We start from the raw sequence: 72,089 nt of genomic DNA, 5'->3' as shown, positions 1-72,089 counted from the left end.
TAGTCAGACTATCTATGGAATGCATTGCGGATTCAACTCGGAGAGTGTCTCCCTATAAATCCCTGCATATGCAAAGTTCACCTCCCCAACTGTGCTGACCAGACCACACACAGAAATACAAACCCCTTATGTCTCTATAACAGGCAGGCACACATTTCAAAACTGAAGTAGGAACATTAGAATCATATGAAATTCATATTTGAACAAATAAACTAAGCAATTATGAGTGGCGTAATGTTTAGCTTCAAGGGTGGAGTGTTGGTAGTGCGACACAAAGCAAGTAGGAAGATTGTATTCCATGTAAAAGATCGAAACCAATATAAAAGCTGGAAATGACACTTTCTTTCTATACAATGCAGTGTTCGTTATCCACACATGATGGAAGAGATCACATAGAGAAATACTATTCACTCATGTCTACGGTTCCAGTATTTAGAAACAGGGTGGTCCACCCTAAAAGAATATTGACAACAAATATGACAACGCAAGCATAGATGTAGTGAATCAATCATTTACTTCTGAGCTTACTAGGACAAGTATGTAGAATTGTAACTGCGGTAAGAGACCGTCCAAAATATGAATGAAGAAGTTTGTCTAGCACTTATTGTTTGCAACTAAGCGACGTGAATAATTGGATATTATATCGAATAAGTAAGAAAGACAAGTAAAATTGTCAACAAACCTGGCTTGCAGTAGTAATCTGGGTCAATGTCACTACGACCAACAATCCAAAATGACTAGTTTCTGTTCCGAGGGCCGGAATTTTGAAAACCCTGTGAACTTTAGAGGTACTAAAGATTACCGAAATACATCTGAACCATTAAGTGTAGGTAGCACTGAGCACACAACAAACCCTAATGATAGTCCTGCCTAATGAGTAATGAATCAACTAGAAAATGGGTGATGAGGAGTGGCTGCTGAGTGTTGAGGACGTAACTCAGGATAAATCGGGTTGGCTTGGTGGGTGCTGCACGCCTGAGCCCTGAACGGACTAGGAAGGTAGGCACGGCGGCGCGCCCGGGCAGCGGTGACGCTGTTGGGCAAGCGGCTCCTGGCCTCCTGTTAGTCCGGCGTCTCCTCCTAGAGTTATGCCGTCCGGGGACGGCATGTCGCCGACGAGGCAGGTGGCCGGGGGCGAGTAGAGATTAGAAGCGCGCAGTAGAACAGAGGGGAATCGGGGCCTGGGACGACCCAAAATCCCAGGGTGGGCCGGCCCACCGTTGGCACCCTGTAGAGATACACACCCGAGCGGCGGACATGCATTTTCGAAACTAATTTAGGAACATTTAGCTGACCAATTAAACAACTTTGTTTTAATAATATCATATTCATATTTGAACAACTAAGCTTGTTTAGCTTGATGGGCGGAGCAGTGTTATTATGAAATGAAGCACGTATTCTGATTGTATAGTGATCATAAAAGGGGGAAACTCTAAGCATATTTTTTTTAGCAAAAGAGGGTTTCCCCTCCGATTTATATTAAAGAAACCACCACGGAACCAACATGATCAATTAAACCCTAAGCATGACCAATTAAATCGTATTATGGCTGTGCCATGGCAGATTTGAAGCTGCAAACCGGAGAAATGATATTTAGCATCCATTGTTTACTTCGAACTAAGAACTAAATTCTAAGAGCTGAACAGAAAGTAGAGTAACCAAGTTAAGATCTATTTTCTGGTTGAGATCAAAAAGTTGAGGAGATATGAAGTACCACCTCTCTTGCGGAGCCATGTAGGCATCGGGGGTGCGATGGCTGTCGGTGGCATTGAAGCAGATCTGCGACGGTAGACGGGTGCATCGGTGGTGGAAGAGAAGGTCGTGTGAGCGGCCCCGGCAAAGAGGACGACGGCGCCGATGAAGCGAGAGGACGCGATGCAAGGCTATTGGTCCGTCGCCGTGGATGAGAAACGTCCATCTCTAGTAGTGGACGACGCGGTCTTGGTAGGCGCTCCGGCATGGTGGAGGACAGTGGCGATGGATGTGGTGGAGGACGGCAGTGATGGATGGGGTGGCGGACGGAGGCTGGTGTGGGGATGGGGTGTTCTAGTGCGGACGGTGTATGAATGGGAAAATGGAGGGAGAGGTACGGGGAACCATGTTTTTGGGATGCGCCTGTCTGAAATATGGGAAAGTTACGAACTTAGCCCCCTTTAAAAATTTGGACGTCTCGTCGGTTGGGGATAGGATGGTAATCTCGCATCTCGCAAATATTTGCCCAGAGCAATTTCGGGCGAGGAGAGGGTGGTTGGCGCCCATGGTTGGCGCCCACGGTGTATGAATGGGGCTGACAGGTAGGGCGGTTGAGTCACGTCTGAGTGAAGTTACAAACCTGCCCCTATTGAAAATATTTGCCTACATCGATTTTGGCCGAGTCGAGTTTGTTTTGCCGCCCACCGTGTATGAATGGGGAATGGAGGGAGAAACAGAGGTCTTCCGGACGAGCATGAATCAAATGAGTTTTGCCGCCCATGTTTGACGCCCACCATGTCGGAATGGGCTCAGAGGCGGTCGTGTCACGTTTAATTGAAGTTACTAACCTACCCCTATTTAGAGCAGTGGAAATTGGGCCGATGGATTGTCTGTGTAATGGGTAGACACTAATTTCCATCTCACAAACACTTGGCTTCAGGCAGCCGACATGGGAGTGGACATTTTGCTGCTTCTTTCAAATTTTGGGACAATAAGCATCCATGTTTACCTGGCAACTAAATTCGAATCCATTTTGTATTCCTATATGAATCTTTATAAATCATTCTATGTGTTTTTATATATCTTCAAAAGGACGACAAAGATGTATTCCACTGTCATATATGAATATGGTTTACAAATGCCGATACTCAAATTCAGAAACTAGAATCCAGTTAAGGTGAATTCGAATATTTGGAACACTTCATGTCCAACTCAAATGTCACACACAGCATAATGTGTACTCCCATTTAGATATGTACACAAGCGATGTATCAAGATTCAAATACCGAGTCAATCAACCAAGAATGTACAGAACTAACAGACATATAAATACTTATAGAGTATATGGATCAATAATATCAACTAACATACATAAGCCAGGCCGCTGTACTTTTTTTTGGCTACAACAGCATCCTTTTTTTAGCCAGCATCTTGGCCCTTTTCGATGCGTGCCACTTATGGTCCACCTATACTACTACTATTGCTGAATGCATGTTCAGCCCGATTGGCATATTTGTAGGTCTGGCACAGCAATCCAAATGAAATGTCTCCGAGTCTTATCAATTAATACAGACTTGTGCTCAAATAATATTACAAACCAAAAAAACAATTATTACATGATCTCTAAAAAATGGTTTGATTGATTACATGAACAGACAACACAAAGGCTATTCAACTATGGAAAGAACAATTCACCTATGATTTACCAAGTAGGAATTTAATTTCCTGTTTTCCTTCAGGACCTTAACAATCTGGTCAGTCTCAGCTTGCTTCGTTTTCAAACCCACCAAATATTTAATGGTTGTCTTGAGTACTGCTTGTGATTGTGTTGTTTTCTTCCTCAACATGTCAACTTCATCTCTAAGTGCAGAAGAAGAATCTGTTTCTACCACTAGTTTAGCCTCTAGAGCATCAGCAGTTGGCAATTCATAATGCACGATTGGGCCGGTGCCACTGTTGTGGGATGATGCAACGTCCATGGGGACCTCGCTCTTTGATCTTGGGTTCCATTAAAGTTCCAATTGGATTCAGAAAAGTTGAAGTTAGCAAAACATCTCAACTGGGAGTTATAACAGCAAACCAATTAAACAAACAAGGAATTAAAGAGTTTCAATTGGATGCTGAAAAGTAGTTATTAACATCATTGTAACCCGCTGTTGCAGCAGCAAAGCAGTTAAACAAACAAGTAGATATTTAAGTTAAGGCAAACAGGTAATTCTTAATAGTAAGTATCAAACACATAGATAGGCGCAGTCTACAATATGATTAACAGGTTGTGCCATTATGTAATCAGTACCAAACTAAATTAAGCCAAGCAACGTAATTGAACAATTTTGCAATAAGTGGCTAACTAAAATTCCGAGAAGCAAGTAACTGAACTTATGCTAGTTCTTTGTACAGGCACACTGCAAGTACTTTTTCGCTTACAAGGTTGTACGAAGGAGTCCATGGCATCAATTGCTTGGATACGCAGTCCCAATACTTCTTTCTTCCCACTCTGCATGGGTAAGTCGAATGGTTAATCTGGTAAGATGGTGCGTCCTTGATATGTTATATGAGGACGTGTAGTCAGACTAGTTGTAGCAAACACATCACACTGTCTTTTACTGTATATTTCATGTGATTACTTTTGGCATATCAAGATCTAAGCAATCTACAATAGGATGAAAAGACTGGCATCCTTCACATTATTGGCGAACTTAGTTCATAGAAACAAGCAATTCAACCATTTTGTGGGTAAATCAAAAGCGCCACTGGAATTTTTTCACTATCCAATCATACACGCAAAAAGGGGTGACACCACCATAGGGGTTGGTATGGGCGGCCACCTCAGGTGGCTGGAAAGTGTGCACCCAGTTTGAGTCGTCCAGGTTGGCCCATGCTAGTTTTGTTCATCCCAACGAACGAGCAGGCAATGTAAAAAATGAAGAAAAATGTTTCAATTTGGATGGGCCAATAACATAAGTGCAAGGCAGGCCCTATAGCAGGCTCGCGGCCCAAACGAGCGCCTCCCATATCGATCGACGATAGGAAAAATCCCAATTAATTCGCTCCATCCTCCAGTCTGGTTTGCTCCTAACCTAGCCGCCGCTGGACAGACCGACACAGCACTTCCTTGAGCCCTCGTTGGAGGGCGGTCGCCGGGCTTCAAGCGAACGGAAGGACAAGAAGATGAAGATCCAACCCTAGGTGTAGCCTGCGTGGGAGGCAGCGGCGGCAGCACGGGCATGGCATCGAGCTTGCGCAAACGGACAGCCGCAGCTTGCAAGAGTAGCATGCGCAACAAGCAGGTACATCACATCCCTGATTATATCTAATTCAACTCTTCAATTTCTGGCCAATAGTTAAACATGACGGTGTTGTAAAACTGCTTGTATGTAGGGAATCTATGAGAAAATGAAACCAATTTCTACTTATTTTATAACTCCCCCAATCAATACTGAACTGACTGAATCTGATATATCTAATCAAGTTTCCGGTGCAAACATACAAGCTCATGTTGTTCTTGAGCCTGAAGTGTCTAATGAACAGACTACTAATCAAGGATTTGATGAAAACATTTTACATGCTCCTGGTGATGAACATATAGTGTCTAATGAGGGATCTAATGAAAGCATTTTGCAAGATCATTGAAGGATTTAGTGTCTAATGATAATCTACTATGTTGAGAGAGACAGAGATTTGCAGGCATTGATGATAAGCAAATTATAGTGCATTTTCATAGCTTGAGGAAACGTCGAGGCCATCTACCAGAAAGTCCCCGTATCATGACAACATAGCATAAATACTTTTCTAATCTGTTGTTTGAAACTATTTGCATACTTGTGCAGGATAGATATATTGATATGCAGTTTGCACACTGGTTATATGTGCAATTACACTTCGATATTTTCAGCCAGAGAACGAATAATTCAAGAAGGTACAGACCATGTTTGTAGTCCTTGTACACCATGTTGCATTTTGTGTTTTTTGGTGCTTGCATCATTTAGTGTTTATAATCTGAACTACTTTGGATCATTAGCTGGTTTTCAAAGTGCATGTAGCTTCACATTTCTCAAGTTATGTTGATTTCCGGAGTGCAAGTGCCTTCGTATTTTTTAAGTTAAATGTTCGCCCCTGGTAACTTGAATTCGTGGATCAGCCACTGCACACAAATCATACACGAATGCCAGTACAAATTAAATGAAATGCAGTGACTTACGCTAGCTCGTTGTACAGGCTCATAGTAAGGGGTTGTGTAGTTAAGGCACCGAAGCAGCGTCCACCCTGACACGACCCTGGTCTGCCTGGTGCGCCTACATTTGAGAATGCAAACGAATCTTCTTTCATTTGCAAACGAATCTGTATGTATTACCATGCCCATGTTTTCCTTGCAATAATTAGTCATTTGAAACGAGATACTCCATCCGTTCACTTTTGTAAGTCGTTTCAGACAACTTAAAATGAACTGTTTTGCACATTGTCTAAAATGTCTTCAAGGTCTTATAAAAGTGAATGAAGGGAGTACTATAAATTAATTAATGAGGAGTTATTTGAAAAAAATCGAAACGGTACCCACGCTAACATGGATTAGAGTGTGTGTCACATAATTAGTTATTTGAATTAGAGTGTGTGTCACGTATTTAGTTATTTGAATTAGAGTGTGTGTCACGTAGAGATCTCCAATTCTAACGTGGATTTCGCATTACACTATATCCATGCTACTTTTTTAATACAAATTCATGTGTATATGATGAACACCATGGTAGTGAGAAAACTTTTGGATGGATTCAAACATATGACCTACAAAATAGCACAACAAACTAAGTCAATGTCAACTTTTCAAAACTTAGTATGGCACAAATTCTAAATAATTACCCGTATGCCTGGTCCTCGGTTCAAATCTTACAATGTACACCGAATTGAAACATCGATATTAAGTCTCGTACTATGTACATTCAAATGTTGCTTTAGCGCCCCCCCCCCCCCGCACAAACGCTACATACTTCCTGTATCGGTCAATCTTCCTCTCCTAACCACCTTAGGAAGGTATCGGTTTCCAACACATGTTCATTCTTTCTCTCCATGTTTCGATCTCTAAGTCTCTCAACTACACAACCCCCTTTTCCACTCTGTTACCAAATGTATTTACCTCACACACCCGCCATTGCACCCCATGCCGAGCTCTCTCTCTCACCCCCCTCTCCCTCTCACCCTCTCGCGCTAAATACATGCATTGCCTATCTAGCCCCCCAACCTCTCGTGCACACGCACACACTTTGTATATCTAGGTCATTCCCTCGAGACTGTCTCACTCTTTCTTTCGGACGACGGGCCACACTCGCTCAATCTCGCTCTCTTTATCTGAGTCTCATTTAACCTCGTTTTCTTTCACACGCAAATGATATATCTCCCTGTTCGGGCCTCGATCGACACACTCTATGCTCTCTCACGCAGATTGTCTATCTAGGTCAGTCCATCCAAGCCGCCGCCACTCTTTCGACCTCATGGTGGGCCAGGCTCACTCATTCCCTCTCTCTCTCTCTCTCCGTATGTCTCGATTGACCTCGCACTTTCTCGGACAAAAACGATATATCACCATGTTTGAGCCCAATTTGACCTATTCACATTGTACACTCTCTCATGCACATCGTCTATCTAGGTCACTCTCTCCAACCCGTCTCACTCTTTCGATCGCACGGCGACCCTATGTGATCGGTTGACCTTTCTTCCTCCCACACACAAAATATATCTACACGTCTGTGACTGGATCATCTGTCAAGCTCTATCTTACAGCCCTCACCCTTGCCAAAAAGCTCAATCGGACAATATCTCTCCAGAGCATATATATATTTGTTCAATGAATGTCAGACCACACTCACTTTGTCTCTCTATCTATATGTCTCTCGATTGACCTCGCTTTCTCACACTGTATCTTCCACGCGTTGAAGCTACTACCTCTCCATCCCTCGCAAAGCCGGAGCTATTTACATTGCGAGGGGCACTCCAACCTTGGATTAATTTGTGTAGGCATTTGTTCCGGTCGGTTTCGATTATATTTTCGTAGCATTCAGCCCACAACTACTCCAAACACCGTTGCAACCCACGCAACTCCCCTAGTTGATTTCCCTCTTGCTCGGTCATCGCTCTCTCGCACGTCCTTTCTCGCCTTCAACGTCGCACCATGGTATTATTGAAAAAACTATGTTGTTCTCTTTAATTATTATAAATAAGCTACAAAACTACACACCGATAGTCCACTTGGAATGGAACAAATTTTGACCCACAAATTAGAGTGCTACAAACTACACACCGAGGGGCCCACATGTCATGAAACAAATTTGGACCCATATACAAATTAAAAAAATAAAGGACGAGGATCGAACATGCGACCGGGCCTTCAAGCCGCACGTCAATAGGAAACATATGTAGAATAGCAATGTTTGTTGTACCCCCTTTGTTCACATAATGTTTTTATATTACCACAGCCTAATTAATGGATAACATGTAATATTATTTTTAGTACTATTCGCCTTCACTTACTGGTGGGTTCCATGTGTGCTCTCTCTCTCTCTCTCCTCCCCTTCTGCGTTTAGACGCATGGGCAAACAGGAAGAACTCGCGGGCGATGTTGCCGTTGACCATATCTGGACGCGTTCACAAGTAACGGCACCAGTTTCCCGTACTAGCAGCACTAGTCGGTGTGTACGTGCAATGCACGTTAATTTGGAAGTATATTAAGTGCATGCGGATATTAACTACTAGGATATTATTTGCGTGTTGTCATGTGATTAGCACCATTTTTGGCATGAAATTAACTGCACGCTAAATGTGTTGAGCGCTCGACATTGAAGCAGTCTAGGTCGTTGGATGACAAGGAATACATGTGGCTTGATGAAGTTTTATATTTAATTTGATACGGCTCTAGCAGAACATTCAATCGATCAAACCATACATTTCGTTCAGTCTAACTCCAACTTTAAATTATACGACGATCGATATAAAATAAACGTAAATGATAAACGTTTAGATTTTAAGCATGGCAATCCGAACGTTTTTCATGGCAAATTTAGATTATGCGGCGGCGGCGGGGGCGTCTCGCAGTGGGAAGCGGCTCCTTTGTTGTGCTCTTTCTGTCGTCGGGCCACTGACCGATGGCGACGGCAGCGTCTTGCACCGTTGTTGGCGTACTCCTGGACGTTGGCCTAGCTTCAAGGAAGGCCAAAATGTTCTGGACTTCAGAGCGAGTCAACTGGCGGGAGGAGGCGACTGGCGTTGGTGCAAGGAAGCGGTCGACGGCGGCCATCCATGCCGCTGAGGGGGGCATTGGCACCCGCGCAGGGACAGGCGCTGTCAACGGCGCGGCGGAAACATTCGTGTGCACGGGCATCGGCACAGGCGCGCACGTCAGTGCACGTGCAGGCGCATGCGCTGGCAGGTGCACGGGCACCGGCACGGGCGTGCGCATCAGTGCACGCGCAGGCGCATGCTCCGGCAGGTGCACGGGGATGGCTGCTGGCGCAGTCGGGGCTACGGGAGTCGGAACGGGAGCGGGGACAGGCGCGGCGTCTTCCTGCAAGGCCAGTTCAAGCTCGTCCCAAAGCGCCTTATGTTCTTGAGACTCCGGCTGGGTGTCTTCCTTAGGAAACTGGAACACTAAGGGCAGACCATCGTGATGCGGCATGGCGTATGTTTAGGTCAGGCTAGTTGGAGGCAGACGACAGGAGAATCGGAGAGGAAGAGAGAGGATTGTAGTGATAGCGGTTAGTGCAGGGTTGATTTTAAACTACGGCGCCGACGACATTAAAAGTGGGAGAAGTTGGGACGACGGTGGGCGGCGGAGCCTGGTCAAAGGGCTCACCTCCCGGTGAGCCTGCACAGCGGTCTGCTCGCACGCCACCCGTCGACTCACACGCTTGCTCGGACGGCACCTTCCGATGAGAAGCGGGGACTCGTGGCGGCACGTAACCCCAATGGTTTCAATAGTGAAAGCGTTCGCCTTAACGTGACAGGTCTTTGTTCCAAAATACTTTGGCTCTTCATTTGTGCAACTTGTCATAAGCAGCTTGTCTCAAATTGAAGAAAAAACTTACGAAGTAATATTTGTGCCATATCACGTGACCATGCTTAGTTTCAAGAATTTATGCTCACTTTTGGATTTTCTGAAATTTAAGATCCAGGATTCGAAACAATATCATAACCTGCATCATGTAATAAATTTTCAAGCTGTACATCTGTCATGTTGTATTTCTTAAGAAAGGATTTGGTCAAACATTTTGCTTAGTTAGACTTCAGACAAGTTATATATGCAGAGTAAAAGGATAATCCCTCCGTACCAGTGCATTGCCTGATATATTAACTCAAGTACTAGGCATGAACAAACGGGATCAATTCTGCGCTCATCCTGGTGTAGTAGTAGAAGTTATAGGCAATGCAGTTGACGGGTGAACTTGATGAGCGGCGACCGAGGGAATTGAACCGTGCTCGGCACGGTAGGTAACGTTGTCTAGTTACTAAAGCATCCCTCCGTTGTTCATCGGTAGTCATTATGGACCGGGGACATGAGGGGAATTTCCTAGGGCTGGAATTCTGGCCGCCAGATATTTTGACTTGAAACGCCGAGGCTCGATGGTTGGGGTTGCCTAATGTGCGTACCACGCACGCCACCGAAGGACACGAGCCCGGTTTTTTTAGGATCAACATGAGCCAAGGTTTGGCTGGTACGCCGTTGGGTCCTACCATTTGAGAATATGAAAGGAACCTTTTAAATTGCCGAACGAATCTATGTGTATTACAATACCCGTATTTTCCTTGCAAATACTAATCTCAACGTGGTAATTGATTTATGACGAGTTGTTGAATTAGAGTGAGTTTGTGATATAGTGATCTCAACGTGGATTTCACATTTCATGGTATCCCTAGTAAGTTTTCCAATGCAAATTCAAATTTAAAAGATGAACAATATGGAGGTGAGAAAACTTTGTATGTACCAAGCATATGACCACACACACACACACACAGAGACACACACGCACGAACACAACAACAATCCAATAAGTATAGTGCATCTATTTTTCCAAACCATGCATGTATGACACGAATTCAAAAATACTCCTTCTATTCCTACATATTAGTCTTTTAGAGAGTTCAACAAGTGACTACATACGGAGCAAAATGAGTGAATCTAGACTCTAAAATATGTCTATGTATATCCGTATGTGCCAGTCCATTTGAAGCCTCTAAAAAGACTAATATTTAGGAACGAAGGGAGTAAAATGTAAGACATCCATGGTCCTCAGTTCAATATTTAAAATGAACATGAAACTGAAACATGAATATTAAGTCTAGTACTACAGTACATGCAAATGTTGTGTTTAGGCGGAGGTATGATTGTCGGGGGTCAACCCCTCGACCTTAGATAAAATTGTCGAGCTCTGTTTAGGGTTGTTTAGATTATATTTGTCCCCACCCTCCCAACCACCGATTGGTTGTGCACCCCCACCCCTCCTCCCCGGGAGAATATCATGTGCCCCCATACCTTAGATGCTATATGCCGATACGAGTTGCTTGGAGCTTGTAGATCTGAGATATAGCAGATCACATCATGTGTCTTAATATTTTTGCAGGAAACCTTGATGAGTTTGAGAATTGCACACAATTTGTACAAAAACTACTTAGATGCCATTTGATCCCATATCCAACGACCTCGAAGCTCGTATCACCGTAGCATCTAAGATGAAGGAGGACATCATATTCTCCTGTATGTAAGAATATCATGTGCTACCACACCTTAGATGCTTTGGTGATACAAGCTCTTCAGAGGCGTTGGATTTGTGACCCAACACCTCCTTGGTGGTTCGAATGGTTTTTTGCAGAAAAGCCCCAAAAGCGTTCGGCCAGTGCTTACAAGAATAAAGACTGCTCAGATGCCATTGGATCTCAGATCAAATGACCTACAAGCTCGTATCACCGTAGCATCCAAGCTGTGATAGCACCTTATGTTTTCTCGCACGGGAGAGTATGAGGTGCTCCCGCACCGTAGGTTCTATGGTGATACGAGTTCACTGAGATCTAACGGCCCACAGTAGGAGGTTTGAATGTTTTTGCAATATACGGCTGATATAGTTTGGGAAATGCGTAGAAAGTACAAGTACTACGCATGTGCCATCTGATCACTGATCATACGACCTAGATGCTCATATCACCGTAGGAGGTAATTAAGCTACGGGGAGCACCTAATATGAGCACCGGGGAGCCGTTGGATCGAAGATGCAGCGGCACACACGAGGCCTGAATGTTTTATTTGCAAAAAAACCTTTGGAGAGTTTGGAAATTGCGCATAATTACAAAGACTACTCCCAAGCCATTGGATCTCACTTCCAACGGTGTAAAAACTCGTATCACCATAGTATCTAAGCCGCGGGGTGGATGTGATATTCTATGCCGCTGTCATTTTGTTCGTAAACTTGCAAAAAACGTGTAACTCGTGGCGTTACTTGTCTAACCGCGCAAAGTGTTTTTTCAAAAAAACCATCCTACATTGAAATATCGGAACAACACGGGGGTCCCACTTGTCATTAATCAAATTTGGACCTAAAACTAACAAATCTGAAAGACGAGATTTGAACTGGCAACCTAGACTACAAAGCGTAAGTCGATAGCCTGAAAAAACGAACGGTTGTTGGCTTTGTCCCATAACTTGATTTTATACAGTACTTGCGTTGAGTAGAGTAGAGGGAGTGCCTCGTCAACACGTGCATGACCGTTGTCTCACTTACTGGTGGATCCTAGGTCTGCGATCCCAATCTATCTTCTCTCCATCGTCTAACCTTTGCACGGGCACACACGAAGAGTGGCGCTAGATTGCCGTGGTGTTATTACAACTAAAAAAAAGCTTGGAAAATAGAAGAATCGCCTAGAACAAGAGACATTGTGGCTGGTCGAGATGGAGCTAACCACATCTATCCTCCGTGCCACGTTTGCATGATGAAGCTGTGTGTCTAGTGGGGTGTTTTCGACCGACTGGTTGGGTCCCGAGGTTGAACCATAGGTACTACGTCTGATACATTTTTTTACACACACATTTTTCCTCTGTGCCGAGACGTGGCACACCCTACCGCGCGGTTTCGGGGTCCTCCTGGGTGGTGCACGCATATATTCTTCCTGACATGGGACGCCCTACCGCGCGTTTTCTGGGTCCTCCTCGGTCGTAGCGCCGAAGCAAGTAAATGAGTCGTCAAATCATGAAAGACCACCTTTCCCGCCGAGTACATCAGTGAAGCACGGTGGCTAGCTAGTTGGGCTAGTTCAACGGATTAGCTAGGCCGTCGCCACATTTGGTTTTTCACCCCTTTTTTATCTACTTGCTGGCAGGTAAATTTAAATATCCACCACGGCGTTGCTCTGGTGTTTGGGTGCGGCAGGATTTTTGATTGACGGGAGCAGGCGCGGCAGGATTTGTAGTTTTTAGATTGACGGGAGCAGGCGCGGCAGCAATTAGTCACGATGACTCCGCCTGTAAAACCCACTACTCCCTGATGTGAGAAGTCGTCGACTGGTGTTTTACCGTGGTGAAAACCAAAAGATTCCCCGCTCCCTCCGCCTTCCCGTAGATTGCATTGCCTTTCAGCCATTTCACCCCCTTTGCTTACTCTCCCCATTGCTTCTACCTGGTGCCATGGCGGTGCAGCAGATCACGGAGTCCAAGGTGAGGCTCCTGACACAGGACCTCCATGCCAAGGATGCGGAGCTCAGGGCCAAGGACGTGGAGCTCCGTGAGATCAAGGAGGAGAGGAGTGCCATGCTCCTCCGTTATGTGCGGGAGTTCACGGAGCTTCAAAAGCGGCAGGCGTCCACCACAAAGATGCTCGAGGCGTCGGCGGCGTTGCTGCAGAAAGCGGGAGATACGATAGGCCGTCAGGGGAGCCGGCTGGAGCGCGAGCGGGCCGATCGTGACAAGGTCCAGGATCGCCTCAGCCACTTGGTGAACCAAGTTGCCACACACGTGTGTTGCGGCTGCGCGATGCCTACCGTCGTGCCAGTGCGATGATGCCGGCCGTTGGGCTAAACCCGTTCGACCACCCGGTCGACTTCAACGAGCTGCGGCTTCCTGACCTGGTCTCCTTGTTCACCTATATCTCCGAGGAGCTGAGCCGTCTCCGCGCGATGGTGGGGGTGAGCTAGACAAGGAGGGGTTGCGGGCTGTCATCGCTGTTGCCGGGTGAATCCTTTCAGGGCTCCGTCACCGGAATCCATTCGTGCCATTGGACGCCGTCTTTGACGAGCTGGCTCCCGTCGACCGAGAGCTGGCTCTGCGGGCGGTTGCACCCTGCATCACCAACGTCGTGCGCCTCGAGAAGCAGAGGGACTTCGGTGGTGTTTAGGCGCCCTCTGCATGGGCATGTCCATGTCTCGGCACAACATGACCGTTGGATCAAACTCAGACGGTGCAGATCAGTCACTGTAGCACAAAGCGTGTGGGTGTGTTTGGTTGCATTCTCATCTCAATATAGTTGTTTCCTCTTCGTGTATTTTTGTCAACCTACTAGTGTGGACTCATGCACCCTTCATGAATTCTGCCAAACACCCAAAAGTGGGTCGAGAAGGGAACTTTTGCTCCCATCTCGTGCACCCTTCATACACCCTGCCTAACACTATTCTTGCTTCATATGGTTCATGTTTCATGGAGTACTATAGCACCATACTCTCTGTGCGCTGTGGACCTAGTTATGTTAACATTGATCTCACCGTTCATTCTCGACCGGACATTCGAAAAAGCGGTACTATGTTACATATAGGAGTAGTTGACATGCGGACATCATCATTTGTTATCGTCATATCTTACTACACTAGCAACAAGATTGTGTAGTACTGACGTATGAACTACTGCACATGCCTAGTAGTAGGAGCACTGTGTATGTTCAAGTGGCTGCCGTGTTTTGCACTCCTCCGTTGTAAGAGTGGAAACGCTTGCTGTAATCATTTTTTTCTTCAGAAAAACAGTGGACACGCTCTACCATGCGGATCCTCCTCCAGCCATGCACTAAATTACTCACTTTCACCGACGTGTAGGACAGCCAGCACCTGGGTCCACCAGCCATGCACTGAATTACTCCGTAGTAGAGTGACGGTAGACTACCCCAATCGAACCGTCACAGTAATGCCCAATGAGCCGTCAAATCACAAAACCCCCTCCTTTCCAGTAGTAAGTTGGACAGACAAAGCAACCATCATTTCACTCTTCTCTCTCAGCTTCCTCTCTTGAAGAAAACCCCCACTCGCTTCGCTTCTCCCTCATCTCATTCCTCCTTTCACTCTTATCTCTCAGCTTCCTCTCTTGGATGGACGCCGGAGCACCGGTCGACGTGATGTCTATGGCTCTGGCCAAAACCGTCGAGGCTCATGGTACGAAGAAGCGCAAGCACCCCGCGGAGACTACCACAGACAAGCTCAAAGCCATCGCCCTGTCCAAGCCCCCCTCTCCGGGATCCCTCATTAAGCAAGTCCAGGTAATCTCTCTTGTTGATGATTTTTTTTCTCGATCTTGATCGTGTTTTTTCATCTAACATGCAGTACTAGTACTGGTAGTACAACTTTCTGGGTGATCTTGCATGTGATTTTAGTGTGCCAAATGGCGGTTCTAAATTCCTCTTTTGACCAAAACATGCGAGAGGTTGACAATGATTTCTTATAGACTACTTTCAACTACTCCCTCTGTCCCAAATTTCTTGTCTTGGATTTGTCTAGATACAGATGTATCTAATACTAAAATGTGACTTGATACATCCGTATCTAGACAAATCTAAGGCAAGAATTTTGGGACGGAGGGAGTACTTTATGAACATCAATGCTACCTTTTAAGAGTGTATATTTGCCTCAGTAACTTGTGTTATGGATATAGCATGTAATCCCTCTGCTCTCATGCCTTTGAAGACATGTTCTAGTGTCTTTGTTCACTCATTTCTGTGCGTATATGTAGTCATATATGGAGTATAATATTGAAAATCATCTTATATTTCTGAATGGAGGTAGTAATAAAATATGGTTTTTGTTTGAATTAGAAACAGGTCCGCGGTGGAGATGAAGTTCTCAAAGTCATGCCGTGTGAACTGGAAGACCTGATGATGAGTTCTACTGCTGAACTATCCAGATGTTGTGTCCTTGTCGCCACGTGTCCTAAACTACTGTTTTCCTGTAGCATTATTGTCAGGCGTGTTCTCGAGGCTATACTTGACCACAACAATTTCCTGGTTGTGCCTTCGATCTACGAATGGTGTGGTTCTTGTAAAGCTTCCCAACAAATCTGATGCCGCCTGTCTTCAACATCATGTTTATGAGTGGAAAGACCACTCTGCACTAGTAGAAAACAGGGCTATGGTCCAGGCCGGCTCAGCCCATTAGTCCCGGTTCAGTCTAGAACCGGGACTAATGTGGGCATTGGTCCCGGTTCGTGAGCCCAGGGGGCCGGCCGGGCCACGTGGGCCATTGGTCCCGGTTCGTCTGGACCTTTTGGTCCCGGTTGGTGGGATGAACCGGGACCAATGGGCCTGGCTCCTGGCCCACCACCATTGGTCCCGGTTTGTGGCCTGAACCGGGACCAAAGGCTCCCCTTTAGTCCCGGTTCATGCCACAAACCGGGACCAATGAGGTGCCTATATATACCCTCGCCCGCGAGCAGAGCACTCCAGTGCTCTGTTTTTCTCTGGCCGGCGAGGGGAGGGGTTTGTGGTGCTCTAGCTCACCTCCTATGCACATGAGGTGTTCGATGGAATGCCCGAGCCACACTACTTAAACTTTCTCCTCTCGAAGGTCGACCTCCAAGCTCCATTTTCCTTGAGATTTGTCTAGATTTAGCGGTCCTTCACGCCCCGTCCCCGTCTTCACCGCCGTCGATCACCCGCGCTGATCTCATCACCGACACCACCGTGGTGAGCCTCTTGTTCTTATCTTCTTTCTGAAAGGAAAAATATTCTTACTTGTCTGTTTAGATAGATACTTGTATCATTTTCTTACATTTATTATTGCATCTTATATAGTGCGATGGTTTTGGTATCCGCCCCCGTCGGCCCTCGTCCTGTCTATGATTGGATTTGGTATGTATATTATCTTCATAACTATTGGTTATGAAAATTATGCCGACCAAGGTGATTTTATTTATCTAGGATGTATGTGAATCGGAAATGCCAACCGACCCTATTGTCGAGAGGTTAAATTTAGTTGAAGAAGAAAACAATTTGTTGAAGGAAAAAATAAAAAAAATTGAGGAGGAGAAGATGATATTGGAGTTGCATGTTGCAGATGTCGTCGATGATCACAAGATCAAGATGGATGCAATGCGCTTGAAGATTAGAAAGATTAGAAAATATGCCATTCATACCGAGGCTTGGTATCATTATGCCGTTGGATCAATTGTTACCTTGGTTGCGATTATGATCGCATTTGTTTTCGCATTGAAATGTTTTACATAGTTTCAATGTATGGTTTAATTAATTAGATGCTCTGGAGAGCTATATGTTGTTAGATGAGAACTATGTATGCACTTTGGTTTTAATGTGATGATGAACTTCTATTAATTTGGACACTTAATTATATATAATGCACGCAGATGAACCGACAATGGATGTACGGTGACAGACACACCCGCGAGTACATTAAGGGCGTGCATGAGTTTCTCGATGCGGCTGAGGCAAACAAGCAGAATGGTTTTATGTGTTGTCCATGCACTAAATGTGGGAATACGAGGTCTTACTCTAACCGGAAAATCCTTCACTCCCACCTGCTTTACAAGGGTTTCATGCCACACTATAATGTTTGGACGAGGCACGGAGAAATAGGGGTTATGATGGAAGACGGCGAAGAAGAAGAGTACGATGACAACTATGTGCCCCCTGAATACGGTGATGCTGCAACGGGGGGAGCTGGTGAAGATCAAGAGGAACCAGACGATGTGCCCAATGATGCTGCCACGGGTGAAGCTGCTGAAGATCAAGAGGAACCAGACGATGTGCTCGATGATGATGATCTCCGCCGGGTCATTGTCGATGCAAGGACGCAATGCATTAGTCAAAAGGAGAAGCTGAAGTTCGATCGCAAAAAAGGGTTATACCCCAATTGCGAAGATGGCAACACAAAGCTCGGTACCGTACTGCAATTGCTGCAGTGGAAGGTAGAGAATGCTGTGGCTGACAAAGGATTTGAGAAGCTACTGAAAATATTGAAGAAGAAGCTTCAAAACGATAACGAATTGCCTGACAGTACATACGCAGCAAAGAAGGTCGTATGCCCTGTAGGATTGGAGGTGGAGAAGATACATGCATGCCCTAATGACTGCATCCTCTACCGCGATGCATACAAGGATCTGAACGCATGCCCGGTATGCGGTGCGTTGCGGTATAAGATCAGACGAGATGACCCTGGTGATGTTGACGGCGAGCCCCTCAGGAAGAGGGTTCCTGCGAAGGTGATGTGGTATGCTCCTATAATACGACGGTTGAAACGTCTGTTCAGAAACGAAGAGCATGCCAAGTTGATGCGATGGCACAGTGAGAACCGAAAGAAAGATGGGAAGTTGAGAGCACCCGCTGACGGGTCGCAGTGGAGAAAAATCGAGAGAAAGTACTGGGATGAGTTTGCAAAGGACCCAAGGAATGTATGGTTTGCTTTAAGCGCGGATGGCATTAATCCTTTCGGGGAGCAGAGCAGCAATCACAGCACCTGGCCCGTGACTCTATGTATGTATAACCTTCCTCCTTGGATGTGCATGAAGCGGAAGTTCATTATGATGCCAGTTCTCATCCAAGGCCCTAAGCAACCCGGCAACGAAATTGATGTGTACCTAAGGCCATTAGTTGAAGAACTTTTACAGCTGTGGAATGGAAACGGTGTACGTACGTGGGATGAGCATAGACAGGAGGAATTTAACCTTAAGGCATTGCTGTTCGTGACCATCAACGATTGGCCCGCTCTCAGTAACCTTTCAGGACAGACAAACAAAGGATACCACGCATGCACGCACTGTTTAGATGACACTGAAAGTATATACCTGGACAAATGCAGGAAGAATGTGTACCTGGGCCATCGTTGATTTCTTCCGACCAACCATCAATGTCGAAAGAAAGGCAAGCATTTCAAAGGCGAGGAAGATCACCGGAAGAAGCCCGCCATGCGCACCAGTGATCACGTGCTTGCTATGGTCAATGATTTGCACTACGTAATCTTTGGAAAGGGCCCCGGTGGACTAGCTGTTCCGAATGACACTGAGGGACACGCACCCATGTGGAAGAAGAAATCTATATTTTGGGACCTACCCTACTGGAAAGACCTAGAGGTCCGCTCCTCAATCGACGTGATGCACGTGACGAAGAACCTTTGCGTGAACCTGCTAGGCTTCTTGGGCGTGTATGGGAAGACAAAAGATACACCCGAGGCACGAGAGGACCTGCAACGTTTGCACGAAAAAGACGGCATGCCTCCGAAGCAGTATAAAGGTCCTGCCAGCTACGCTCTTACGAAAGAAGAGAAAGAAATCTTCTTTGAATGCCTGCTCAGTATGAAGGTCACGACTGGCTTCTCGTCGAATATAAAGGGAATAATAAATATGCCAGAGAAAAAGTTTCAGAACCTGAAGTCTCATGACTGCCACGTGATTATGACACAACTGCTTCCGGTTGCATTGAGGGGGCTTCTACCGGAAAATGTTCGATTAGCCATTGTGAAGCTATGTGCATTCCTCAATGCAATCTCTCAGAAGGTGATCGATCCAGAAATCGTACCAAGGCTAAGGAGTGATGTGGGGCAATGTCTTGTCAGTTTCGAGCTGGTGTTCCCACCATCCTTCTTCAATATCATGACGCACGTCCTAGTTTATCTAGTCGACGAGATTGTCATCCTGGGGCCCGTATTTCTACACAATATGTTCCCCTTTGAGAGGTTTATGGGAGTCCTAAAGAAATATGTCCGTAACCGCGCTAGGCCAGAAGGAAGCATCTCCATGGGCCATCAAACAGAGGATGTTATCGGGTTTTGTGTTGACTTCATTCCTGGCCTTAGCAAGATAGGTCTCCCTAAATCGCGGTATGAGGGGAGACTGACTGGAAAAGGCACTCTGGGAAGAGACTCAATAATATGCAGGGACGGATATTCTTGGTCTCAAGCACACTACACAGTTCTACAGAACTCTACCTTGGTGACCCCGTATGTCGATGAACACAAGAACATTCTGCGCTCCAAACACCCGGAGCAGTGCGACGACTGGATTACATGTGAACACATCAGGACTTTCAGCAGTTGGTTGGAAACACGTCTCAGAGGTGACAACACTGTTTGTGATGAGTTGTACTTGTTGTCCAGGGGACCATCTTTGACTGTATTGACTTACAAAGGATACGAGATAAATGGGAATACATTTTACACGATCGCCCAAGATCAAAAGAGCACCAACCAAAACAGCGGTGTCCGCTTTGATGCAGCAACCGAGAGCGGAAAGGACACATATTATGGTTACATAGTGGACATATGGGAACTTAACTACGGACCTGATTTTAAGGTCCCTTTGTTTAAGTGCAAATGGGTCAATCTGTTAGGCGGCGGGGTACAGGTAGACCCACAGTATGGAATGACAACAGTGGATCTGAAAAATCTTGGGTACACTGACGAACCGTTCGTCCTAGCCAATGATGTGGCACAGGTTATCTATGTGAAGGACATGTCTACCAAACCGAGAAAAGAAAAGATAAGGAAGCGAATACATCATACGATGAGCCAAAGCGCCACATAGTTCTTTCAGGAAAAGGGACATCCTGGGAGTGGATGGCAAGACAGACATGTCTGAAGATTATGAAAAGTTTCATGAAATTCCTCCCTTCAATGTCAAGGCTGACCCAAGCATCCTGATAAACAATGAAGATTATCGATGGTTACGGCGCAATAAGAAAATGACACAAGCGAAGAAAAAGTGAAGACTTTCTCCCGCAATAAGCAAATGCTATGTGGGTGAAATTATGATACCATCCCAACTTTCAACTTTTTCAGAGTTCATTTGAAATGCTTTCATGTCTTATGGTTCGAAACTTTGATACTTCGAAAGTGATTGTCCATTTTGTACACGAAGTGCATCAAGTTTTTGTCGTAACCCTCTCTACTTTTTGGAACATGCTATGTGGGTGAAATGATGATACCATGCCAACTTTCAACCTTTTCAGAGTTCATTTTGAAATGCTTTCCAATTTCAGAGTCATTTAGCTCAAAGAATGAATTAATAGCAAACAGAATGAACTACAAAAACTTTTATGAAAATAAAACAATCAATTAATATTATGTTATGATCAACTAAAATAAAACTATAATATTCTTCAATAGCAAAAAGAATATAATTTGTGTGACCTAAAATCAAACTATAAGTATTTAATTGTAAGTATAAATAAAAAATAATAGCAAAGAAGAAAAAATTCTATTTTTGTAGTAAAGTTATTCATAAACTAGTGATTCACACAATTTTTAAAAATTCAATTTAAACTATTTTCAAAATTTAAAACTAATGGCACTAACAGAAAGTTTATAATTTTTGTGACCTAAAAGCAAAAAAGAAATCACTAAAAAACTATAAGTATTTAGTTGTAAGTATAAATAAAAAATAAAAAGAAAAAATTTCTATTTTTATAGTAAGTTATTCATAAACTAGTGATTCACACAAATTTTTAAAAATTCAATTTAAACTATTCAAAATTTAAAACTAATGGCACTAACAGAAAGTTTATAATTTTTGTGACCTAAAAGCAAAAAGAAATCACTAAAAAACTGTAAGTATTTAGTTTTAAGTAGAAATAAAAAATAAAAAACCAAAAAAATGTAGAAATAAAAAAGAAAAAACCAAAAAAATGCCACCTACTGGGCCTCCACGGCCTGAATACGACTAGAAACCCATGGGCCAGGATTCAGGCCCGCAGAAGGGCCATTAGGCCCACAGGCAAAGCAGTGTCAAATTAGGCCCATAGGCCTGAAGTTCAGAGGAGTTCGAGAGGGAGGAGGCAGCAGAGCTTATCAACTGGTGTTGGGCGCTGTCAACTAGCGATGTGGGACAAAACTTTTGGGCGCGGGGCGCACAAGGGCATTGGTCCCGGTTGGTGGCACCAACCGGGACTAAAGGGTGCATTGGTCACCGGTGGTGGCACACCGTGACCATTGCCCCCCTTTAGTCCCGGTTGGTGCCACCAACCGGGACCAATGGGCTTCGCTTCCCGCCCTTTGGGCTGCCGAAAAGAGGCCATTGGTCTCGGTTCGTGGCACCAACCGGGACTAATGCCCACCTTTAGTCCCGGTTGCTGCCACGAACCGAGACTAAAGCCTCTTCTATATAAGGCCACACTTTGGAATTTTTCATTCTCATCTTGCAGTTGCCGCCCCTGACGCCGCCAGGCTGCCCCGACGCCGCCCGCCCCCATCGTCGCCGTCGCCCGCGCCCATCGTCGCCGTCGCCCGCGACGCGCGCCGCCCCGGCCCGCCCCCGTCGCCGTCGCCCTCGTCCCTGCCCCGACGCGCACCGCCCCGTCCCGCCCTCGCCGTCGCCCGCCGGCCCCTTGCCCGCACGCCCGCCGCCCCGGCTACCGTCCCCGTCACCGCGTCCCCGCCGCCGTCCTCGTCGCCGGACTCCAGCCGTCGCCGCCCCCCTCAAAGTGAGCCCCCCTCTCGAGTGCCACTCTTGCGCCCGAGCGCCCTTGCTCCGCCCCTGCTCCATGGTCGCCGCCGCCCGAGCGCCCCGGCTCCGCCCCTGCGCCCTTGCTCCGCCCCTGCTCCGCCGGCCCCGAGCGCCCGAGGAGAAGTAGAGGAGAGGAGAAGTGGAGCAGCAGCAACGCGCTGTCCACTTTTCTGAATTTTTTGGAACAGGAGGAATTTTTTTGTCCATATAGAAGGTGTTTGATGAGAATGGCTTTGGGCATTTTTGGAATTTAAAAAAATTTGTGGTGAGGTACTGATGCAAGACAAAGGCGATGGCAAAATTTCAGAATTTTTGGAGAGGTTTAGAATAGGTTTTCAACAAGTTATTTGAATCGATTCAAATTTCATTTGAATGAAATTTGAAAATTTTGAACTATGGATTAGAATATGCTAAATATGTCAAAAATGTTTTTTATATGATGTTTTTTTCATATATGTATTCATTTTTTTATTTAGGTTGTTAATTAGTAGATATCGATTTTAGGTTAGTGTAGAGGAAAAAGTAAAATAAGGAAAAGGAAGAAAAGAGGAAGAAGGAAGAAGAAGAAGAAGAAAAGGAAGGAGTTTGGAAAGGAAAATAAGAAGAGGAAGGCTTCTTTTTTTTCGATCTTCTCCTCTATTTTGCTCATGGATATATGCTAAAGAAAACGAGGGGGGTGATAGATGATGATAAGGGGTCGAGAATGGGACGAGAGGTCGAGAGGTGTCGAGGGGAGAAAAAATATGTTATCAGGGACGAGGGTCATCGAGGGGTCGAGAGAGGGATGAGGGGTCGAGAGAACTAAATAAGAAGAAGAAGAGGAGAGGAAGAAGAGGAGAAATAAATAAGAAGAAGAAAAAGAAGGGGAAGAAGAGGGAGAAGAAGAGGAGAGGAAGAAGAGGAAGTCTTCTCCTCTATTCTTTCTTTTCTTCTTTTTTCTTCTTCTTCTCCTCTTTATTTTATCGGGAATGAGGGTCGTCGAGAGGTCGAGGAGCGGTAGAGGAGAAACCCTAAATAGAAAGTATCGTCGGTGTGAGATACATGTACCGTCGGTGTCGGACACTACACCCACATCCCACAAGTGGCGCGGGCTTCGACGCCCACGTCACTTGTGGGACGTGGATGTAGTGTCCGACACCGAAGGCCACATGTATCTCACACCCACGATACTTGCTATTTAGGGTTTCCTCTACCGAAAAGAAGAGGAGAAATAAATAAGAAGAAGAAAAAAGAAGAAAAAGAAGAGGAGAAGAAGAAAGGAATAGTGGAGAAGAAGAGAAAATAGAATATATTCTATTTCTCTTTTCTCCACTATTCCTTTCTTCTTCTCCTATTTTTTTCTTCTTTTCTTCTTCTTCTTCTTCTTCTTCTTCTTCTTCTTCTTCTTATTCTTCTTCTTATTAGCCAGAAGTAGAGAGATGTTTCCTAGTGTCAAAGTATTGAAGAAATCCATGCCTTCATCATTAGCCGGAAGTAACCAGGGCATGTTGGTACGAAGTTCTGCAAAGTTGTTTTGGAATGGAGTCCCGGATAGAATAATCCGCCTTTTGGTACCAATTCAGCAAAGGCCTTCCAAATAGCGATATTCGGAAGGCTCTTGCTGAACTTTGTACCAAAAGGCGGATTATCCTATCTGGGAGTCCGTTCCAGAACAACTTTGAAGAGCTTCGTACCATCATGCACATGTTACTTTCGCCTAATGATGAAGACATGGTTTTGTTGAATCCTGAGACACTACGCAACCTCCCGACCCCTCGGCGATCCTCTCGAACATGAGAGGAAGAAGAGGATCGTCGAGGGGTCGAGGGTTCCAGGGTCGTCGAGGGGTCGAGGATCGCCGAGGGGTCGAGAGAGGTTTCCTAGTGTCAAAGTATTGAAGAAATCCATGCCTTCATCATTCGCCGGAAGTAACCAGGGCATGTTGGTACGAAGTTCTGCAAAGTTGTTTTGGAATGGAGTCCCGGATAGAATAATCCGCCTTTTGGTACCAATTCAGCAAAGGCCTTCCAAATAGCGATATTCGGAAGGCTCTTGCTAAACTTTGTACCAAAAGGCGGATTATCCTATCTGGGAGTCCGTTCCAGAACAACTTTGAAGAGCTTCGTACCATCATGCACATGTTACTTTCGCCTAATGATGAAGACATGGTTTTGTTGAATCCTGAGACACTATGCAACCTCCCGACCCCTCGGCGATCCTATCGAACATGAGAGGAAGAAGAGGATAAAAAAAGAAGAGGAAGAAGAAAAAAAGAGGAGAAGAAAGAATAGAGGAGATCTTCTCCTCTATTCTTTCTTCTCCTCTTATTTTTCTTCTTCTTCCTCTTTTTTTTATCGGGAACGAGGGTCGTCGAGGGACATAGATGTAGTGTCGTCGTTGTCGATATATACCCCCTCCCGATAGCTTACTATGATTAGGTAGCTAGTTCTACGTTTGGCACTAATATATCCATCTGTCATGTTTGAATAATAATTGCCATGTTGTAAATATTTGTAGAAACTATGGACACCGCCCTAGACGAAGCAACAAAAGAAGCGTTGTTGAGGGACATAATCGTAGAAGGAAGTGATGCCATCTCGTTGTTTCTCAACGAAACTGATGGTCTGGAAGGAGAGGGTGAACAAGCTGGCTACGGTGACCTAATGCCGGTGCAAGAAGAAGAACATGAGGACGGCTCCGGTGACCCAATGCCGGTGCAAGAAGGAGACCGTGATGACGGCTCCGGTGACCGAACCGAGTCCGGCCAGGTATATATATTAGTTAAGCCTATGCTGACTAGCTGATTGATGCATTCATTGTTTTGGTATGTACACATATTAATTAAGTCTTTGTTCTTTTTTCTAGCCCTCCGGATCGAGCACAACTTCGGTAAAGAGACGAGGCCCGAAGAAAAAGTTGAGCTCGGATGAAAAGTTTGAGATCATAGCAATTGCGCCCGACGGCCAACCTATTGAACCCCTCCGGACAAAGAGCGCATTTGTTGCTCAGTGCGGGGTTCTGGTTAGGGACAAGATCCCGATAAGCATCCAACAATGGTTTAAGCCGGCTATAGAAGACCCTGAGGTCTCTTATGTCAATGATATGCAGAAAAATGATCTTTGGACTGAGCTGAAGTCAAATTTCACCCTACCGCCTGAGGATAATCCAGAGAAACCAGTTAAAGAGAAATCAATCAAGTCTTTTGCTCTAAAGAGGATGGCAGAACTATTCAGGAGGTGGAAGAAAGAGCTGAATAAGTTTGTCGAAAATAATGAGACACCAGAATTTAAGGGCAGATATGAGAATATCAGAGATCACTGGCCCACATTTGTGGCCCACAAGACATCGGAAAAGAGTAAGAAGATGTCGGCGACAAACAAGCAAAATGCTGCGAAGAAGAAGCTTCACCATCGCACGTGGTCAGGTGGCTACCTCATAGCCCGGCCTAAGTGGTCCAAGACTGAGAATGATCTGGTTCATAAAGGGATCGAACCAGAGACAATTAACTGGCCAGACCATTGCCGGACTTGGTTCTTCGGGGCTGGCGGAACACTGGACCCTGTAACAGGGAAGTGCATTTGGACGAACGATCAAATGGACATACCAGTCAGTAAGCTTAAGCAGTATATCGAAGCAGCGCAGGAAGGGACGTTCTTTCCAGACAGAGAGAACGACGAGCTCACAATGGCCCTCGGGAATCCTGAGCACCCTGGACGGACACGAGGCACGCCAGGCTCCATTCCGTGGAAGGTTGGGTTTCCGGACGCAGGCGGTTACAAATCCCATGAGAGGAGGAAAAAAGTGCAGCAGACCCAAATGCAGGCGCTGAAAGCAAGGGTAGACGCGATAGAGGAACGAGAAGCAAATCGCAGCAAACGTACTGCCGAAGCCTCCCCCGAAGCTACCCCGCCATCTCAGCGCAGAAGCAGCATGGCTTCCACCGAGCTGCTTCAGCCGGAGCATGCCTTGATGGCTCCTGCCAGCTATCCCGTGGATGCTATAACGGAGTCTCAAAATTGCCACCTTATGATGCAATGGATGAATTTGAAGGTCAAGGCGGCTGTTGGCTCTGTTTATCCTACTGAACCCGGCGCAACTTTTCACTGCCGGCCGATTCCAGAAGGATATGCTAGGGTGATGGTGGATGAGATAACGGAGGGATTTGAGGACCTCCAGCTTGACCACCCTACCGGTGAAGGGGAGACTCGGCTGGGGTCTGCTCTGAAGACTCCATGCCTATGGCGGAAGGAGCTCATCAACCTTCCGAACTGGACGCCACCGCCTCCTCCTCCTCCTCCTCCGCCGAGTCAGGGAACTCCGCCTCCACTGCCTCCTCCTCCGGCGAGTGACGATCAGGGCCCTCGGCCGGCTCCTTCTCCGGCGCACGGCGGCACTCCGCCTCCTTCTCCGCCTGCGCCGACGCGCCCGAGCAGCCAGCCTCCTCCTTCTCTGCCTCGTCAGCAAGGAAGGAAGAGACCTGCCACCGCTCCAGCTGCTCCGGCGCGTCGTAGTCCTTCTCCTCCGCCTCTTAATCAAGTAAAGAAGACAACCGCTACGTCTACTCGGTCGGCGTCTAGCAGTACAACCAGAGGCGGGAGGACATACAGATTCGGTCCTTCTCTGAGGACTCCAGAGAAGTTACCATACGAGAGGACCCAGGAGGAGAACACCGAGATCGCGTGAGAAGAAGTGAAGAAATTCTTTGAAGGGGTGAAAGCAAAGAAACATCCACCTCCGGAGGAGAAGGTAGATCGGGTGAAAGTGAAGCGCACTCTAGCTGCCCTGACAAAACCACCGAAGTCTGATTCGCCGAAAGGAAACTATGACCGCATTATTGGAAAGGAATTTGCCGAAGCGGAGCGGTCGGGAAGTACTGTCAGTGATCAAAGGCTGAAAGAACGACGAGCTGGGAAACAAATTGCCCAGCTCGGCGAACAAGCGAAGCAATCGTGCCCCCCGCTCAAGGTGCCTAGCCACAACGTCGATAATGATCCGAGGATGGTGCCCGGTTATAGCAATCTTGCAGATTACCTGCCCGACGAAGTACATTATGAACCCATGGAGGTGCAGATACAAAGATACGAGTACGGGAAGCCTCTTGTCAAAGATGAAAGATCTCTATCAACGATGATGCGAAGATTGCATGATTGGTACTTGAAAATCTGCAGAGACTCTTGGGGGAGGAGTACCTTGTATGTGAAAGTTAAAAAGGAGCATGACCTCGTTGGAATTGATCTGTTGCCTGTTCCATTTGAGGAGTTCTATCAGTTTTTCAATCAATTGGCCCTCGATAAAACAACGGTCGCCTGCTACTGTCTGTAAGTAGTACTACTTCTATCATTAAGTTTCTCTATATAGCTTAGCTCTTTCATTGCATGTATTTATAATCATCCTCACTATATTATGCAGATTGAAGATCGCCGAATTGAAGAAAAGACAAGTCGGTGATATTGGGTTCATTAACACACATCTCATAGATGCAACTCAGGTTAAACTTCATGCCGCAGCTACCGAGGCCAGCTTGCTACGATCGTTCGTAATAAATCAAAACAAAGATATAATACTCTTTCCTTACAACTTCAGGTGAGTGTTACTGTCTTGTGCGTATTCGGTTTCCCTTATATATTAGTCAAGGTTATAGTAATGTAATTCATGAGTTATGCATGTGTGTGCAGTTTCCACTATATTCTCCAAGAGATTAAGCTTGAGCAGGGAGTAGTAACCGTCTTGGACTCTAAACGAAAAGATCCCAAGGAGTATGCGGACATGACTGAAATCCTCAAGAAGTAAGTTAAATCGATCATTATCCACCATATCAGCAACTTTGTTCATTTCCTGATATCAAGTAATTGTTTTCTTTGTCCGGCAGGGTTTGGAGAAAATTCACCAAAACAGTTCCGGGACTGCCGAAGGAGCTGGAATTTAGACACCCGAAAGTAAGTACTATAGTAGCATGTTCCACGCATCTCCTAGTGATTCAAGCGCTAGTTTCATCAATACCATTTAGCATTCTTGCTTATCAGTTTGATTGACCTCTATTTCTTGTAAAGTGGTTGTGGTAGGAACAAGGGAATGATTTCTGTGGATACTACATCTGCAAGTCCATCCGCCACACGACCTGTGAGCGGGCCGGGTACTCTAACGAACAATATGAAGTACGTAAATAACAACATTCACAATTTTATTTTATTACCATCATTTGTGTTGAGTTTCATTCATTTATATATATATGTATTGACCCCCTTCTTCAAATTAGATGTTTCGGAAGCGGGATGAACTCCTAGCACCAGCTCGCATGCGAGCAATTCAAGAGGAATTGGCGGCATTCTTTCTTGACCACGTGATCCCTGAAGACGGAGAATTCTATGTGGACCCTGAGTCCGTATGATTATATTTGTAAGAGATAATTATTGTATATATGTAGCCGGTAGTGTCAGATAGATATACGAGAACTTGTTGTTCGACCAATCTCTCGGAGAAGGAGAGGTGGTCGATATCACTTCTCTTTGTATATATGCATATATGTTCATGACGATCTTCTGTTTCCTTCGTTTGCTTACTAGCTAGCTAGCGTGTCTAGTCCTCTCTATATACGTATGTATAGTACGTAGCGTCGACCAAGCACGGACATAACAGAGGACACTTCTCTCTATTAATTATAACTAGCTAACACAATATATGAAACACCTAAATTAACCCCCCAAAACCCCCAACCCCCCCTTTCAAAAAAAAAACAAAAACCCCAGCCACAGAAGTGCTGACGCGTGGATGCCTATTGGTCCCGGTTGGTGCCACCAACCGGGACCAAAGGGTCTCCTGACTGGGCTCTGCGCACTGCCCACGTGGAGGGCCTTTAGTCCCGGTTCTGGATTGAACCGGGACTAAAGGGGGGAGGTATTAGTACCGACACTTTAGTCCCGGTTCCTGAACCGGGACTAAAGGCCCTTACGAACCGGGACTATAGGCCCTTTTTCTACCAGTGCTGTTAGGTTGTCCAAGGTTGACAAGATGGTGATGGTGCATGTAGACATCTCACACGAAGTCCATGGCCTAGTCAGTTATGCGGGGTTCATCCCGTAGGTCGGTGGCAAGAAATAGTCTACAGAGTTTAGTTAGTGCAACTTTGCTTGTCTGTAGTAAGTACTATTGTTCAATACTTCATTTGTGTGTGTGAACCATGTATTGTTTATTAGTACAGCCGCTTTTGGTGTGTGGTCAGTCCTGAGAACGGTCTATGTTAATGTCTGTCCACTCAATTCAGTATGTATATTTTGAAGTATCCAGATCATATTTTTTGTGAGGACAGTTTATCAATTAGGGTTACACTCCAATATCTGTATGCATTGCAGGGTTTATCGCACCCACCAGGATTTCCAGTCCCATGGATGTTCGGTCCATACGATTTGTCACGACCTTTGGACTGTCCTGCTTATGGGAGTAGGCGGGGCCCCTTCATGCCACGCGTAGTTGGACGATCAATCTTTTGTTTAGTACTTCAACATAGTGATTTCCTGGTAAGGATTCACTTGTGTCAAATCAAGTAAATCTTATTGATTTACTGTCTAAATCTTATTGATTTAATGTCATGCTTTCTTTCTTTTCCTACAATTTTACGATTTAGGTTTTGCCATGTGACATTCATCATAGAATAAACCGTTTGGTTTGCTCTACGATGGCTATTTTTGCAGGTTTCACTTCTTATGTCGTGTCAGTAACGAAGGCACTGTCCATCACTTATATTATGGGAAAAAGTTGGACCAGTCTGTTGTCTGTGTACAAGCTGAATCCCTATGATGAACTGCAGTTTGGTTTAACAAAAACGCCACAATTAGTCCTTCTCGCGTTTAAAAGAAATGAAGAAAAAAACAGAATCACGGTCATGGATCCTAGTCAAGTTAGAAAGCTGATCATAGCAGACCAGACACGATCGCCGCTATCTCGCATAGATCGAGCACCGACAGTTGCTCTAGCACTGACAGCGGCAGCAGCTCAGTCTAATCCAGCTGAGGATTGGGCACCGACCGCGTCAGCGGATCAGTCTGATCTACCGGAGGATCGGGCATCGACACTGGCACCTGCTCCGACACTGGCACCAGCTCTACAAGGAGCACCATCTACGGCAGCAGCAGCGGCTTCGGCACCTGCACCAACACTTGCACTTGCATCTGCTCCGGCCCGTGCAGTTGCACCGGCAACAGACTGGGCTGCAGTTCGCACTTCATATACCAAAGTCCTTACAAAAACCGACATGTCCACCTTCTTGGTAAGCATTGGCCGCCCAAGTGCTTCGTTCTTTTTTCTTTCCATGTTGTTTCACATGATTCACTGTGTTGATATAACTATTTGGGTATGTCTTCTTGTTTGCAAACATAGAATTTCTAGAGCAACGAGGGAGTGGTTCAACAATCCGGGCGACCGCGGCCAAGTTTCTCTTACCATGCGTAGCCTTGGTGTGAATGAACCTGCTCAATATACCGTAAGTACAAAGGATGGTCGCATGATGATTGATGCTAAAGGATGGTCAAGGTTCAAATCTAAATCATATCTTGCGGTAGGGGATGATGTCAAAATCGAACTTTCTCGGCAAGGAGAGCTGGTCCAAATCAACTTTGAAATTCTTTAGTAGCAGCACGCAACTGCCGAACTGATCTATCCTCCAAGAGATTTTGATGTAATAATATGGCATGGTGAAACAAGTATCCATTGTGTATAAGTAGTACGACAGTATTATTTATCACATGGTATATCATTGATAGAATTGCAACTCTAATTGCTGGTTAGGAACTGGCGTTCGATTTCATTCCAACAGCTGTCGTGCTTTATTCAATTTTGTGTATTCGCCTTGCGACAGCATCTAAAACCAGCGCCGTACCGATCGCTTGCAATATGAAAAGCGCTGAGGTAGAACACATGGGCCCCCAAACATGTAGGATCGGTCTGCGGCCCAAAGTCCAGAACCGTGAGCCTATCTGAGTATTATATTCTCAGCTGAACCCCCATAAAAAAAGTTGAACCCCCATAATGCCCGTGCGTTGCAGAGGGAGTATATTTCTCGGCAAGGTGAGCCTATGATATAAAATATTTGTATATTTCTTTATAGAGGGAGTATCTCTCTATCAAAAAATATATTTATGTGTAACTAGTTACTCCTGTCTTTCTACTTCCTTTCGCTGATATGTGGGGCAACCGGTAACGGGGTCCACGTGCCATATGCACAAATTAGAGTGCACAACTTCACGGTAGACACACCCCGGTCGTAGCGCCGCAGTAATGCCTAATGAGCCATCAAATCACAACCCCCCTTTCCAACTTTAGCAGTAAGCTGGACGGATGAAGCGCCAATATTTCACTGGGCCTGAATCCCCTTCTCCCTCATCTGCTTGTTCAGAGAAAACCCCCTCTCGGCGATTGCATAGGGTTTTCTCATGGAGAACCAGGTACGAATTCTTCATCCATCCCCGATAAATCCATGTCCCTTGGTTGCAGGTAATCCTAGGATGGCAGCCGCCGCCGTTGATGCATTTTTCTTCCTACTGAATCTAGTGTGTTTCATTTGCAGTGCCCAAAGTGCAAGTACCATACAGGTTTCTGCGCCCTCGGCGAGACGCCACACTTGTTCCTTCTCATCCTAACACAACATTTTGAAACGCGCACAGTATGTTCCTAGAATCCTCTTTTCTATCCGGGAGGGTGGGTTTTTTTTTAACATGTTGTGTTCTCATATTATTTTTCCTGCAGTGTATTATTTTCTCTGCCAGGACACATGTACTCAAGATGCTCGGCCTTGCCATAACTGAATACACTAGTTTAATGGTCACAGTGAAGACAAGCCATGGATATAAGTTCCGAGTTGGGTTTATGAACCAAGAAGATCGCTGCTTTTTTTATGGCCGAACTTGGATAAACTTTCTCAAGTGTTACGAACTGAAAGTTGGCGCACGAATGTTGATGGAAATAGCAGAACCTGGTCTCACCTTCACTGCGATCTTCCACCCCGACGTCGTTCCAATTGTTCATCCATGTTAGTTTTGTATCTGGTTCTTGCTTGTTGCCTCGATTACTTCTTAATCCACCTATTTTGTCTAACTAATCACAATTTAACTTTAGAAGTAGCAACGAATCTCTCAGGAAGATGCTACTTCTAACTAATATTTTCTTATAATTGGTGGCACGTGTAGGTTTTTTCAGAGTTAAGCAGTCTGCTCGTTTGTTACTCTATAATAACTCGGTTGTTACTAATGGCACTGAAGTTGACTGGATCGACATCCACAAGTTCCTACACTTTATTGATCGTCTTGAGGTCCCTGTGGGGCGTTTCAATGGTGGAAGGCCACGTGGGATATGTGTGCCACTGCTGCACTCGTTCAATAGGTCCAACTGTGTCGAGAAACTTATAGTACGAGCTGTTTTCTGTTATATATGTTATTCATAAACTATTGCTTATACACAGTTTTACAGCTGTGATCTTCTTGAAACAGGAACTGCCGAGTTCTATTGTTCCTATACAGATGCCTGACCATGGTCGGGTCAGACTTGTGCTTGGTCACAACATGATGTTTATGTCGACCTACTCAATTCCCCTTGGAGGTGAAAAGATACTTATTCATGGGTGGTCTCAAATAATGAAGGCCCGTCCATCTTGGAGAATAGAACAGAATATTATGTTCATGCTTTTCCATGGCTCTAAAGCGAATATCCTGTTTATTGACCACGTTGCGAGATGAAGCCGCTTTCAGAAGGTTGTGGATGCGCGGGTGGCACCTGGGCCTTGTCCGGGGGCTTGGCGGCCTCACCCTTGGTTAACTGTAGGCAAAGTAGCACTGTTCGAGGCATGCTTTGTACTATTGAACCTGTATAAGTACTCATACTGCTTTCAACTTTGGTTGTTAAGTGCCCCTGCTGGTTTCAGTTAAGGTTGTTAAGTACTCCTGCTGCTTTTACAGTCTGTCGTGTTTCTTTAGTCCTGTCTTCCTCCAGCCGCCAAAACCAAACCAGCGCCGGCGGGGCCGCCTGCTTCCACCTCCCATGGCTGGCTGCGCCTCAGCGCACGCATCGCCGCCCCACCATCTCTAAAATCGTTAACGCCGACGTCCTTCGCGCGCTTTGGTGCGCTCGCCGCGGCGCCGCCCTCTCGCATTGTCAACATGGTCAACAAACAACAGGAATCGGCAGAAGTACGTGGAGAGGATGACAGTAGGGGCCCACCACGTCAGCGTATGGAAAAATAAAATGCTTCCTCCTAGTGTTTTCCTGACATCTGGGACCCACGACATTGTGAGCGTATATAGTCAACGGACAAGAGAACAACACAAGATCAGCTGACACCTAGGACGTAGCTACCCGAGCAGTATTTTTTTTGTTTGGTATTGTTGAGACGGAGTAGGGTTTGAACTAGGTTGTGGCCCGTCTAGCCCAGGCTTATATTTTATGTTCACCATGTGACCAGCCCAGCTATTTTTTCTTTGTGAAAATGAGCCCAGTTTATTTTTTCTGAAGAATACCCAATCCAGGCCTACTTATTTTTCTACGCCCTGATGGGCTGCAACTCTTTCAAGATGCCTGCAAATCTTGAAAGTAATATGAAATGGGTTGTAAATATAAAAACAGATGACAAATTGGCAATTACTTTATAATTTCTGAATTTTTTCACATTTTCAGATTCCTATTTCACTGGGCATTAACCTTATTTAAATATATCTTCAAAGTACTTTAAATCTGGCTCGACATTTCAGTATTAAAAATAGTTTGGAACCCATAGAAATATGCAAATTTGGCCCTGGCCAACAAAACAAACGACTGCAATAAATTGCATAAGAAGTTGCCATGAGCTATATATAAATTATTAAAAAAAGAGGGTGTGGTCTGACTTGTGGGCCTGTTTAGTTGATGCGTATGCAATATTTTTTTAGTTATTATATACATCAACAAACGATTCTAGCAGATGTAACCATTGGATGTCAATCCAACGGCCGTCGTGTTTCTTCAATCTCTGATCTTCTTGCTCTAGCCGCCAAAGCAGCACCGGCGGGACCGCCTACTTCCGCCTCCCGTGGCCGGTTGTGCTGCCGTGCAGGTCTCAGCGCCCCTACTACTCCCACCGCTGGCCAGGGCATCCCTCTACTCACCCACACCCCCTGTTATTCTGCGGCGACGGCAGCCTCACACCGCAGCCGAACTGGTGAACCCTCGTACTCCTCTCTGCGCGGGCTTCCACTACCGCGTCTTCCCCGGCTCCGCGTCGTCCCCTTCCTAGGCCTCGCCATCGTCCACCGCCATGGTGCTCCCGGCGCGGCGTGGTCAATGTGGTCAACGACCGACTTCCATCGGAAGAGTCCTATACGTGGAGAGGCTGACAGCTAGGTCCACGACAGCCGCAAGGAAGTGCCTCCTTATTACGCGGAAAATAATTATTCCTCCACCTGACAGCAGGGACCCACCGGACGGGCCACCAGTATTTTGCGAAAAAAATGTTTCCCTTGACTGCTGGGACCCATAGGACGGGCCACCGTATTTCGCGAACAAAACATTCCCCCTGCTGTCAGCTCGGACCCATCGGAAGTGCCTCCTTATTATGCACAAAAAATGAATACCCCCTTGCTACCTGGGACCCACCTTGGTGGGAGGCTGACTTGTGGGCCTACTAAGTTGACTGGGACGGAGGCCTTTGTCAACTTTAATCAATATATGAACGATTCTAGCTCCAGTGACCGTATGATGTCCATCCAACGACCGTAGTGCTTCTTCAACCTCTGGTCTTCTTGCTCCAACCGCCCAAAGTGGCGCCGGTCATGCCGCCTGCTCCTGCCGCCCGTGGCCGGCTGTGATGCCGTGGAGGCCTCGCCGCCCCCTACTACTCCCACCGCTGGCCAGGCCATCCCTCTACGCACCCACACCCCCTGTTATTCTGCGGCGACGGCAGCCTCACACCGCAGCCAAACGAGTGAACCCTCATACTCCTCTACAAGTGGGCATCCACTGCCGCGTCTTCCCCAGCTCCGTGTCGTCCCCTACCTAGGCCTCGCTGTCGTCCACCGCCCTGGTGCTCTCGGCGCGGCATGGTCAACATGGTCAAGGAATGGCTTCCATTGGACGTGGACTGTACGTAGAGAGGCTGACAGCTGGGTCCACGACCGTAGCAAGGAAGTGCCTCCTTATTACGCGCAAAATAATTATTCCTCCACCTGACAGCGGGGACCCACCGGACGGGCCACTGTATTTCGTGAAAAAAACGTTTCCCCCTGACTGCTGGGACCCACCAGCTACATCTTCGCACGCAAGGAAGTGTGTCCGGGCAAAAAAAATGATTCACCGCCCTGACTGCTAGGACCCACCAGCTACATCTTCGCAGACAAGGAAGTTCCTAACAGTCGGGACCCACCTGGTCAAAGCGTATGTAGCATTTTCATTCTGGTCGCGAACTTGTAGGTACATATATACTGGTGGATGTAGAGGCGCGTACGTGTCGTAGTAGAGGCGCGCACGTAGCATGTACACGTACGTACAGCGGCCAGGGTGCAAGAAAGAAAATACGGCCACGTATATGTACATACGGGCGGGGTCTCGAAAGCCTACTCGCGCATACGTATGGCCAGGGCTCGTGTGCATGGCTGGGTCGGAACGGAGAAACAGCACCGTCGTCGTGTTCATGGGGAGGCAACGGAATGCGTCATGTTCATGGGGAGGCAACGGAATCCGTCGTGTTCATCGGGAGGCAACGGAACACGTGGGAGCCAACCGGCTGGGTCAGAACGGAATGCGTGGTCGTGTTCATCGGGAGGGCTTGGACGGAACAGGCGATAAAAACGAGGCCTGACGTACCACACAACGGAGGAAACGGCCTTGTGTTCGACCGGCCACGTTCGAAACGGGATCCTGTTCATCGGGAGGGGTCTGGCGTACCGCAAAACGGGGAAACATACCTCCTACGGTCGAAACGGGGGTCCTGTTGATCGGGAGGGGTGTGGCGTACCGCAAAACGGACGAAACGGACCTCCTACGGTCGAAACGGGGGTCCTGTTCATCGGGAGGGGTGTGGCGTACCGCAAAACGGGACTCTACGGGATACTGTTCATCTTCACCGTTGACCTCCTCCAGCCTCCACGGGCTCCTGTTCATCCAGCCTCCACCTCACGCTACTCCACCGGCTACTATTCAACCACCCCTCCACGGGCACCCCTCCACCGTCTACTATTCATCCAGCCCTCCACACCACGGGGTCCTGTTCAACCACCCCTCCACGGGCACCCCTCCATCATCTACTGTTCATCCAGCCCTCCACCACACCACGGGGTCATGTTCATCCAGAGGCAACGTCACCACTCACTGTTCATCCATCCCCCCCCCCGCAACACTCACTATTCATCCCAGAGGCAGCATCTATCGGCTTCAGTTAGCAGCAGTAGCAAAGGAATCGCTCGGTCGGGTTCAGTTAACATCCATCGATCAGTCGCTCGGGTTCAGTAATGCGTAGCCTGTAGTGCAATCGCTCGGGTTCAGTTAGAGCCCAACGCCTCGCTCGGGTTCAGTTAGAGCCAACGCCTCGCACACACGCACGTACGTGTACGAGAGAAACGCGCATCGCTCGGCCCCCGACCTCTCACCGTAACCGGGAACTCCCCGAAATTTTCCTCCCCCTCGCTTCTACCATGGTTTTTTCTGTCGTGGACGGCCCAAAGAATGTCATGCAGCTGCGTCTCCGGCCCGCCCAAGACGAAAAGCCCATTTTCTGTCATGATTTTTTGTCATAGAAGTAGAAGCCCACCACATCTATGATGATACCGGATTTTGTCACAATTATCGTCATAGAAGTGTCATATGTATGACAGAAAAAAAATTCGTTCAGCCCAAAATGTCACGGATGTGTCTTTTTTTGTAGTGAAAGTTGTTATTTTATATTTCCTTATTCATGATAAAAGTTTATTATTCATGCTAAAATTGTATTGATCGGAAACCCAAATACATGTGTGAATACATAGACAGACATTGTGTCCCTAGTGAGCCTCTACTTGACTAGCTGGTTGATCAAAGATGGTTAAGGTTTCCTAACCATGGACATGAGTTGTCATTTGATAAATGGGATCACATCATTAGGAGAATGATGTGATGGACAAGACCCATCTGTTAGTGTAAGTGCATCTAGTGCCCCTTAGTGATTTTGGTGTACTGAAGACTTATAGGTTAAGGGACTAATGAGTTTGTGAGTGTACACGGGTCTATAAGTCTATGAGGAGTTCGATATTTACGATGAAAGTCGACCCCTAAAAATGAATGTCTTCGGCTGAAGATTTTGGTTTTCTTGAAGACTTTCAAAGTGAAGAAATTTGTGACCTTGAAGACTTGATATTCATGCGAGGATTATGAAGCGTGAAGAATTTTGTTTTCATAGTTTCATTTTCTCTTTGTTGAGTCATAGGAAACACCTAACTGTTAAAGGGGGTCGAGGTAAAACTAAGGAAAAGTTTCCAAATGATGCTCATCTCAGAATCCTACAACTACCCAATCCTTTTGAACATAAAGGATATCGTTGCTTCGATCTAACCTCCCACAAAGTTATTGTCTCTAGGCATGTCACGTTTGATGAATCCGTTTTCCCGTATGAGCCACCCACACCTCCGACCACACGAGCGCTCCGCACACCGGATCCCGCGCCTGACTCACCCGCTGGCGTGATCCGCCCCGGGATCTACGCCCCTCCTTCCTTCGATTCTAGCGGCCCCAACGGATCTTCCTCGCGTCCCGCGCCTTCCCTGCCCCCTCCCCACGTTCCACGCGGGCCCGCCTCCTCCACTCAATCCACGACGGGATCCCCGCCTGCCAATCACGCCACGCCGCCAGCCACTCCTGTCGCGTCTAGCCCCATCACATCTTCCTCCGATTCCGTTCCCACAAATTCTGTCGATCCTGCCACCCCTAACTCCCCTCCTTCCTCACTTTCTAGGTCCCCAACACCCGTTACACCTCATGTTCCACCCCGGGCTGTCACAGTAATTCCTCCCCACAACTCACATAAAATGACCACACGTGCTAAAACCGGTTTTGCTCAACCCAAATGCCTATTCTCTGTGTCCCACTCGACCACTGCCATCTCTCCCATTCCCTCTTCTTACCGGTCTGCTCTTAAGGACTCCCATTGGTATACTGCAATGCTTGATGAGTATAATGCCTTGCTAAAGAATGAGATGTGGTGTTTGGTACCTAGACCTGCAGGTGTTAATGTGGTGACTGGCAAGTGGATTTTTCGCCACAAGCTCCAGCCAGATGGCACCTTAGCTCGTTACAAAGCACGTTGGGTGGTGCGCGGATTCACACAACACGAGGGTGTTGACTACACCAAAACCTTTAGCCCGGTTGTCAAGCCAGCTACGGTACATGTTGTACTCAGCATTTCTACATCGAACTCTTGGCCTATCCACCAACTTGATGTCAAAAATGCCTTTCTTCATGGTAACCTCGGGGAAACCGTCTATTGTGCTCAACCGGTGGGTTTTGTTGATGCCACTCATCCTAACCATGTATGCCTCCTCAACAAATCCCTTTATGGCTTAAAACAAGCCCCTCGGACTTGGTTTCTTCACTTTAAGTCATATCTTCTATCTCTAGGTTTTATTTCTTCAAAGTGTGACTCCTCTCTTTTTATCTATCATCGTGGGTCACATGTGGCTTACCTCCTCCTATATGTTGATGTCATTATCCTTACTGCCAACACCGCCACCACTCTCCATTCCATTATATCTTCACTCAAATCCAAATTTTCCATGACAGATTTAGGAGATCTTCACCACTTCCTCGGGATAAATGTCACTCGCTCCTCCGATGGTATTTTTTTGTCACAACAGCAGTGCATCCTAGAGATACTAGGTCGTGCTAAAATGCTTAATTGCAACACCATTGCCACCCTTATTGACACAAAAGCCAAGTTATCCGCCTCTGATGGCCCTTCTGTTCCGGACCCTACTTTATATCAGAGCCTTGCCGGCGCATTATAGTATGTCACTTTGACTCGGCCGGATGTGTCCTATGCGGTCCAACAGGTCTGCTTGTTTATGCATGATCCCCGTGATACGTCTCCGTCGTATCTATAATTTTTGATTGTTCCATGCCAATATTCTACAACTTTCATATACTTTTGGCAACTTTTTATACTATTTTTGGGACTAACATATTGATCCAGTGCCCAGTGCCAGTTCCTGTCTGTTGCATGTTTTTGGTTTCGCAGAATATCCATATCAAACGGAGTCCAAACGATATAAAAACGGACAGAGATACTTTTTGGAATATTTGGAAAATCCAGAAGAAAAATCAACGCGAACCAGTGTCCGAGGTGGGCATGAGGTAGGGGGCGCCCCCCCCCCCCTTGGGCGCGCCCCTGACCCTAGTGACCCACCTATAAGGCGGTTGATGCTCTTCTTTTGCTGCAAGAAAGCTAATTTTCAAAGAAAAAATCGCGGCGAAGGTTTCAGGCCAATCGGAGTTACGGATCTCCATATATACACGAAACGGTGAAACAGAGCCAGAAGAGAACGCAGAAACAGAGAGAGATAGAGAGAGATCCAATCTCGGAGGGGCTCTTGCCCCTCTCATGCCATGGAGGTCATCGACCAGAGGGGAAACCCTTCTCCCATCTAGGGAGGAGGCCAAGGAAGAAGAAGAAGGAGGGGGGCTCTCTCCCCCTTGCTTCCGGTGGCACCGGAGTGCCACCGGGGGCCATCATCATCACCGCGATCTACACCAACACCTCCACCATCTTCACCAACATCTCCATCACCTTCCCCCCTCTATCTACAGCGGTCCACTCTCCCGCAACCCATTGTACCCTCTACTTGAACATGGTGCTTTATGCTTCATATTATTATCCAATGGTGTGTTGCCATCCTATGATGTCTGAGTAGATTTTCGTTGTCCTATCGGTGGTTGATGAATTGCTATGATTGATTTAATTTGCTTGTGGTTATGTTGCTGTCCTTTGGTGCCCATCATATGATTGCGCGCGTGGATCACACCCTAGGGTTAGTTGTATGTTGATAGGACTATGTATTGGAGAGCAAGAGTGACAGAAGCTTCAACCTAGCATAGAAATTGATGCATACGGGAATGAAGGGGGACCAATATATATTAAAGCTATGGTTGGGTTTTACCTTAGTGAACATTAGTAGTTTCAGATGCTTGCTAATAGTTCCAATCATAAGTGCATAGAATTCCAAGTCAGGGATGACATGCTAGCAGTGGCCTCTCCCACATAATACTTGCTATCGGTCTAGGAAAGTAGTCAGTTGCTTAGGGGCAATTTTGCAACTCCTACCACCACTTTTCCACACTCGCTATATTTAAATTATTGTTTCTTTATCTAAACAGCCCCTACTTTTTATTTACGTACTCTTTATTATCTTGCAAACCTATCCAACAACACCTACAAAGTACTTCTAGTTTCATACTTGTTCTAGGGAAAGCGAACGGCAAGCGTGCATAGAGTTGTATCAGTGGTCGATAGAACTTGAGGGGATATTTGTTCTACCTTTAGCTCCTCGTTGGGTTCTACACTCTTACTTATCGAAAACTGTTGCGATCCCCTGTACTTGTGGGTTATCAAGACCTTTTCGGGCCCCGTTGCCGGGGAGCAATAGCGTGGGGTGAATATTCTCATGTGTGCTTGTTTGCTTTATCACTAAGTAATCTTTATTTTCTGTTCTTAGTTGTTTTCTATCTTTAGTTATGGGTAGGAAACACAAAATACCAAAAAAAAAATTAGTTGTACCTACTAAACCAATGGTTGAAGAACCACTCAAAATCTATCACACTGGTGAAGCTTATTACTTGGATCATCTTCGATCCCTATGTGCTCGTGCTGAAACCCCAACTAGCTTAGTTGAGGGCAAATCTTTAGATGAGCATGCTTGTTTTGTGCGACACTGAATATCTGAAAAAGGGAAAACTTTACTGGATCAAATTCATCGTTTGCAATGCTATTCTTGGAATTTATGTGAAATATATGATTATACTTGTTGTTCTCAAGACCCTAAGAAACACCTTCCCTACCAATGTTTGTTTAGTGACAATGGAATCGTATCCTATTATGCTAAGGGTGTTTATAGTGACTATGATGTTCAACAAATCGAAGAATTTGTTGCTTTTAAGGGTGCTTATGAAATTGCTTCTTTGATTGAAAAGTATGATGCTACTCTTTACAAATCTGAAAATTTTGCCATACTTAAATATTGCTATGATAATTATGCTTCTAATGCCTATGTTGAACTATATATTGAGGACTACTCCACTGTCCAAGAAGAGACTAATATTTTGCAGGAGTCTATGGAAGAAGAAATTGATGAAACTATGAGCTCATTGGATGAAAAAGATGATGAGAAGAGCGAAGAACAAAAGGAGGAAGAGCGGATTAGCTACCCGTGCCCACCTTCTAATGAGAGTAACTCTTCAAATCATACATTGTTTAATTTCCCTTCGTGCTTACCGGAGGATGATTGCTATGATGATTGTTATTATCCCATTGATTCTCTTGAAATATCCCTTTTTGATGATGCTTGTCGCCAAGATGCCAATATGAATTATGCTTATGAATATGAACTTGCTATAGTTCCTTATGTTAAACATGAAATTGTTGCTATTGCACCCACACATGATAGTCCTATTATCTTTTTGAATTCTCCAAACTACACTATATCGGAGAAGTTTGCTCTTATTAAGGATTATATCAATGGGTTGCCTTTTACCGTTGCACATGATGATTTTGATGAATATAATATGCATGTGCTTGCTGCTCCTACTTGCAATTATTGTGAGAGAGGAACTATGTCTCCACCTCTCTACGTTTCCCACATGATAAAATTGCAAGAAACTGTTTATACTATGCATTGGCCTTTACTATGTGTGCATGAATTATTCTTTTATGACATGCCGATGCATAGGAAGAGAGTTAGACTTTGTAATTACGTGATATATGTTGCTTTGTGCTCACTACTAAATGCCAAATCATTGTTAATTAAAATTGGCTTTGATATACCTTGGGATCCGGGTGGATGCATTACTTGAGCACTATATGCCTAGCTTAGTGGCTTTAAAGAAAGCGCTGCCAGGGAGACAACCCGGATGTTTTAGAGAGTCATTTATTTCTGTTGTGTGCTCTTATAAAGTTTAGAAATAAAAATAATGTTCCAAGGTTTGCCTTTGGGATGTTTTCATTTGCTTGATGGTTTGTACGGTGCAGGACAGAAACTTTGGCTGTAGTGCGCGATTTTACATTTTTAGCTGGAACGTCAAATGGTTCTGATTATTTTTGCACTGTCTTTCTATACAAATTTTTTATTTTTTATAATTTTGGTATAATTTTTCAAGTATCAGAAGTATGATGAATGTTCAGATTATTACAGACTGTTCTGTTTTAGACAGATTCTATTTTTGATGCATAGTTTGCTTGTTTTGATGAAACTAGTGATTCATATTAGTGGATTAAGCCATGAAAAATTTATATTACAGTAGACACAATGCAAAAAATATATGAATTGGTTTGCAACAGTACTTAGAGTAGTGATTTGCTTTATTATACTAACGGATCTTACTGAGTTTTCTGTTGAAGTTTTGTGTGGATGAAGTGTTCGATGATCGAGAAGGTATCGATGTGAGAAGAAGGAAGAGAGGCAAGAGATCAAGCTTGGGGATGCCCGAGGAACCCCAAGTAAATATTCAAGGAGACTCAAGTGTCTAAGCTTGGGGATGCCACGGAAGGCATCCCCTCTTTCTTCAACAAGTATCGGTATGTTTTCGGATTCGTTTCGTTCATGCGATATGTGCAATCTTGGAGCGTCTTTTGCATTTAGTTTTCATTTTTCTTTTATGCACCATGCTGGTATGAGATAGTCCTTGGTTGATTTATAGAATGCTCTTTGCACTTCACTTATATCTTTTGAGTATGGCTTTATAGAATGCTTCATGTGCTTCACTTATATCATTTGAAGTTTGGGTTGCATGTTTCTCTTTACATAGGAAACCGCCATTTGTAGAATGCTCTTTTGCTTCACTTATATTTTTTAGAGCGTGGGCATATCTTTTGTAGAAAGAATTAAACTCTCTTACTTCACTTATATCTATTTAGAGAGATGACAGGAATTGGTCATTCACATGGTTAGTCATAAAATCCTACATAAAACTTGTAGATCACTGAATATGATATGTTTGATTCCTTGCAATAGTTTTGCGATATAAAGATGGTGATATTAGAGTCATGCTAGTGGGTGGTTGTGAATTGTAGAAATACTTGTGTTGAGGTTTGTGATTCCCGTAGCATGCACGTATGGTGAACCATTATGTAACGAAGTTGGAGCATGAGGTATTTATTGATTGTCTTCCTTATGAGTGGCGGTCGGGGATGAGCGATGGTCTTTTCCTACCAATCTATCCCCCTAGGAGCATGCGCGTAGTACTTTGTTTCGATGACTAATAGAATTTTGCAATAAGTATGTGAGTTCTTTATGACTAATGTTGAGTCCATGGATTATACGCACTCTCACCCTTCCATCATTGCTAGCCTCTCTAGTACCGCGCAACTTTCGTCGGTACCATAAACCCACCATATACCTTCCTCAAAACAGCCACCATACCTACCTATCATGGCATTTCCATAGCCATTCCGAGATATATTGCCATGCAACTTTCATCATCATCATATACATGACTTGAGCATTCATTGTCATATTGCTTTGCATGATCGTAAGATAGCTAGCATGATGTTTTCATGGCTTGTCCGTTTTTTGATGTCATTGCTACGCTAGATCATTGCACATCCCGGTACACCGCTGGAGGCATTCATATAGAGTCATATCCTTGTTCTAGATATCGAGTTGTAATATTGAGTTGTAAGTAAATAAAAGTGTGATGATCATCATTATTAGAACATTGTCCCATGTGAGGTTATCAAAATAAAAGTGGCCAAAGAAGCCCCAAAAAAAGAGAGAGGCCAAAGAAGCCTACAAAAAAAGAAAAAAAGATTAAAAAATGAGAGAAAAAGAGAGAAGGGGCAATGTTACTATCCTTTTACCACACTTGTGCTTCAAAGTAGCACCATGTTCTTCATATAGAGAGTCTCTTGAGTTATCACTTTCATATACTAGTGGGAATTTTCATTATAGAACTTGGCTTGTATATTCCAACAATGGGCTTCCTCAAATGCCCTAGGTCTTCATGAGCAAGTAGGTTGGATGCACACCCACTTAGTTTCAGTTAGAGCTTTCATATACTTATAGCTCTAGTGCATCCGGTGAATGGCAATCCCTACTCACTCACATTGATATCTATTGATGGGCATCTCCATAGCCCGTTGATACGCCTAGTTGATGTGAGACTATCTTCTCCTTTTTGTCTTCTCCACAACCACCATTCTATTCCACCTATAGTGCTATGTCCATGGCTCACGCTCATGTATTGCATGAAAGTTGAAAAGGTTTGAGAATGTCAAAAGTATGAAACAATTGCTTGGCTTGTCATCGGGGTTGTGCATGATGTGAGTATTTTGTGTGAAGAAGATGGAGCATAGCCAGACTATATGATTTTGTAGGGATAACTTTCTTTGGCCATGTTATTTTGAAAAGACATGATTGCTTTATTAGTAGGCTTGAAGTATTATTGTTTTTATGTCAAATGATAGACTATTGCTTTGAATCACTCGCGTCTTAATATTCATGCCATGATTAGATTACATGATCAATATTTTGCTAGGTAGCATTCCACATCAAAAATTATCTTTTTTATCATTTACCTACTCGAGGACGAGCAGGAACTAAGCTTGGGGATGCTGATACGTCTCCGTCGTATCTATAATTTTGGATTGTTCCATGCCAATATTCTACAACTTTCATATACTTTTGGCAATTTTTTATACTATTTTTGGGACTAACATATTGATCCAGTGCCCAGTGCCAGTTCCTGTCTGTTGCATGTTTTTGGTTTCGCAGAATATCCATATCAAACGGAGTCCAAACAGGATAAAAACAGACGAATCCGGAAGAAAAATCGACGCGAACCAGTGTCTGAGGTGGGCACGAGGTAGGGGGGCGCCCCCCCCCCTTGGGCGCGCCCCTGACCCTAGTGACCCACCTGTAAGGCGGTTGACGCTCTTCTTTTGGCGCAAGAAAGCTAATTTTTGGAATAAAAAAATTACGGTGAAGGTTTCAGGCCAATCGGAGTTACGGATCTCCATATATACACAAAACGGTGAAACAGAGCCAAAAGAGTACGCAGAAACAGAGAGAGACAGAGAGACAGATCCATTCTCGGAGGGGCTCTTGCCCCTCCCGTGCCATGGAGGCCATGGACCAGAGGGGAAACCCTTCTCCCATCTAGGGAGGAGGCCAAGGAAGAAGAAGAAGGAGGGGGACTCTCTCCCCCTTTCTTCCGGTGGCACCGGAGTGCCACCGGGGGCCATCATCATCACCGCGATCTACACCAACACCTCCGCCATCTTCACCAACATCTCCATCACCTTCCCCCCTCTATCTACAGCGGTCCACTCTCCCGCAACCCGCTGTACCCTCTATTTGAACATGGTGCTTTATGCTTCATATTATTATCCAATGATGTGTTGCCATCCTATGATGTCTGAGTAGATTTTCGTTGTCCTATCGGTGGTTGATGAATTGCTATGATTGATTTAATTTTCTTGTGGTTATGTTGCTGTCCTTTGGTTCCCATCATATGATTGCGCGCGTGGATCACACCCTAGGGTTAGTTGTATGTTGATAGGACTATGTATTGGAGGGCAAGAGTGACAGAAGCTTCAACCTAGCATAGAAATTGATGCATACGGGATTGAAGGGGGACCAATATATCTAAAAGCTATGGTTGGGTTTTACCTTAATGAACATTAGTAGTTTCGGATGCTTGCTAATAGTTCCAATCATAAGTGCATAGAATTCCAAGTCAGGGATGACATGCTAGCAGTGGCCTCTCCCACATAATACTTGCTATCGGTCTAGTAAAGTAGTCAATTGCTTAGGGGCAATTTCGCAACTCCTACCACCACTTTTCCACACTCGCTATATTTACTTCATTGTTTCTTTATCTAAACAGCCCCTACTTTTTATTTACATACTCTTTATTATCTTGCAAACCTATCCAACAACACCTACAAAGTACTTCTAGTTTCATACTTGTTCTAGGTAAAGCGAATGCCAAGCGTGCGTAGAGTTGTATCGGTGGTCGATAGAACATGAGGGAATATTTGTTCTACCTTTAGCTCCTCATTGGGTTCGACACTCTTACTTATCAAAAAATGTTGCGATCCCCTATACTTGTGGGTTATCACCCTGCACCTCACACATGAACCTCATTAAACGTATTATGCGTTACCTCAAGGGCACATCTCATTATGGGCTTCGGCTGCATCATTCTCCCTCACATGACTTGGTGGCCTACTCCGATGCCGATTGGGCCGGATGCCCCGATACGCGCAGGTCCACATTAGGCTTCTGTCTCTTTCTTGGGTCGAACCTTGTCTCTTGGTCCTCCAAACGTTAGCCCACTGTTTCACACTCCAGTGCGGAGGCCGAATACCACGATGTCGCCAATTATGTCGCTGAGTCCTGTTGGGTGCGCCAGCTGCTTCATGAACTGAATCGTCCCCCCACTCGTGCCACGCTGGTCTATTGCGACAACATCAGTGCCACATACTTGTCCACCAATCCTGTTCAATATCAATGACGAAGCATGTGGAGATTGACTTGCACTTTGTCCGTGATCGTGTTGCTCTTGGGGAAGCACGGGTTCTTCACGTTCCCTCCAGCTCACAGTTTGCTGATGTATTTACCAAAGGGCTCCCCACCGCCGTGTTTCAGGATTTCATATTCAGCCTCAATGTCCTTCTAGAAGGAGTTCCGGCTGTGGGGGGGGGGGGGGGTTAACTGATGTATATTATCTACTGTAACGTTTCCTGTATGACATGGTCTTGTTGTAACTTTCTCCTATTCTGTAGGATCTAGATAAGCTTAACTCGTACTGTTCGACAGGACGTGCCTGATCTCTAGGGAGCCCATTGGGGTCTCTCCCTTATATGTAATCCTTCTGTGAGCTAATACAGATAGTGTGAAATCCATCTTATAACTTTGAAGCCCATGCCATTCCTTTCTCGGCTAAAATCCCATAACTGGAAGCTCTGTTCATGAGTGTCAAGATACCTACCTGAGAAGGCCAAATGCATTCACATGCCCTCTTTCCCTGATAATTTGTCATTGGCACTAATAAGGTGCATGATGATTCATACTTCCACCAGCTAGTAGGTTAGCTAGGGTTCAAGCATCCATGCAAGGTTAGTGGGTCTGAAGAGTGCGGCTCCGAAGAATGCATGCATTTTTCAGATGATCTGTCTCCACAGTGGGTGGCTAGGTGCTCCAAGTGTCCATAATTTTTGCTGTCAGGATCTTAGTGTTGAAATAACCTCAAAAGCCCAAGTGGGTTAGTTGAATGCAATGACAGACATAATGTTTCAAGCACATTTATCTTGATACCCATGCCAAGACAATCTTCAGCTGCCACGCTCCAAATATCTATGCCTACTTAGCTAATCAACCCGAAGCAACCTGAGCTAAGAAGATCCAAAGATCTCCAACCCAACTTGGCACCTATAAATAATCCCCCATGATGGAATACTTGATCCCATCAGTTTCTACACCACCAGCACATACGAAGAAGGCAATTCTTCTACTTGCACAAATGGCCTCCATTGTACCCCTTTTCTCTCTACTATGTTTGTTCTTGTGTTGTGTTCTTGCCAAGGGAGACATGAAAGTGGCCCCTTCAACAAATGGGGCTGATGATAGAGGTCGGTCTCTACAGTCAAGTCATGTTTTCGGTGTGCTCAGATATGGGGCTTATGGCGATGGACGCCATGACGATACACATGTATGTATCGTGTAGTGCAAAATCACCTCAAAATACATAGCATAGTTCATTTCACTAGAAATGGAAATGGATACTACCTGTGCATCCACTTCTTGTAGGCATTTTCCAAGGCGTTGGCTGCAGCTTGCTCCTCATAAAGAAGCTCAGCGGCGTTGTCTATGGCCTTATCTTTGACAAGAAGGCTAGCCATGCCGCCGGAGGGCCATCTAGGATTGAGAATGCCAAGATCGCTGTCATACAATTTCACATCTCACCGCCCAAGACTGATATTGAGAAGAGTGTTATTGTGTCAAACTATGCGCAGATGGGCCGCATCCTCCGCGAGGAGCGTAATTACATCCTAGGGATGGTTAAGAAGATGAAGGCATTTGGATGCAATGTCCTCCAAATCCAGAAGAGCATCTTGCGTGATGTGGTGACTGAGTTGTCGCTGCATTATCTCACAAAGGCTAAGATTATGGTGGTCAAGGATGTATAGAGGGACGATATTGAGTTCATCACCAAGACTCGTAACTGCTTGCCAATTGCCAATAATGAGCATTTCCGAGAAGAAAAACTTGGGTATGCTGATGTTGCCGAGGAAGTGTCTGCTGGAGATGGCAAGATTGTCAAGATCACTAGCATCAGGGACATGGGGAGGACTGCAACTGTGCTTGTCCGTGGGTCCAACCAGTTGGTTAATGATGAAGCTGATCGCAGTCTCCATGATGAGAAGCTGAAGGGAGCACGGCGGTGCTTCCAATTATGGAAGATATCGGCCTGCCGTCAGGGCACTAGGGAAGCCTAGGCAATGGTGAAGACGCGGTACACGAAGGCTGACCCGAACCACATGGCCGAGGTCGGACCTGTGGGGCCCGATGGGAAGGAGATCCCTATGAGCTTAGTGTACAGCGAAGTAGAATTGGCCACAAAGTATTCCCAACAGGACTGTAGACTAGACAGCCTATTGGATGGTATTGAAGAGGAATTCAACCAGTCAAATTGACTATGTAATTTAAAGTGACATGTATAATGCCTTCTAGCCGGATTGTAGATCGTTTGTCGTGGCGGACCTTTTCGCTTCAACCTCGGGACCCGATGGTCCGGAGTGTATCCCAATACCCTCTCGGTTATGTAAGAACCGGGGCATGCGTGGAGACCAGGCGTAGCGGTCATTAGTGCTTTAACGGACAAGTGCCCAACTAGTTATGTTATATTACATGGTTAGTAAGAAACTGTTGGGGAACGTAGTAATTTCAAAAAAATTCCTACACACAGGCAAGATCATGGTGATGCACAGCAACTAGAGGGGAGAGTGTTTTCTACATACCCTCGTAGACCGGAAGCGGAAGCGTTATAACAATGCGGTTGATGTAGTCGTACGTCTTCACGGCCCGACCGATCAAGCACCGAAACTACGGCACCTCCGAGTTTTTGCACACGTTCAGCTCGATGACGATCCCTGGACTCCGATCCAGCAAAGTGTCAGGGATGAGTTCCGTCAGCACGACGGCGTGGTGACGATCTTGATGTTCTACCGTCGCAGGGATTCTCCTAAGAACCGCTACAATATTATCGAGGATTATGGTGGAGGGAGGCACCGCACACGGCTAAGAGATCAATGATCAATTGTTGTGTCTCTGGGGTGCCCCCTGCCCCCGTATATAAAGGAGTGGAGGAGGGGGCCGGCCAAGGAGGGTGGCGCGTCCAAGGCGGGGAGTCCAACTCCCACCGGGAGTAGGACTCCCCCTTTTCCTATTAGGAGTAGGAGAGGGAAGGAAGAGGAAGGAGGGAGGAAGGAAAGGGGGGCCGCCCCCTCCCAATTCGGATTGGGCTTGGGGGGGCGCCCCCTCCCTTGCTCCTTTCCCCTCCTTTCCACTAAGGCCCAATAAGGCCCATATACCTCCCGGGGGTTCCGATAACCTCCGGGTGATCCGGTATTGTCCCAATCTCACCCGGAACCTTTCCGGTGTCCAAATATAGTCGACCAATATATCAATCTTTATGTCTCGACCATTTCGAGACTCAAGTCCGTGATCACATCCCGGACTCCGAACAATCATCGGTACATCAAAATATATAAACTCATAATGAAACTGTCATCGTAACGTTAAGCGTGCGGACCCTACGGGTTCGAGAACAATGTAGACATGACCGAGACACGTCTCCGGTCAATAACCAATAGCGGAACCTGGAAGCTCATATTGGCTCCTACATATTCTACGAAGATCTTTATCGGTCAGACCGCATAACAACATACATTGTTCCCTTTGTCATCGGTATGTTACTTGCCCGAGATTCAATCGTCGGTATCTCAATACCTAGTTCAATCTCGTTACTGGCAAGTCTCTTTACTCGTTCTGTAATACATCATCTTGCAACTAACTTATTAGTTGCATTGCTTGCAAGGCTTAAGTGATGTGCATTACCGAGAGGGCCCAGAGATACCTCTCCGACAATCGGAGCGACAAATCCTAATCTCGAAATACGCCAACCAAACATGTACCTTTGGAGACACCTGTAGAGCACCTTTATAATCACCCAATTATGTTGTGACGTTTGGTAGCACACAAAGTGTTCCTCCGGTAAACGGGAGTTGCATAATCTCATAGTCATAGGAACATGTATAAGTCATGAAGAAAGCAATAGCAACATGGAATGGGTCATGTCAATCACATCATTCTCCTAATAATAAACATTTATCATGATATAAGGAAATAAATAATAACTTTATTATTGCCTCTAGGGCATATTTCCTTCAGTCTCCCACTTGCACTAGAGTCAATAATCTAGATTACATAGTAATGATTCTAACACCCATGGAGCCTTGGTGCTGATCATGTTTTGCTCGTGGAAGAGGCTTAGTCAATGGGTCTGCTACATTCAGATCCGTATGTATCTTGCAAATCTCTATGTCTCCCACCTGGACTAGATCCCGGATGGAATTGAAGCGTCTCTTGATGTGCTTGGTTCTCTTGTGAAATCTGGATTCCTTTGCCAAGGCAATTGCACCAGTATTTTCACAAAAGATTTTCATTGGACCCGATGCACTAGGTGTGACACCTAGATCGGATATGAACTCCTCCATCCAGACTCCTTCGTTTGTTGCTTCCGAAACAGCTATGTACTCTGCTTCACATGTAGATCCCACCACGACGCTTTGTTTAGAACTGCACCAACTGACAGCTCCACCGTTTAATGTAAATACGTATCCGGTTTGCGATTTAGAATCGTCCGGATCAGTGTCAAAGCTTGCATCAATGTAACCATTTATGATGAGCTCTTTGTCACCTCCATATACGAGAAACATATCCTTAGTCCTTTTCAGGTATTTCAGAATGTTCTTGACCGCTGTCCAGTGATCCACTCCTGGATTACTTTTGTACCTCCCTGCTAGACTAATAGCAAGGCACACATCAGGTCTGGTACACAGGATTGCATACATGATAGAGCCTATGGCTGAAGCATAGGGAACATCTTTCATTTTCTCTCTATCTTCTGCAGTGGTCGGGCATTGAGTCTTACTCAACTTCACACCTTGTAACACAGGCAAGAATCCTTTCTTTGCTTGATCCATTTTAAACTTCTTCAAAACTTTGTCAAGGTATGTGCTTTGTGAAAGTCCAATTAAGCGTCTTGATCTATCTCTATAGATCTTAATGCCCAATATGTAAGCAGCTTCACCGAGGTCTTTCATTGAAAAACTCTTATTCAAGTATCCCTTTATGTTATCCAGAAATTCTATATCATTTTCGATTAGGAATATGTCATCCACATATAATATTAGAAATGCTACAGAGGTCCCACTCACTTTCTTGTAAATACAGGCTTCTCCAAAAGTCTGTACAAAACCAAATGCTTTGATCACACTGTCAAAGCGTTTATTCCAACTCCGAGATGCTTGCACCAGTCCATAAATGGATCGCTGGAGCTTGCACACTTTGTTAGCTCCCTTTGGATCGACAAAACCTTCCGGCTGCATCATATACAACTCTTCTTCCAGAAATCCATTCAGGAATGCAGTTTTGACATCCAGCTGCCAAATTTCATAATCATAAAATGCGGTAATTGCTAACATGATTTGGACAGACTTAAGCATCGCTACGGGTGAGAAGGTCTCATCGTAGTCAATCCCTTGAACTTGTCGAAAACCTTTTGCGACAAGTCGAGCTTTGTAGATAGTAACATTACCGTCAGCATCAGTCTTCTTCTTGAAGAACCATTTATTTTCAATTGCTTGCCGATCATTGGGCAAGTCAACCAAAGTCCACACTTTGTTCTCATACATGGATCCCATCTCAGATTTCATGGCTTCAAGCCATTTTGCGGAATCTGGGCTCACCATTGCTTCTTCATAGTTCGTAGGTTCATCATGATCTAGTACCATGACTTCCAGAAGAGGATTACCGTACCACTCTGGTGCGGATCTTACTCTGGTTGATCTACGAGGTTTAGTAGTAACTTGTTCTGAAGTTTCATGATCATCATCATTAGCTTCCTCACTAATTGGTGTAGGTGTCACAGAAACCGGTTTCTGTGATGTACTACTTTCCAATAAGGGAGCAGGTATAGTTACCTCATCAAGTTCTACTTTCCTCCCACACACTTCTTTCGAGAAAAACTCCTTCTCTAGAAAGGATCCATTCTTAGCAACAAATGTCTTGCCATCGGATCTGTGATAGAAGATGTACCCAACAGTCTCCTTCGGGTATCCTATGAAGACACATTTCTCCGATTTGGGTTCGAGCTTATCCGGTTGAAGCTTTTTCACATAAGCATCGCAGCCCCAAACATTCAGAAACGACAACTTTGGTTTCTTGCCAAACCATAGTTCATAAGGCGTCGTCTCAACTGATTTTGATGGTGCCCTATTTAACGTGAATGCGGTCGTCTCTAAAGCATAACCCCAAAACGATAGCGGTAAATCTGTAAGAGACATCATAGATCGCACCATATCAAGTAAAGTACGATTACGACGTTTGGACACACCATTACGCTGTGGTGTTCTGGGTCGCATGAGTTGCGAAACTATTCCGCATTGTTTCAAATGTAAACCAAACTCATAACTCAAATATTCTCCTCCATGATCAGATCGTAGAAACTTTATTTTCTTGTTACGATGATTTTCAGCTTCACTCTGAAATTCTTTGAACTTTTCAAATGTTTCAGACTTATGTTTCATTAAGTAGATATACCCATATCTGCTTAAATCATCTGTGAAGGTGAGAAAATAATGATATCTGCCACGAGCTTCAACATTCATTGGACCACATACATCTGTATGTATGATTTCCAACAAATCTGTTGCTCTCTCCATAGTACCGGAGAACGGCGTTTTAGTCATCTTGCCCATGAGGCACGGTTCGCAAGTACCAAGTGATTCATAATCAAGTGGTTCCAAAAGTCCATCAGTATGGAGTTTCTTCATGCGCTTTACACCGATATAACCTAAACGGAAGTGCCACAAATAAGTTGCACTATCATTATCAACTCTGCATCTTTTGGCTTCAACATTATGAATATGTGTATCACTACTATCGAGATTCATCAAAAATAGACCACTCTTCAAGGGTGCATGACCATAAAAGATATTACTCATATAAATAGAACAACCATTATTCTCAGATTTAAATGAATAACCGTCTCGCATCAAACAAGATCCAGATATGATGTTCATGCTTAACGCTGGCACCAAATAACAATTATTTAGGTCTAATACTAATCCCGATGGTAGATGTAGAGGTAGCATGCCGACCGCGATAACATCGACTTTGGAACCATTTCCCACGCGCATCGTCACCTCGTCCTTCGCCAGTGTTCACTTAATCCGTAGTCCCTGTTTCGAGTTGCAAATATTAGCAACAGAACCAGTATCAAATACTCAGGTGCTACTACGAGCTCTAGTAAGGTACACATCAATAACATGTATATCACATATACCTTTGTTCACCTTGCCATCCTTCTTATCCGCCAAATACTTGGGCCAGTTCCGCTTCCAGTGACCAGTCTGCTTGCAGTAGAAGCACTCAGTTTCAGGCTTAGGTCCAGACTTGGGTTTCTTCTCCTGAGCAGCAACTTGCTTGCTGTTCTTCGTGAAGTTCCCCTTCTTCTTCCCCTTGCCCTTTTTCTTGAAACTAGTGGTCTTGTTGACCATAAACACTTGATGCTCCTTCTTGATTTCTACCTCCGCAGCTTTTAGCATTACGAAGAGCTCGGGAATTGTTTTATCCATCCCTTGCATATTATAGTTCATCACGAAGCTCTTGTAGCTAGGTGGAAGTGATTGGAGAATTCTGTCAATGACGCAATCATCCGGAAGATTAACTCCCAGTTGAATCAAGTGATTATTATACCCAGACATTTTGAGTATATGCTCACTAACAGAACTGTTCTCCTCCATCTTGCAGCTATAGAACTTATTGGAGACTTCATATCTCTCAATCTGGGCATTTGCTTGAAATATTAGCTTCAACTCCTGGAACATCTCATATGCTCCATGATGTTCAAAACGTCATTGAAGACCCGGTTCTAAGCCGTAAAGCATGGCACATTGAACTATCGAGTAGTCATCAGCTTTGCTCTGCCAAACGTTCTTAACGTCGCCAGTTGCATCAGCAGCAGGCCTGGCACCCAGCGGTGCTTCCAGGACGTAATTCTTCTGTGCAGCAATGAGGATAATCCTCAAGTTATGGACCCAGTCCGTATAATTGCTACCATCATCTTTCAACTTTGCTTTCTCAAGGAACGCATTAAAATTCAACGGAACAACAGCACGGGCCATCTATCTACAATCAAACATAAACAAGCAAGATACTATCAGGTACTAAGTTCATGATAAATTTAAGTTCAATTAATCATATTACTTAAGAACTCCCACTTAGAAAGACATCCCTCTAATCTTCTAAGTGATCACGTGATCCAAATCAACTAAACCATACCCGATCATCACGTGAAATGGAGTAGTTTTCAATGGTGAACATCACTATGTTGATCATATCTACTATATGATTCACGCTCAACCTTTCGGTCTCAGTGTTCCGAGGCCATATCTGCATATGCTAGGCTCGTCAAGTTTAACCTGAGTATTCTGCGTGTGCAAAACTGGCTTGCACCCGTTGTAGATGGACGTAGAGCTTATCACACCCGATCATCACATTGTGTCTGGGCACGACGAACTTTGGCAACGGTGCATACTCAGGGAGAACACTTTTATCTTGAAATTTAGTGAGAGATCATCTTATAATGCTACCATCAATCAAAGCAAGATAAGATGCATAAAATATAAACATCACATGCAATCAATATAAGTGATATGATATGGCCATCATCATCTTGTGCTTGTGATCTCCACCTCCGAAGCATCGTCATGATCACCATCGTCATCGGCACGACACCTTGATCTCCATCGTAGCATCGTTGTCGTCTTGCCAATCTAATGCTTCTACGACTATCGCTACAGCTTAGTGATAAAGTAAAGCATTACAGGGCGATTGCATTGCATACAATAAAGTGACAACCATATGGCTCCTGCCAGTTGCCGATAACTTGGTTACAAAACATGATCATCTCATACAATAAAATTTAGCATCATGCCTTGACCATATCACATCACAACATGCCCTGCAAAAACAAGTTAGACGTCCTCTACTTTGTTTGTTGCAAGTTTTACGTGGCTGCTACGGGCTTAGCAAGAACCAATCTTACCTACGCATCAAAAACCACAACGATAGTTTGTCAAGTTGGTGATGTTTTAACCTTCGCAAGGACCGGGCGTAGCCACACTCGGTTCAACTAAAGTTGGAGAAACTGACACCCGGCAGCCACCTATGTGCAAAGCACGTCGGTAGAACCAGTCTCGCGTAAGCGTACGCGTAATGTCGGTCCGGGCCGCTTCATCCAACAATACCGCCGAACCAAAGTATGACATGCTGGTAAGCAGTATGACTTATATCACCCACAACTCACTTGTGTTCTACTCGTGCATATAACATCAACACATAAAACCTAGGCTCGGATGCCACTGTTGGGGAACGTAGTAATTTCAAAAAAAATCCTACGCACACGCAAGATCATGGTGATGCACAACAACGAGAGGGGAGAGTGTTGTCTACGTACCCTCATAGACTAGAAGCGGAAGCGTTATAACAACGCGGTTGATGTAGTCGTACGTCTTCACGGCCCGACCGATCAAGCACCGAAACTACGGCACCTCCGAGTTTTTGCACACGTTCAGCTCGATGACGATCCCCGGACTCTGATCCAGCAAAGTGTCGGGGATGAGTTCTGTCAGCACGACGGCGTGGTGACGATCTTGATGTTCTACCGTCTCAGGGCTTTGCCTAAGCACCGCTACAATATTATCGAGGATTATGGTGGAGGGAGGCACCGCACACGGCTAAGAGATCAATGATCAATTGTTGTGTCTCTGGGGTGCCCCCTGCCCCCGTATATAAAGGAGTGGAGGAGGGGGCCGGCCAAGGAGGGTGGCGCGTCCAAGGCGGGGACTCCAACTCCCACCGGGAGTAGGACTCCCCCTTTTCCTATTAGGAGTAGGAGAGGGAAGGAAGAGGAAGGAGGAAGGAAGGAAAGGGGGGGCCACCCCCTCCCAATTCGGATTGGGCTTGGGGGGGCGCCCCCTCCCTTGCTCCTTTCCCCTCCTTTCCACTAAGGCCCAATAAGGCCCATATACCTCCCGGGGGTTCCGATAACCTCCCGGTGATCCGGTATTGTCCCAATCTCACCCGGAACCTTTCCGGTGTCCAAATATAGTTGTCCAATACACCGATCTTTATGTCTCGACCATTTCAAGACTCTTCGTCATGTCCGTGATCACATCCGGGACTCCGAACAACCTTCGATACATCAAAATATATAAACTCATAATGAAACTGTCATCGTAACGTTAAGCGTGCGGACCCTACGGGTTCGAGAACAATGTAGACATGACCGAGACACGTCTCCGGTCAATAACCAATAGCGGAACCTGGATGCTCATATTGGCTCCTACATATTCTACGAAGATCTTTATCGGTCAGACCGCATAACAGCATACGTTGTTCCCTTTGTCATCGGTATGTTACTTGCCCGAGATTCGATCGTCGGTATCTCAATACCTATTTCAATCTCGTTACCGGCAAGTGTCTTTACTCGTTCCGTAATACATCATCTTGCAACTAACTTATTAGTTGCATTGCTTGCAAGGCTTAAGTGATGTGCATTACCGAGAGGGCCCAGAGATACCTCTCCGACAATCGGAGAGACAAATCCTAATCTCGAAATACGCCAACCCAACATGTGACTTTGGAGACACCTATAGAGCACCTTTATAATCACCCAATTACGTTGTGACATTTGGTAGCACACAAAGTGTTCCTCCGGTAAACGGGAGTTGCATAATCTCATAGTCATAGGAACATGTATAAGTCATGAAGAAAGCAATAGCAACATGGAATGGGTCATGTCAATCACATCATTCTCCTAATGATGTGATCCCGTTAATCAAATGACAACTCATGTCTATGGTTAGGAAACATAACCATCTTCGATTAACGAGCTAGTCAAGTAGAGGCATACTAGTGACACTTTGTTTGTCTATGTATTCACACAAGTATTACGTTTCCAGTTAATACAATTCTAGCATGAATAATAAACATTTATCATGATATAAGGAAATAAATAATAACTTTATTATTGCCTCTAGGGCATATTTCCTTCAGAAACATCTTCCAGGGAGAATAGTTCCGTTAGGGGTTCCTTTCCCTGGGAGGCATGCCCTAAAGTGCATGTCCGGACTGCGAGAAGATACGCAGAAAAAAACATCAGGGGCGCATAAGTAAATAAGTGAAAAATCATCTTTAGTTCACCGGCCGAATATTCCCTTAAGAACGCTAGCTTTCGGCTTCACCCAGTCTGAGGTACACATTCGGCTGACCCGGCAGTAACAATCGCAGAGGTGCTCCCCTTATGCCCTAGCCGAATTAACGGGAACGTAGGGCATAAATACAAGAGCCAGGCAACCCAGCTTGGCCAAAACTTAAGTCATATCGATGCATATAATGCTGGATAAAGGGTACATGCGGAAGGATAACGCATGTGTTGGGCATAAAGCCCATATGAATAAGCTTCTATTAAAGAAGCCCCCAGGTATAATGAGCGCGGATAGCGTGTCAGTTGCGTGCAAACAAGGCACGAATGGGCCCCTAAAGGTTGTGAGAGAAAAGAAAAGGAGAAGGAGAAAAATATAAGACAGATAGTATATAAAAAATGGATAGAGGAAGGAGACGAACACAGATTCCGGCGTTAGGCGTAGAATCTTCGAAGTCGGGCTGCGTTCCATGGTTCAGCTCGAGTCGATTATCCGATGCATCCCGCAGACGGTATGCTCCACCAGTTAGGACTTGGTCAATGATGAAGGGACCTTCCCATTTGGGCTTGTGTTTGTCCTTTTTCTTATCCGGCAGGCGTAGAACTAACTCGCCAATATTGTAAGTTTTGGCCCGTACTTCTTTGCTTTGGTATCTTCGAGCCTGCTGTTGATAGAATGCGGAACGGGCTTTTGCCACGTCACGCTCCTCCTCCAAGGCGTCCAAACTGTCCTGCCGATCGAGCTCCGCCTCTCTTTCTTCGTACATGCGCACTCGAGGTGAGTCATGAATAATGTCGCAGGGCAGAACCGCCTCTGCGCCGTATACCATAAAGAATGGTGTGTATCCGGTAGTGCGATTTGGCGTGGTCCGCAGCCCTCAGAGTATGGAGTCGAGCTCCTCTACCCAGCGCGTGTTAGATTCCTTGAGGGACCGCACTAATCTGGGTTTGATGCCGCTCATGATAAGACCGTTTGCTTGCTCGACCTGACCGTTAGTTTGCGGGTGATAGACTAAAGCATAATCAAGCTTGATGCCCATGTTTTTGCACCAGAGTTTTACCTCGTCGGCCGTAAAGTTCGTGCCATTATCAGTGATGATGCTGTGGGGGACGCCGTAACGGTGTACGACCCCGGATATGAAGTCTATCACCGGTGCGGATTCGGCCCTCTTAACAGGCTTGGCTTCTATCCATTTTGTGAATTTATCCACCATGACCAGTAAGTATTTTTGCTTGTGGGTTCCTCCTTTAAGGGGTCCAACCATGTCAAACCCCCAGACCGCGAAGGTCCAGGTGATGGGGATAGTTTGGAGGGCGGTGGGTGGCATATGGCTTTGGTTACCAAAAAGCTGGCAACCAACGCATCGTTGGACTAAGTCCTGAGCGTCTGCCCGGGCCGTCGGCCAATAGAAGCCTGTACGGAAGGCCTTACTTACAAGGGCCCGGGCCGCCGCGTGGTGACCGCCGAGTCCGGCATGAATTTCAGCCAGAAGATTCCGCCCTTCCTCTTCGGAGATGCACCTTTGAAGGACTCCGGTGGTGCTTTTCTTATAGAGCTCTCCCTCGTGCACTTTATAGGCTTTAGATCGCCGCACTATGCAGCGTACCTCGTTTTGGTCCGCGGGAAGTTCCTGCTTAGTTAGGTAGGCTAGAAATGGTTTAGTCCACGAGGCGATGACTGCCATTATTACGTGGGTTGAAGATGTTATTTCGTTGGCAGAGCCTCCAATTGAATCCGAATCCTCACCCAATCTGAGACTCAGGGGCCAAGGAGATTCTGAACTCGGAAGTTTGGATTCTTGGATGTTTTCCAATAAATCTAGCCCGCTGCCTGACTCTAGGTTCAGGTCTTGAGTGACGTCCTCCCCTCCGCGGGTATCCGGCTTGGAGGGATAGGGAATTCGGACATAGCTAGTCCTTAAGATAGATGAAGGGTTGCCGCATTGTTCCTCCACCACTTCAACGTGATGGGTGACCTGGGGAGAGTTGATCTCTCTCAAATCAGGTTTAGGCCCAATCTGATCGTAGTCTATAGCGACTCCCAGGGCGGCGATGTGATCCAAGAGCTCGTTTAGGGAAGAGAGCTTCATTGGATCTAACTGCTTGGCGAGTTCCAAGTTGACGTGAAGATTGCTTTCGATGACTCGAGAAATCATCGTCGGCGCAGCGACCGAACAGGCGGTCATAAGGAAACCACCTAGCCGGAGAGTTTGGCCGACAGCCAAAGCTCCCTTAGCAACAGTGCCATCTTTAAAGACGGGATGAGGCATCCTTCCTGATGGCAACGGCACAGCGGAACTCTCAATGAAAGCACCAATGTCGGTGTCAAAACCGGCGGATCTCGGGTAGGGGGTCTCGAACTGTGTGTCTAGGCCGGATGGTAACAGGAGGCAGGGGACACGATGTTTTACCCAGGTTCGGGCCCTCTTGATGGAGGTAAAACCCTATGTCCTGCTTGATTAATACTGATGATATGGGTAGTACAAGAGTAGATCTACCACGTGATCAGAGAGGCTAAACCCTAGAAGCTAGCCTGTGGTATGATTGTATGTTGTGGTTGTTGTCCTACGGACTAAAACCCCTCGGTTTATATAGACACCGGAGAGGGTTAGGGTTACACAAGGTCGGTTACAAAGGAGGAGATATGCATATCCGGATTGCCTAGCTTGCCTTCCTCGCCAAGTAGAGTCCCACCCGGACACGAGACGAAGTCTTCAATCTTGTATCTTCATAGTCCAACAGTCCGGCCAAAGAATATAATCCGGCTGTCCGGAGACCCCCTAATCCAGGACTCCCTCACCGATGATGTTGCTAAGAAGAAGGCCTTCGCTTTATCTTTGAAGGGAGACGCATTAACATGGTATAGGCTATGTGATGATACGAGATCACGGAACTATAGAAGATTGAAATTGGAATTTCATCAAAAGTATTACCCTATGCATCTTGTTCATCGTGACCGCAATTATATATAATTTTTGGCCTCGCGAAGGAGAAAGCATCGCTCATGCTTGGGGGAGGCTTAAATCAATGTTATATTCATGCCCCAATCATGAGCTCCCAAGAGAAACAATTCTTCGAAAAACTTATGCTCGGCTTTTTGAAAATAATCGCACCATGCTCGATACTTCTTGTGCCGGCTCTTTTATGATGAAGACTATTGGACTTAGATGGGATTTATTGGATAGAATTAAACGCAACTCTGAAGATTGGGACCTCGACAATGGTAAGGAGTCAGGTATGACACGTAAGTTTGATTGTGTTAAATCTTTTATGGATACCGATATTTTCCGTAAGCTTAGCACTAAATATGGACTTGATTCTGAGATGGTAGCTTCTTTCTGTGAATCTTTTGCTACTTATGTTGATCTCCCTAAGGAGAAGTGGTTTAAATATCATCCTCCCATAGAAGTAAAAGTAGCTGCACCAATTAAAGTTGAATAAAAGACTGTCACTTATAATGATCCTATTGTTCCTACTTGTTATGTTGAGAACCCACCTTTCCCTGTTAGGATAAAGGATCATGGTAAAGCTTCAATTGTGGTTCATAAAAGCAATATGAAAACATATACACCTCCTGAGCAAGTTAAAGTAGAACCTAATATTGCTATTGTTAAATATCTCTTGTCTGATAATATTGATGGGCATGTTATTCAGTTCTGCGGTGAAACTGCTAGAATTGCTAAACCTTGTGGTAAAGATAAAAATAGACCTGTGGTAGGTGTGCCTGTTATTTCTGTTAAAATAGGAGAACATTGTTATCATGGCTTATGTGATATGGGTGCTAGTGCTAGTGCAATACCTATTGACTTATACAAAGAAATTATGCATGACATTGCACTTGTTGAGTTAGAAGAAATTGATGTTACTATTAAACTTGCTAATAGAGATACTATTTCACCAATGGGAATTGTTAGAGATGTTGAAGTCTTGTGTGGGAAAACTAAATATCCCGCTGATTTTCTTGTTCTTGGTTCCCCACAAGATTGCTTTTGTCACATTATATTTGGTAGACCCTTCTTAAATACTGTTAATGCTACCATAGATTGCACAAGGGATGTTGTTACTGTCGGCTTAGATGATATGACTCATGAGTTTAATTTATCTAAATTTAGTAAACAACACCGTGAAGAAGAATTTCCTAGTAAGGATGAAATAATTGGTCTTGCTTCTATTGCCGTACCTCCTAGTGATCCTTTAGAACAATATTTGCTAGACCATAAGAATGATATGTTTATGAATGAAAGAAGGGAAATAGATGAAGTATTCTTTAAACAAGAACCAATTCTGAAACACAATTTGCCTGTTGAAATCCTAGGGGATCCCCCTCCACCTAAGGGTGATCCCGTGTTTGAGCTTAAACCGTTGCCTGATAATCTGAAATATGCTTATGTTGATGAAAAGAAGATATATCATGTTATTATTAGTGCCAACCTTTCAGAGCATGAAGAAGAAAGATTATTGAAAACTCTGAAGAAGCACCATGCTGCTATTGGATATACTCTTGATGATCTTAAGGGCATTAGTCCCACTCTATGTCAACATAAAATAAATTTGGAAGCAAATGCCAAACCAGTTCGTGATCCTCAACGACGTCTGAATCCTAAAATGAAAGAAGTGGTAAGAAAAGAAATACTAAAGCTTCTGGAGGCAGGTATAATTTAACCCGTTGCTGATAGTCAGTGGGTAAGTCTTGTTCATTGTGTCCCTAAGAAGGGAGGTATTACTGTTGTTCCGAATGATAAAGATGAATTGATTCCACAAAGAATAATTACAGGTTATAGGATGGTAATTGATTTCCGCAAATTAAATAAGGCTACTAAGAAAGATCATTACCCCTTACATTTTATCGATCAAATGCTAGAAACATTATGCAAACATACACATTACTGCTTTCTAGATGGTTATTCTGGTTTCTCTCAAATACCTGTGTCGGCTAAAGATCAATCAAAGACTACTTTTACATGCCCTTTTGGTACTTTTGCTTATAGACGTATGCCTTTTGGTTTATGTAATGCACCTGCTACCTTTCAAAGATGCATGATGGCTATATTCTCTGACTTCAGTGAAAAGATTTGTGAGGTTTTGATGGACGACTTTTCCGTCTACGGATCTTCTTTTGATGATTGCTTGAGCAATCTTGATCGAGTTTTGTAGAGATGTGAAGAAACTAATCTTGTCTTGAATTGGGAAAAGTGCCACTTTATGGTTAATGAGGGTATTGCCTTGGGGCATAAAGTTTCTGAAAGAGGTATTGAAGTTGATAAAGCCAAGGTTGATGCTATTGAAAAGATGCCATGTCCCAAGGACATCAAAGGTATAAGAAGTTTCCTTGGTCACGCCGGATTTTATAGGAGGTTCATTAAGGACTTCTCAAAAAATTCTCGGCCTCTGACTAATTTATTACAAAAAGATATACCATTTGTCATTGATGAGGATTGTTTAGAAGCATTTGAAATACTTAAGAAAGCATTAGTCTCTACACCTATTGTTCAGCCACCTGATTGGAATTTACCCTTTGAAATTATGTGTGATGCTAGTGATTATGCTGTAGGTGCTGTTCTAGGGCAAAGAGTTGATAAGAAATTAAATGTTATCCATTATGCTAGTAAGACTCTAGACAATGCTCAAAGAAATTATGCTACTACTGAAAAAGAACTTTTAGCATTTGTATTTGCTTGTTATAAGTTCAGACCTTATATTTTTGATTCTAAAGTGACTATTCACACTGATCATGCTGCTATTAAATATCTTATGGAAAAGAAAGATGCTAAACCTAGAATTATTAGATGGGTTCTCTTGCTACAAGAATTTGATTTGCATATTGTTGATAGAAAAGGATCTGAGAACCCCGTTGCAGACAACTTATCTAGGTTAGAGAATGTTCTTGATGACCCACTACCTATTGATGATAGCTTTCCTGATGAACAATTAAATGTCATAAGTACTTCTCACAGTACTCCTTAGTATGTTGATTATGCTAATTACATAGTTGCTAAATTTATACCACCCAGCTTCACATACCAACAAAAAGAAAAAGTTCTTCTATGATTTGAGACATTACTTTTGGGATGACCCACATCTTTATAAAGGAGTAGATGGTGTTATTAGACGTTGTGTGCCTGAGCATGAACATGAACAGATCCTACGCAAGTGCCACTCCGAAACTTATGGAGGACACCACGCGGGAGATAGAACTACACATAAGGTATTGCAATCCGGTTTTTATTGGCCTACTCTCTTCAAAGATGCCCGTAAGTTTGTCCTATCTTGTGATGAATGTCAAAGAATTGGTAATATTAGTAGACATCAAGAAATTCCTATGAATTATTCACTTGTTATTGAACCATTTGATGTTTGGGGCTTTGATTATATGGGACCTTTTCCTGCCTCTAATGGATATACACATAGTTTAGTTGCTGTTGATTATGTTACTAAGTGGGTAGAAGCTATTCCAACTAGTAGTGATGATCATAACACTTCTATTAAAATACTTAAAGAAGTTATTTTTCCGAGGTTTGGAGTCCCTATATATTTAGTGACTGATGGTGGTTCACATTTTATTCATGGTGCTTTCCATAAAATGCTTGCTAAATATGATGTCAATCATAGAATTGCATCTCCGTATCACCCACAGTCTAGTGGTCAAGTAGAATTGAGTAATAGAGAACTCAAATTAATTTTGCAAAAGATTGTCAATAGGTCTAGAAAGAATCTGTCCAAGAAACTTGATGATGCATTATGGGCCTATAGAACTGCATATAAAAATCCTATGGGTATGTCTCCGTATAAAATTGTATATGGAAAAGCATGTCACTTACCTCTCGAACTAGAACATAAGGCATATTGGGCTATTAAAGAGCTCAACTATGATTTCAAACTTGCTGGTGAAAAGAGGTTATTTGATATTAGCTCACTTGATGAATGGAGAACCCAAGCTTATGAAAATGCCAAGTTGTTTAAAGAAAAGGTTGAAAGATGGCATGACAAGAGGATACAAAAGCGTGAGTTTAATGTAGATGATTATGTATTGCTATACAACTCCCGTTTAAGATGTTTTGCAGGGAAACTTCTCTCTAAATGGGAAGGCCCCTATGTTATCGAGGAGGTCTATCGTTCCGGTGCCATAAAAATCAACAACTTCGAAGGCACAAATCCGAAGGTGGTAAACGGTCAAAGAATTAAACATTATATCTCAGGTAATCCCATAAATATTGAAACCAATATTATTAAAACCGTAACACCGGAGGAATACATAACTGACACTTTCCAGAACGTTTCAGACTCCGAAAAGGAATATGTATGTGGTATAGTAAGTAAACCGACTCCAAAACAATTTTTAAGGCAATATTTCTCCGTTTTGGAATATTTAGAAAAATAGAAAATTAAGTAGCAGTCCGGGAAGGACACGAGGGCCCCACGAGGGTGGAGGGCGCACCCTACCCCCCTGGGCGCACCCCCCCTACCTCGTGAGAACCTCGTGTGCCTTCCGGACTCCGTTTTCTTGCATGATACGTATTTTGGTCGGTAAAAATTCACTATATATTCTCCCGAAGGTTTTGACTCCCGTATCACGCAAATATTCTCTGTTCTTGTTTCGAGATGTTTTTCTGACATACCTAGATTATCATGACATCCCCAAGTGCTTCCAAGGACAAGTTCTTCGAGAAGGTCATCAACCCTTACCTCGCGGAGGTGCTGTGACACCCTCAAACCATTGAGATGCGTGATGGGTTGCTGCACATCCGCGATGCTGAGGGGCCAAAGGGAACTGGAAGCGTGGAGACGAGGCTCGAAGCAATGGAGCAACAAGTTTTCAAGTGTCAGGGGATGGTCGAGCATGGAATCAACGCTAGCCACACGATGCTCGCGGAGTTCCCTAACAACTACAAGCCGGATGCCAAGAACACCGAGGAGGCCATCTTCAAGCTACATGAGAAGATCGAGCACCTCCAAGCCCAAATCTATGACCTGCAAAACCAAAACTATGAGTATGAATATAGATTCAAAAGAATGACTTTGGCTGCAGATTCAAGGATTCCGGAGACTCAATCATCCTTCTATGATGGTGAACCTATGCCTTGGAAGATGGATGACATGCCCGCATCATCAACAACACCTCCACCTTCTTCACCAACCAAGGAGATATAATAACATGGGTATGGGCACTCCCCTTGGCAACTGCCAAGCTTGGGGGAGGTGCCCCGGTATCGTATCACAATCACAACTCCTATCTTTACCGTTTTCCTTAGTTCGATCCTCATAGTAGTATTTTGATCTAGTAGAATAAAGTTTATGGCATGATCTAGTTTTGAGTTTTGCCTTATGATCTCTCGATGTAATCGAGTCCGTGAGCTATATAATAAAGATTGGTTTTGAGTCAAGGGCTTGATTTTCTTGCTATGATCTTGGGTGAATAAAAGAAAAGAGAAAAGGAATAAGAAGAAAAAAAAGTTCATATTGATCTTATTGATAGTCATGACTTCACATAGAAAGAGTGTGATGATTAAAAGTTGTTGGGAGTTGGCAGACATAGCTTTGGTCATCGTTGCAATTAATAGGAAGTAATAAGGAAAGAGAGGTTTCATATATAAAGATACTATTATTGACATCTTTTATGATTGGGAGCACTCATCAAAATATGACATGCTAAAGAGTTGATGTTGGACAAGGAAGACAACGTAATGGGTTATGTTTTCTTATATCTGAGATAAAGTATGTTGTCATGGATCATCCAACATGTTGAGCTTGCCTTTCCCCCTCATGCTAGCCAAATTCTCAGCACCAGGTAGAGATACTACTTGTGCTTCCAAATACCCTTAAACCAGTTTTGCCATGAGAGTCCACCATATCTACCTATGGATTGAATAAGATCCTTCAACTAAGTTGTCATCGGTGCAAAGTAATAAAAATTGCTCTAAATATGTATGATTAGTGTGGGAGAAATAAGCTATATACGATCTTGTGATGTGGAAGTAATAAAAGCGACGGACTACATAATAAAGGTTCATATCACAAGGGGCAATATAAAGTGACGCTCTTTCGCATTAAGATTTTGTGCATCCAACCGTAAAAGCGCATAGAAACCTCTACTTCCCTCTGCGAAGGGCCTATCTTTTATTAATATCTTCTACCTTATGCAAGTGTCATGGTGATCTTCACCTTTCCTTTTTCATTTTATCCTTTGGCAAGCCCAGCATGTTGGAAAGAACCTGATATATATATATCTAATTGGATGTAGGGGGGCATGAGTTATTATTGTTGACATTACCCTCGAGGTAAAAGGTTGTGGGGCGAAACTATAAGCCCCTATCTTTCTCTGTGTCCGATTAAGACTCTGTAACCACAAGTATTGCGTGAGTGTTAGCAATTATGAAGGACTAGATGATAGTTGAGTATGTGGACTTGCTTTTTAACTCTGACGTAGACTCTTTCTGACGTTATGATAAATTGCAATTGCTTCAATGACTGAGGTTGTAGTTTGTTGGTTCTCAATAAGGTTTTTGATTCATACTTTTGCATTGTGAATAGATCATCACTTGAACATAAGTAATCAAATGACAATATCTATATATGTTGTTGTTATGAGAATAATCATGATGCCTTCATGTCCGTATTTTATTTTTATCGACGCCTCTACCTCTAAACATGGGGACATATTTATTGTTATCGGCTTTCGCTTGAGGACAAGCGAGGTCTAAGCTTGGGGGAGTTGATACGTCCATTTTGCATCATGCTTTTATATCGATATTTATTGCATTATGGGCTGTTATTTCACATTATGTCACAATACTTATGGCTATTCTCTCTTATTTTACAAGGTTTACATATTAGAGACCTATTCTGCACAACTCCAAAAGCCTTGAAACTCCACGGAATACCTTATAATAAATAATGAAAAATCATCGCCAAAGATGAAGACCAGGGGGCCCACACCCTGTCCATGAGGGTGGGGGCGCCCCCCCTAGGGCGCGCCCCCCTACCTCGTGGGCCCCCTGGTGGCTCTCCGATGACCATCTTCTCCTATATGAAGTCTTTCATCGAGAAAAAAATAAGAAGCAACCTTTCAGGACGAAACTCCGTCGCCACGAGGCGGAACCTTGGCGGATCCAATCTAGGGCTCCGACAGAGCTGTTCTGCCGGGGAAACTTCCCTCCCGGAGGGGGAAATCATCGCCATCGTCATCACCAACGCTCCTCTCATCGGGAGAGGGAAATCTCCATCAACATCTTCATCAGCACCATCTCATCTCAAAACCCTAGTTCATCTCTTGTATCCAATTCTTGTCTCCAAGTCCGAGATTGGTGCTAGTAGGTTGCTAGTAGTGTTAATTACTCCTTGTAGTTGATGCTAGTTGGTTTAATTGGTGGAAGATCATATGTTCATATCCTATATACATATTAATACCCCTCTGATTATGAACATGTTTATGCTTTGTGAGTAGTTACGTTTGTTCCTGAGGACAAGGGAGAAGTCTTGCTATTAGTAGTCATGTGAATTTGGTATTCATTCGATATTTTGATGAGATGTATGTTGTCTAGCCTCTAGTGGTGTTATGTGAACGTCGACTACATAACACTTCACCATTATTTGGGCCTAGAGGAAGGCATTGGGAAGTAATAAGTAGATGATGGGTTGCTAGAGTGACAGAAGCTTAAACCCTAGTTTATGTGTTGCTTCGTAAGGGGCTAATTTGGATCCATATGTTTCATGCTATGGTTAGGTTTACCTTAATACTTTTGTTGTAGTTGTGGATGCTTTCAATAGAGGTTAATCATAAGTGGGATGCTTGTTCAAGAAAGAACAGCACCCAAGCACCGGTCCACCCACTTGTCAAATTATCAAAGTACCGAACGCGAATCATATGAATGTGATGAAAACTAGCTTGACGATATTCCTATGTGTCCTCGGGAGCGCTTTTCCTTATATAGGAGTTTGTCCAGGTTTGTCCTTTGCTACAAAAAGGATTGGGCCACCTTGCTGCACTTTATTTTCTTTTGTTACTTGTTGCTCGTTACAAATTATCTTTTCACAAAACTATCTGTTACCACTTATTTCAGTATTTGCACAGAATACCTTGCTGAAAACCGCTTATCATTTCCTTCTGCTCCTCATTGGGTTCGACACTCTTACTTATCGAAAGGACTAGATAGATCCCCTATACTTGTGGGTCATCACTTGCACCAGTCCATAAATGGATCGTTGGAGCTTTCACACTTTGTTAGCACCTTTAGGATCGACAAAACCTTCTGGTTGCATCATATCACTTCAAAAAAATACACTTCCGTGATGATACGTGTTTGTCACAGTAGGTCACGTTTTCCGTCATGCATGTACATCCATGACAAATTTATGACAGAATCAAGATAGTCATACCTATGTTGTCGTAGAAGTGTTCCATGACATTACCAAAATTATCATCACGGAAGTGTCCACTTCCATGACGATAAATCACGTGTCAAAGAAGTGCTTTCGTCAAGGGTGACCGACACGTGGCATCCACCGTAACGGAACGCCACTAAGCTATCGGGTCCGGTTTTGGATCTGATAACCTGTTAACAGCCCAGACCAATGGGGATTTTCCACGTGTAAAATCATCATTGGCCGAAGGAAACACGTGTTGCCTCATCGTTGAGACAGATGTCATCCACTCATTGGATAGGAGGCGCCTATGATAGGTCGACACATGGCATGGCCCAATAGTGGCCCATTCCGGTGAAAAAGGCCGGCCCAATAAAAAATAGCAGGCCGGCCCATATAAGGCCTACTTATGTTAGGTCCATTTAAGCCCACGGCCCATACGAGATGTGCCAATTCGGCCCGTCAACGGCCCGTTAAAGGTTTGACACCATTGCAGCCCATCGTCAGTTCGAGCCCGTTAACAGCTCGCTATATATTTGGGCTCAATATCGGCCCGATGAGATGTCAGGACCCCGATTCCAAGTCACATCGATCTAGCCGGTAACACCTCATATCACATTGCGGCCTCACGCACGGTATCCCCACGGGTGTTGCCTTACCATGGCCTGGGACCGTTTGCGCCTTTTGGCTCACGTATATGATAGTGTCGCTAGCATCCATATGACAAAGAACCCGGGCCGACATGGCTAGTCATGAACCCAAAGCGGCACATACCTATGGAGACAGGCATACATGAATCACATCGAGCATGTCGGTCATCAGCATGTGAATCTGGGCTGTAGCACTGGGCTAACAGGACTCCGGGGAACCCGGGCTGTAGCAGGCTTGACAGGACTCCGGAAGTCACCGCGTGACATTTCCCCGAAGGGACTGACATAGGAACGAAGTGAAACACATGCCGGCCAGTCAAGTGTCCTAAGCAGTAGTGCTGGGCTAGCAGGACTCCGGTGACCCGGGATGTAGCGGACTGCTATGGCTCAAGGAGCACTAGACTACATTTCCCCATAAGAGAGGTTGCCAAGGATAAACAACTAGATTGTCAGATCCCACACATACCAAGCATTTCAATCATACACACAATATGCTCGATATGTGCAAATACAACATGGCATCACAACAAAACTCTACAACTCAAGTACTTTATTTAAAGGCTCCAGAGAGCCATACATAACATGTTCATACAGGTAGGGGTCACATGACCCGGCACTCAAGTCATACAAGCATACAAGCACATGCGGAAGCAAATAGTCTGAGTACAGACACTAGAAAGCAAGAAGGCTTCTTGAAGCCTGTCTATCTACATAGGGCCCTCCATGGCCAGGATCACCACCTGGGTGGCAAGTCACTCATCGACGTCGAGATCTACATAAAACCCATCGGAGGGGGCGGTGTTGTCGTCTGAAAATAGTAATTAAGCAAACATGAGTACAAAGGTACTCAGCAAGTCTTACACCAGAACCTACTATACATGCTCATTCTCAAGAAGGTGGTGGAGTTATTGCAGCAAGCCAGCTTTGCCTCTTGGCTAAGATATCCTACGGGACACCACTAGTAAAATAGTTTTCGCACATGAGTCCACTAATCACCAACACAATACTCCACCGGGGATCCTCCCTCGTCATCCTACGAGAGGGCCATCCTCGGGACTCACACTTATCTTGAGTCTTTTAGTGGTAACCATTAACTTGTCTATGAACTGTATAGGCAACCAAGTAGTCCTTTACCGCAGACGCGGCTATTCAAATAGATGATGTTAACCCTATAGGGGTGTACTTCTTCATACACGCTCTCACCACTTACCGCCGTTTACACGACATGTACTCGGCAACCTTCAAGAGGAAGCCCAACGAGGGTGTCGGCCACGGCCTACCTAAACACTCAAGTCTCTAGTCCAGGTTTATCGCCTATCCAGGTTCCATTCGCAGGGAGTCCGGCCGAGGTTTCCACATACGGCCCCGAACGATGTGAACAGGGTCCCGAGACGCCAAACGGGCGCCCGGCATACCCGGCCACGGTGTATCTACCGCAACATAGTGAAAGTGCGTTATATCGACTAGAGGGGGGGTGAATAGGCGATTTTTATGAAAGTCTTCAAAATATGAGAGTTATGAAGACAAACAGCGAAGATTATGCCTATTACTATGCAGCGGAAGTTAGATTACACTAGGCCAGCCATGGTCATGTATTCAATAGAGTGAAAGCACAATGACAAACAACTGCAGTGTAATAAGGATCAGGTAGGAAGAAGTTATGAAGCCAAACAGATCATACATTCACGTTGTGAAGACAAAAGATAAAGCAAGCATGCAATGGCTTCACAATGTGTAACAGTAAGAAAAGGAAGTGAAGATGAAACCAGTGACTCGTTGAAGACTATGATATGTTGGACCAGTTCCAGTTGCTGTGACAACTGTACGTCTGGTTGGAGCGGCTAGGTATTTAAACCTTAGGACACACAGTCCCGGACACCCAGTCCTGAACACACAGTCCAGGACACCAAGTCCTCACCGTATTCTCCTTGAGCTAAGGTCACTTAGTCCTCGCCCAATCACTCTGGTAAGTCTTCAAGGTAGACTCCCAAACCTTC

This window comes from Triticum urartu, chromosome 6 (genome assembly GCF_003073215.2).
Source record: "Triticum urartu cultivar G1812 chromosome 6, Tu2.1, whole genome shotgun sequence".
Lineage (NCBI taxonomy): Eukaryota > Viridiplantae > Streptophyta > Magnoliopsida > Poales > Poaceae > Triticum > Triticum urartu.
This window is presented reverse-complemented; position numbering follows the sequence as displayed.